General features: G+C 38.9%; 3 protein-coding genes across 3 annotated transcripts; all 3 read right to left on the minus strand.

Annotated features, from left to right (window-relative positions):
* Window positions 1-442: 442 nt before the first annotated feature.
* LOC147568038 (uncharacterized) lies at window positions 443-29483 on the minus strand. The gene is made up of 2 exons (XM_086654486.1): window positions 25525-29483; window positions 443-1052 (listed from the first exon to the last, which is right to left on the minus strand). The coding sequence occupies exon 1, from the start codon at window positions 27626-27628 to the stop codon at window positions 26294-26296; it is 1335 nt and encodes a 444-aa protein (XP_086510612.1). The 5' UTR covers window positions 27629-29483; the 3' UTR covers window positions 443-1052; window positions 25525-26293.
* Window positions 14411-19119, minus strand: LOC147568039 (uncharacterized). Its single transcript, XM_086658927.1, has 6 exons — window positions 17998-19119; window positions 17742-17844; window positions 17136-17258; window positions 16064-16437; window positions 15611-15970; window positions 14411-15085 (listed from the first exon to the last, which is right to left on the minus strand). Exons 1-6 carry the CDS (start codon window positions 19117-19119, stop codon window positions 14411-14413), a joined length of 2757 nt encoding a protein of 918 aa, XP_086515053.1.
* A 6376-nt stretch (window positions 29484-35859) lies between the features above and the next one.
* Window positions 35860-42067, minus strand: LOC147568040 (GC-rich sequence DNA-binding factor-like protein). Its single transcript, XM_086654487.1, has 6 exons — window positions 40772-42067; window positions 39540-39707; window positions 38276-38955; window positions 37485-37767; window positions 37080-37369; window positions 35860-36329 (listed from the first exon to the last, which is right to left on the minus strand). Exons 1-6 carry the CDS (start codon window positions 41975-41977, stop codon window positions 36137-36139), a joined length of 2820 nt encoding a protein of 939 aa, XP_086510613.1. The 5' UTR covers window positions 41978-42067; the 3' UTR covers window positions 35860-36136.
* Window positions 42068-52291: the final 10224 nt, after the last annotated feature.

A 52291-nucleotide genomic window follows, 5' to 3' on the forward strand; every position in this document is an offset into this window, starting at 1 on the left:
TTTAGTACATTTCGCCTCGACTTCGGCCTCACGGACATACACTCCAAATATGAAATCACTTAAGAATGGTTCGCTCGTATGTGTGAGTGTGATCACTAACATGGACTCAACACATAAAAAGGGGTGAGGACAACATTTTGGAACAAATGATCTTCGAAAAGGAATTAGCCACTAAATAGAGTGGGGAAGCTCACTCGCCCTTCTTAACCATTCTACCCTCTAAGAATGCCTTCTAAAGGTTAACGGATACTAGAAATAGATGATGATGGTAGATTCCCGAGAATGTCGAACTCTTCATGATAGAACCTCTTAAGCATTTCCACATTCGTTTCTTGCTTCGAATACTTATTCATGAACAAAAACACCAACACATATATACAATCACATCACTCACACAAAAGAGCTACACATGCTCAAACATACACATAAATCACTTTATTCCTTTACTTTTTTTTTTCATTCTTTTTTTTTGTTTCATTTTGTTTTTTTTTTGTTTTTTTTTTTCATAACACAAAATCACATAAAACAAACATAACTCACACAATACTATATTCTTGCAATCAACTTTTTCCATTTCATACTTGCTTTGACATTCTTCATTCTTTTCTTCTCATGTCTTCATTCTCGGGATATAAGATGATGGATAATGATGGAGTATCCGCCTTCCTCTAGTTGACACTCTTATTGGGTTTCCTGAACTACAAGGGCAAGGTTAATTTGCTGTCCTAATGTCACTCCTAGTGGCTAAGAAAGTTGATCACACGAGATCAAATGAGCTCTTTTAATAGTTACGAGGTTGAGTAGCTCTTCATTCGACTCGGAGTTAGCGCGGAAGAGTACACTCGAAGGACAATTTAGGCTTTGAGCTCTCACATGGGTTAAGTCTCCACTAATGACTACTCTAGGTCTCTTAGAGATGTTTCCTCTTCACTAAGATGTTACTCCCATAGTATAACACAAACACTCAAAGACTCGACTTTCATGCAAAGACCATTAGCAATCACAAAACTCATCAACTCGACACATATGCATCAATATTCTTAAAACTATCACTATAATTACATGCAAATCTACTCAAAATGTTCAAAAATTTTCAAATGTTAGCTAATTTGAACTCTTTTGTCTTTGAAACCCATGGTCATGCATTAGTTATGGTCAAATCCCCGCATCCCCAAACTTAAAACTAACATTGTCCGCAATGTTTTAAGCATAAACCCACCAAATGATTAAGAGGCATATCAATTTAAAAAGAAGAGTGGAGAGATATTACCATAACCGTAGGAGATTAAAGATGATACTACCAAGACTCGTGTATAAAGAGGTTCCAAGTTGATGCCAAGCTCACGCCATCCCCAAACTTGGAACAAACCACGCCTTAGAAGTAAAACATATAAGAAATGCTCCTAAAATATCCAAAACATAATGAGAATGAAGCATATAAAGGACATGACCATATAAAGTCTACCACTAACGCGGGTATACACGATTGCATTGAGCTATGTACTTAGCCTTTGATTCTCTTGTTTTCACACAAGAGCACGAGTTATGTCTCACGGAGGGTTTCCAGAGATGTTACCCACAAACATCAAGGACCCATCTTAATCGGCTAACGATCATATAGTAAAAGCCGGAAGATTTGGGGGTCAACCCAAAGAAAGCTATATACAAATGGTAAAAGTCTCACAATAATATCGAAGCAAATAAGTGCACGTGAGACGAAAAGCGAAAAGAAGCCATCCCCAAACTTAGTGGATGCACGGTCCACTAAGTCAGCATGAAATCTAGGGGCGACGACTAAGAAGTCGTCAAAAGGATCGACATAGAAGTGAAGCGAGAGGAAGTCAGTCAGAGGCAAAAAGTCAAACTCAAGCTTAGTAGATAAAACATCCACTAAGTCCCTAGACATGCTAGGAAAGCCGTCCGAAGTGTCCCAGAAGGGGTCAACAACCGAGTTTGAGATCATGTGGAAGGTCGAACTAGACTCTAAGGGTAAGGCAATAAGCTCGGGGACCAAGCCAAGGTCCATAATTTCCTTAGGTAAATAATTCAACAAGCTATCCGCTATCTCTTTAACTTTTACGTTATCGACGCCCTTGAAGGCATCGAGAGCCTCAAAGTTGGTTGCAACACCTTCACTTCTACATAACTAACCTCTCTCGCCCGTTTACTTTTATTGTTTAGTTAGTTTACTTGCTTGCTTTATTCTTTTTGTTACTCTCATAATAAAACCCCCCATTTATCTTTGTTTTCCTTCCTTTTTAGTCTAAGTTAGTTTTTAATATCTAGACCGAGGGATAAGACCCTTCGATATCCAAACTACCTGGATGACCCCTGTCATAAAGACCTGACCAACGACGAGCTTCCCTCAAACAAAAATGAAGCGAGAAGGTTAAAAGCAAAGGCCGCGAGATTTTGCATACTAGACGGTCAACTTCTTAAAAGATCGTATTCAGGCCCTTACCTCAAATACATCACTCCTGAAGAAGGTAAGTACGTTTTAAAAGAATTACACGAGGGAGAATGTGGCAATCACTCTGGCGGTCGCAGCTTGGCCAATAGGGCTCTGACTGCCGGCTACTACTGGCCGACCATGAGGGCTGATTCAATCAGTCATGCCAAACGTTGTGACAAATGCCAAAGGTTGGCACAAACTTCTTACCTCCCTCCAGAGAAATTAAATTCCATACTATCACCTTGGCCTTTTATGAAATGGGCATGGACATAGTGGGGAAACTTCCCACCGCCCCAGGCCAACGCGTATATATGTTGGCTATGACCGATTATTTTTCTAAATGGATTGAGGCCGAGGCATTCCATCAAATAAAAGACAAAGAGGTCATGAGTTTTGTGTGGAAGCATATAATTTGCATGTTCGGAGTACCCAAAGAAATCGTCACTGACAACGGATCCCAATTTATAAGCTTCGCTTTCCAAGACTTTTGCAAGGATTGGGGTATAAAGCTCAGTTTTCAACCCCAAGGTATCCTCAAGCCAACGGCCAGGCCGAATCCTCTAACAAAACTATCATGAATTCTCTAAAAAAGAAATTAGAAAAAGCTAAAGGAGCGTGGGCAGATCAACTACCGGCAGTACTATGGGTTGTTAGAAGTGACTCGAATATGGATTGATATCGAACCAGGTACAACCTACCGAAGCTTGGACCCATTAGCGGAGCTGATTACTGAGACAGAGCTGGTATGCGAAGCAGTGCTCTGAGGCAAAGCTGGACTCCGAGACAGAGCTGGAATGCGAAGCTAGGCTTATATCGGTTATTAGTGTTTATCCGTGTATAATGTCGGTTATAGAGAGAGAGTCGGTGAGGCGGTCGGGTTAGGGTTTAGTGGCTATATAAACTAAACCCTAAGGAGATATCAGTAGCACAATCTCACGAATCTCTTGTGTAAACTTGTTTGCTTATCATAGTGGAAATCATTGCGCCGTTGTTGCCGTGGAGTAAGTCTCACCAACCGAACCACGTAAATCTCTGTGTTTTGTTCTTGATTGTTCTTTACTATTTCGATTGCTTGTCTTGGATTACTCGTATTATTGGATCAATGCCACGTGTCCTCTAGCACATTATCAATTGATGTTGACCCAAACTTTGACTTGCTCTATCTTTCTCGTCCGGACTCCGATTTAACTTCCGTTTTTGCCCACGAGTTCGTCATGAACTCTAGTTTCATCCGAGTGTCAATATTTGCCAAAATTCTCAGAGCACCAAATGACCAAAATGCCCTCAACATGTCTTTCTCTCGATTTTATCCAGTTTTCACATTGAACTCCGTAAAAGACACCTGGGAAAGAGAAACACACAATTCATCAGAGTAACTGCCCGAAATAGACTAACTAACCCAAATTAAGAGATTCAGATGAGACATTTTCATGACTCATCAGTTGTCATTCATCTTTTATATCACCAACTGACTTGGGCGTCGGAGGGTCGATGCCTATGCCATCGACTTCCCCCCCCACTAAGGGGTGTGCAGGCAAACCAAGCTTCGACTGGGGGACAAGCGGAAGGAAACAACGATAACTTTGCCAAGCAAAAGTCGACGACATCACTTTATCTCTCAAAGAGACAAACAAGGATAAAACACAACTTCTCATCTACCCCACTTGAAGACAACCAACTCTGCAAGCTAGTTCCGCACTACTTCCGACTCCGGGTCTGCATACTGCCCAGATCTGCGAGCCAGCTCCGCACTGCTTCAGACTCCAACTCAGCCCAGTCCAACTCTGCAAGCTAGCCCTGCATTGCTTCAAACCCAAACTCTGCCGAAAGACAGCTCAGCTCTGCAAGCCAGCTCCGCACTGCTTTAGACTTTAGCTCTACTCGCGTCAATATATGTAAAAGTCTTGATGTCAAAAGATCTTTACTAAAACGACACTGCTCATATCACATGAATATTTCTCTTGTAATACAACATTATTTCAAATACGATGATGCTTCAATTCAAGTCATATTTTGTCTATGCAAAGTATACTAAGGGCTTCAACGCCACGAAACTTAGTCTAACCCTAGACCTTCTCAAGCTCTAAGCTCAGACTAGGGGGACAGATGGACAGTCATCCTCCACGAATTTCAAACTCGTTATGACACTCAACATACACTGACTCGATTATTTAAACAAGGCAAGCCACGCTTCACCAAAACACTCCAAGTTTTGGCCACGCCAAACATAATGCAGGTATAATAAACTATCTGTAAAGGGTAATACCCTTACCCTTATGGATAAAAGATGCAAATAATATATATATATATATATATATATCTATAAAGGGTAATACCCTTACCCTTATGGATATGAGGCATTCATCGGCGGAGCTACGCCCTGGCAGAACAGCTAAAGTCCACATCAAGAGCTCTCGGCAAACCCACCTTGCCTTGAAACGATAAGCTTGCCTGTGCTTCGATCGGCACACCAGCTCCGCCTCATTAAAAGTCTACGATCAAAAGCACTCGGCGTATAAGCCTTGCCTTGATTTGTAGCCCTGCTTCGCAAGCCTTCCTTGATTACAACAGGCTTCATTAAAGAATCCTGCCTCGATTTGAGTAGCTTTCACTAAGTCTGCGTCAAGTGCACTCGGCGTATAAGCCTTGCCTTGATTGACAACCCTGCATCGCGTGTCTCGCCAAGAGCACTAAGTCCGCCTCGCCAGGAGCTCCGGATCTGCCTCTTTAAAGAATCTAGGTCAGGACTACAGGCAGACAACCTACCTTGATCGATAGTCCTACCCTCTCGTCAAGTGCAGATAAGCCTTGCCTTGACAACATCACTACGTGCCTCGACAAGAGCACTAGGTCCGCCTCGCCAGGAGCTCCGGACCTGCTTCATTAAAAATTTATGTCAGGACTACCTTGATTGACTGTCCTGCCTCATGAGCCCGCCTCATAAGTCCTGCTTCATGAGCCCGCCTCATTAAAAAGTATAAGTCAGGACTGCCTGTCTTGTCTCATGAGCCCGCCTGGACTAGAAAATTTGCGTCAGAAGATCCCAACAAGTAACCGACATTTACTAGGTAGGTAGGCCGATAAATCGTTCATCCCACGAAACGACATTACTCGATATTTAATCAAATAATATCCGGGAACATTCGAATTCATATGGTATGTATCCTCCTTTGTAATCAAGGTATGTATACTTTTAATAATAATAATATGCATGATGCACATATGGATCACATACCTTATAATTGAATAATAAAGGGAAGTTCCAAAACTAAATACACATCAAAAAGGACATGAACACTTTAAATAATATGTACACATATAACTACACATGTATGCATATATGTAAACTTATATGCATAACACTACCAAGTGGGGTCTACCAAAAGCAAACATACATATAAATATATGTACAACCCAAGTGGGGTGGTAGGCAAGCAACCTGACTTTGTCATTTTGCTTGCTCACCCTTACATTCACAAATGTAATAGGCCCACTCATAGGCAAGCAACCTGACTTTGTCAGTTTGCTTGCTCACCCTTACATTCACAAATGTAAAGGACCCACACGTAGGAAGTCAGGTTGTTTGCTCGCCCATTACAATAGTCAGTTTGCTCGCCCTCCCGTTGCATTGGGTTTCAATCGAAGCGCACGTCGTAGGTCCGTCAACACATGTTCCGGGTACACCAGCAGGTAACACCTTTCGCGAATGTTCTTCACGGCATCATTTGCATTGGTTAGCTTATGTTTGTTCTATCAGTACACTGACGAGAAGCCTCTGTTAAAACCACATCAATTTACGTCAAGTGACACGTCTTTTAGTAATCGAAAATTTTATGTTTTGTCACTTCATTTCGAACCAATGATTTTATTTTTTTCAGACGAGTAATTCTTTTATTGCAAATTACTTTATTTTATTTTTGCGGATTACATTCTCTGGGCCATTTTCTATAGGACTTCAACAGCGAATACCAGATCAATCCGACGCTATCTTTTACCAACCCGCGAGCACCGAGCTAACTCATTAAATGCGACACCCCTCGCAGACAAGTCCCCACGGGACACGAACTCGGCTATTATGGCAGCAAACCCGAACTACGGATTGACCATATAACTTCGAACTACTCTCTAAGTTTTCGCACTCCGTCAACTTAGAAAGTGGGGAACAAATTGTATGGGTCAAAATATGTCACCGGGAGTGTCCCAAGAAGTTCACGATTAATGGGACTGCTCGGTGATCAAGCCCATGAACTAGTGGCTAATGGGCCCGACCCATTTACCTTCGGGCACCCCGAAGCAACACTAAGAAGCACTTCCAGCCCTGGAGGAAGAAGTCCGCCCTCGCCTCCTCACTAGGCTGAAATATGTAAGCACTTCCAGCCCTGGAGGAAGAGGTCCACCCTCGCCTCCTCAGAAGGCTGAAATACGTAACCCCTTCTAGCTCTGAAAGAAGAGGTCCGTCCTCAACCAGCAGACCGCCCTTCGCATATTCGTTAGGAGACGTTACGATTATTGAAGATCCCGAATATACCCGTTAAAGGGTTACAATATCCGCATTAATGGTGACAGCCCATGCGTTACCACCATTAAAACGACAACTCATCACCGAGTAGCAGTCGATCCAAAACTCTATAAAAGGACCAAGAAGAAGATGACACGGATCATCTGATTTCGGGCAAACACATCGAGTACAGATTCAATACTAACATCCAATTTCTCTCTCATACAGAGCGAGCATCTGAGCAACCATCGAGCTTCCTTCCTCTCACCTAAATACAATTAAAATCTGTCATCTGGTGCAAGACCCTTCCAAGTACAAGACCCTTGTCGGGTGCAGGACCCCTGTCAAGTGGGGGACCCTCCGAAATACAAGGTTTTCTCAAGGGTCGACCTACGTTTCTCACACCTGGACGACCTGACAACCAAGTAAGGTCGACCTACGTTTCTCTCTCCTGGACGACTTGACAACCTAGTGAGGGCGACCTACCCTTCTCTCTCCTGGACGACCAAACAACCAAGGTCGACCTGACAACCCAGGAAGGCAGGCTACTTTATATCTCCTGGAGGTCAGGCTTTCATTATCTCACCTATGTGAATATTTACAAGGTCAGGTCCTTAAAGCTTCCCACTTATTTACGATACATACCCCTGGACAAGGCAAACCACGCCAGGCTGCTTCATTTAAAGACAGACCTCATAGGCTGTCATATTCTCTCTTCAATTAAGTCAGTCATCCGTAGAGAGCGAGCTCCGGACACTCTACGAGCCGTTCCTAGGCTCCGACCATTATCCTACCAACGGTAACATTCCAAGGCTAATATCCACGTACACTTTACTTCTCTTGCAAGCTTACTGACTTGACCGTCAGAGCCCCCCTTAGGCCGGCACCATCCCGGTGTCCCCTAAGACCTCACGATCACGTGTGTTATCGTCTCTTTTGTCACAGGTTAAGTTCAAAGACATCGTCGGTGTCTGCAAAATTATTAACAGGTGGAGGTTTGACATCCGGTCAACGGCACGGTCCAGCTGACTTCTTGACCCGCGATTTCCTACCCTCACTGCTATAGACTGGGTGGTCTGTTGCATAAACTTAATCATGGTCTCCTCTAAAGATTCCTTGTTTTGAGAAGTATGTTGGGTACTAGGCTTAGCATAAGGATTCTTAGGAGCATTAAACCCTGGAGGGTTCATTGAACTACTAGGTTGACTCTAGTCTTGACCCTTGGACTAAGAGAAATTGGGATGATTTCTCCAACCTGGATTGTACGTGCTGGAATAAGGATCATACTTCTGACGATTGTCTTGTCTAGAGGTTTGGTAAAGGAAATTAGCCTGTTCTTTTTCAGCAGAACCAAATAATAGGGTACTTTTGTTCCCCGTATGAGAAGGGTCTCCACAGACGGAACACGGATAAAAGGTGGATTCATTTCCAACACCCATGACCTGAGTAGGATCCTCCCTAAATTCTTTAGGCTGACCAAGCTCGAGGGCTTCTATCCTTCTAGCTATGGCGGCAAGTTTGGTTTCTAAATCATCAATCCTATAAATGCCACCTCTATTCGGATTAGGGTTCACCCTAGTAGGAGGTCCTCTAGAAGTTTCCCATTGGTGGGATTTCTCAGCTAGATCTTCTAGAAATACCATGTAATCATCGACGGATTTATAAGTAAAACGGCCACCACAAAATGACTCTACCATGGACGTTGTGGGATAGTCTAGTCCATCATAAAGAATCTGGACTAGTCTGCTTTTTTCATAACCATAGTGTGGACACTGCAGTTTCAGTTCTTTAAGTCTCTCAAGATACTTGTAGAGAGATTCCCCTTCCTGTTGCACAAAATTATTAAGACTTTTCCTTAAAGAGGTGGTTTTGTGCTTAGGGAAGAATTTTAGAAGGAATGAATTGCTCAATTATTCCCATAGAGTGATGGAATGAGGTCGTAAGGCATACAACCAAGATTTTGCTTTATCTTTCAAAGAGAAAGGGAACAACCTAAGTCTCAAAATTTCATCAGCCATATTGGGGAGATTCATAGTCCCACAGATTTCTTCAAAATCCCTAACATGGTGGTAGGGGTTTTCGTTCTCAACTCCACGGAAGGTCGGGAACATTTTAATAATGCTTGGCTTCAACTCGAAGTGAGTCGTGGAGTGGGGTAACCCTATGTTTGATGGTTGACAAGTTCTAGTAGGATTCCTGATGGGTCATGAAAATGTCCCATCTAAGTCGTTTAATTTAGCCAAGTTAGTCGGTTTCGAGTCTTTATTGTAATAAAATGGTTGGTTTTCTTGACTAGGTGTCTTTTGCAGAGTTAGGTGTGAAAAACAGTTAAAAACGAGGAAAAGATGCATGAAGGGTAGTTTGGTCATTTGGGGTCAAGGACATTCTGGTATTTTGGCCAATGCGAGTACATGGGTGAAAAGTAGAGGTCGAGACGAGTCCGTAGGAGAAAACAGAAGTCAAATCGAAGTCCGGACGAAGGAATAAATCAAGGTCAAAGTTGTGTCAAAGGGAGTTGACTTGCGGGACAATAGCGGGCACAAATTTGGCATGCGGGACCAGGCGGGACACGTGTCGATGGGCGGAGGCCGGTATATGCGATTCCCGTGTTAGCGCTAAGCAGCGAAATGGTCCAAAGAGATTGATCCAGTGTAGCGCGTCGCAACTTAACCCGGTAGCCCCAATCCCACGTTTTAATCATGGCCGTTACCCTCCGCGTTTTCAAGATCTAACGGCTCCTGTGCATCCGTCCCTTTTATTGTTTATTCCATGCATCCGAAACAACTTAAAAGCGTGATCTCGGCCACGTGGCTATCTCCTGTCCATCTAGATCCCGCGTCTTCTAATCCGACGGCCTCTGTGTGACCCGCAACTTTACACCGTGAACCCGGTTACACCAAATCACCCGAATTCCCAAGTTAAAACCCTAGCCGCCAGCCCAACTAGGGTTTTACCCTTTTTAAACCCTCCTATTACCCTTTTAGCTCTCAAACTTCCCACTTTTTACCACTTTAACCCCAACCAAACCCTAACTCTATATAAAGACTTTTAGAGAACCAACCAAGCCCCCCCCCCTTAGCCTCTTTCTCCTCTTTTAGCCACCTTTTCTCTCTACCTCTTCTAAACTAAAAACCCTAGCCCCCATTCTTTTCTTCTACTTTCTCTACCACCTTCATCTCTTCTCTACATTTTCTTTCTACTTCTAATTTCTTCTTCTAACCTTCTAATTTCTTCTTCTAACCTTCTAATTTCTCCATACCTTCTTCTCTAAAATCTCTTCTTCTTCTATCTCTCTTCTAAATTTCTCTTCTTTTATCTTCTTATAAGCTATTATTTGGAGTTTTGGGTAATATTCTTGAGACATTTGGAGCTAATATGGGACATCAAAATGGAGATACATGGGAATATAGATTTTGAACATTCTTGGTGATTTCTTTCCATTAATCTTTTGTAATTCCATTTACTTTATAAATTCAATGAATATTACTTTAGATTCCATGAGTAGCTAAAGTTGTATCTAGGGTGTAGAGGAAACCCATATTTGGGCTTATTTTGAGATATGTTATAAATCAATCAATCCTTATATTGAGCTTCAATGCCTATTGATTGTCATTTCATGTTGATTCTATTACCTTATTATCATTCATGCATTATAATTAGATATTTCATGCTTTTATTGAATTATTAGATGAGATATTTCTTTTAGATAATGAATGATAGTGTAGGAATTTAGTTTTATATGATAGTCAATCAAATATTCTTGATTTTGAATTGTGTTATTAAAGAATATTATCCGAAACCTAATTAGTTCATTAAGCTAGGTTTTGAGTTATAAACAAAAAGTGATTTGTTGATTGAATGTTTGTCTTAAGTAGTCCATTTATGTGGTGAAATAGATATCCCTAGATCCTTTTTCTCACCTTGATTTCATTCTTATTAGTCTATTAGTATTGTTTTCTTTCTTTAAGTAGTTTCCAAATCAAACCAAAAATTCGAAGGGGGTTTTTAATTCGAGATTTAGGTAAAATAGCTTGTCCTTTGGAACGATACTCGATCTTATTTTAAATACTATAACTTGACCCCTACACTTGGGGAATAGACCTAATTTTAGGCCTATCAAGTTTTTGGAAACATGATAGGCCTAAAATGGGTCTATTCCCGCAAGTGCACGCGATCAAGTTATAGTAAAGTTTGTAAATCAGGAAATCGTTCCAAGGGACAAGTAATTTTATCTAAATCTTAAATCAACACCACCTTTTGATTATTTGACTTGATTTGGAAACTACTTTAAAAAAGAAAGCAATACTAATAGACTAATAAGAATGAAATCAAGGTGAGAAGAAGAATCTAGGGTTTCCGATTTCACCACATAAATGGACTACTTAAAACATGCATTAACCAACAAATCCCTTTTCTCATGTATAACTCAAAATCTAACATAATAAGCTATTTAGATTTCGGAATATGTTCTTTAATAACTCAATTCAAAACCATATATATTTGATTGACTATCATATAAATCTAGAATCCTAAACTATCATTCATTATCTAAAAAGCATATCTCATCTAATAATCTAATAAAAGCATGAAATATCTAATTATAATGCATGAATGATGAAAAGATCATAGAATCAATATGAAATGACAACTAATAAACATTGAAGCTCAATAAAAGGATTTACTAATCAATAACATCTCTCAAAATAAGCCCAAATATGGGCTTCCTCTACACCCTAGATACAAATTTAGCTACTCATGGAATCTGAAGTAATATTCATTGAATTTATAAAGTAAATGGAATTACAAAAGATAATGAAAAGAAATCACCAAATGAGATTTAGATCCATAGCTCCTTGTGCCTCCATGTTGATGTCCAATATTAGCTCCAAATATTTCCAAGAATATTACCCAAAACTCCAAATAATAGCTTTTTAGAAGATGAAAGAAGAAAAATTTAGAAGAGAAATAGCAGAAGAAGAAATTTATGAAGAAATTAGAAGTTTGGATGAAGAAATTAGAAGTTTAGATGTAGAGATTAGAAGTAGAAAGAAATTAGAAAGAAGAGATGAAGGTGGTAGAAAAAGTAGTAGAAGAAATGGATTTAGGGTTACAAGAGGGAAGGAGAAGTGGCTTAGAAATTAGAGAAGGAAGCCTTTTGAGAGGGATTTTAAGTCTAGAGAGAAATGAAAGAGGTAGAGATTTATTTATAGATGGGTTGATGGCTAGGGTTTTAGGAGTTAATTGGGAGAAAATGGGAGAAAGAGGGTTAAAATAGGAAGTTAGGGTTGCTTTCTACTCAAGAAATGATTTCTTATTGGTTGAACATAAAGTGAGACAAAAAGGAGGGGCATAAAAGTAATTTCCGGAGGGCTTAAAAGGGAAAAGAGGGACCACATGCTGCTGTCCGTTGGGTGCATTCAGGACGTGCCACGTCACCTGCTATTATCCCACCAGCCAGAATGGTGCCTGAACGTGTCCCACCAGTCTACATTGTTTGACTCCAACTTTGACTATGCATATCTCACTCTTTCGGACTCCGAATGGACTTCCGTTTTCTCTTACGAGCTCGTCTCGGACTCTACTTTTCACCCATACACTGACCTTGGCCAAATTTACCAGAATACCCTTGTCCAGAAGACCAAAATGCCCTTCAAGTAACTTCCTCTCATTTTTAATCTCTTTTCACACATAACTCTACAAAAGACACCTAATCAAGAAAACCAACCATTTTATTATAATAAAGACTCGAAACCGATTAACTTGGCTAAATTAAACGACTTAGATGGGACATTTTCATGACCCATCAAACATCCCCAAACTTAAATTTTGCTAGTCCCCGAGCAAAACAAAATAAAAGAAAAACCTAACTCACTTTCGGAGGAATCCCAGTTGCATTTAGCATATGCAACAAGCCGTTAAACCCCTAGGTTGTCCTAGTGGACGAGGGTTGTGTCGTGAGGGTTTCCAGAGAATGTACCCACAAAATTCAAAAACATTTCAAAAATACAATAGGGTTCAAAAACACTCAAAGTCAACTAAGACAGATTTAAAATGTTTATTTCCTAGAAAATTTTAGCAAGCTAATAGGAATCAGCCAAAGTTAACAACACTATACAGACGTTAAAGATCTCTTCACTAGTAATCTAGACTCAAAGTGTAAGTGACTAGCCACAATGAGAATCACTTCAGTTCCAAGCAGACAGACCCTTGATCCCTATCTTAATACATTTCGCCTCGACTTTGGCCTCACAGACATACGCTCAAAAAGATGAATCACTCAGAAATGGTTCGCTCGTATGTGTGAGTGTGATCACGACTATAGACTCAACACATAAAAAGGGGTGAGGACAATATTTTAGAACGAATGATCTACGAAAAGGAATATAACCACTAAATGGAATGGGGAAGCTCACTTACCCTTCTCACCCACTCTACCCTCTAATAATGCTTCTTAAAGGTCAACGGATACAAGTGATGAGATGGATGATGATGAGATCCCGAGAATGTCGACGTCTTCAATGCTAGAGAACTTCAAGCAACTTCCATACTTAGCTTTTTGCTTTGAACACTTATTTTACATAACAAACTGAAGTTCACATGAACTTTTTACACAACTTTCTTTTTCAGAGATTTCCACTTTTTTTTTTTTCAACAACTAATATAAACAATGCAATACCAACACTAGTATTCTCAACAATCAACTTTTCCATTTTTCGCACTTTGCTTTCACATTCTTCTTTCTTTACTTTTCATGCCTTCATTCTCGGGATTCATATGATGAATGGATGGTGGAGTATCCGTCTTCCTAAAGTTGACACTACTATCGGGCTTCATGGACTACAAGAGTAAAGTTTATTCGCTATCCTGATGTCACTCCTAGTGGCTATGGAAGTTGAGCACACGAGATCAAATGAGTTCTTTTTACAAAGTTGCGAGGTTGAGTAGCTCTTCACTCTACTCAGAGTCAGCGCAGAAGAGTACACTCAAAGGTAATAGAAAGGCTCAGAAATCTCACAAGGGTTAAGTCTCCACTAATGATTAATCTAGTTCACTCAGAACTGTCTACCTTTCACTTTCATAATACTCACATATGGCTAGCACACAGACGACCTCAAGACTCGAAATTCATGAAGAAACTTTTAACAACCGGATAGTACGATCAACTCGACTCTATAACTATTAACAAGCCAAAAACAACCATTAGACTCACATTTTCGGTCCAAAATTGAAAATTTTTGAACCCTCTTGAATTTTCGAAATGAAGGACTTAGCAAAAAGTTCTTCCCTATCCCCAAACTTAAACCGAACATTGTCCTCAATGTTCTGAAGACTATGCCAAAAATAAAAAGATGAGAGGGAGGATATTACCAGACTCCACTGTCCTATATCAGAAGCATGGGTTGCCTCCCAAGAAGCGCTAAGTTTAAAGTCTTCAGCCAGACTAAGCTGAACATCGGGAATCACTTCTGATATACTGGATTTTCAATAAAAACATCCACGGTTTCGGGTGATATTTCTAAAAATGGTTTTAAACGTTGACCATTGACTTTAAAACAAACACCATTTTTATCCTCAATATCAACCGCACCGTGAGGATACACAAATTTGACAACAAAAAGCCCCGACCATCTAGAACGAAGTTTCCCAGGAAATAAATGCAAACGAGTGTTATATAAAAGAACTTTTTGACCTGGTGAAAATAATTTTCTCAAAATGTTTTTATCATGAAACACCTTCATTTTATGCTTATACACTCTAGAACTCTCATATGCATCATTCCTCAATTCTTCTAACTCACTAAGTTGGAGTTTTCTCTCTCTACCTGCGTTGTCAGGCGAAAAGTTCATTTGCTTGATAGCCCAATATGCTCTATGCTCTAACTCTACAGGGAGGTGGCAAGCCTTGCCATACACCAATCTATACGGAGACATTCCCATGGGAGTCTTAAACGCTGTACGATAAGCCCATAATGCATCGGTTAGTCGTAATGACCAATCCTTTCTATTTGGATTAACCGTTTTCTCAAGAATGCGTTTAATTTCCCTATTGGAAACCTCAACTTGGCCGCTTGTCTGTGGATGATCTGGGGTGGACACTCGATGAGTAATACCATACTTTTTCATTAGAACCTCAAACTGCTTATTACAAAAGTGTGTTCCCCCATCACTAATAATCGCTCGCGGTGTACCAAAACGAGAAAGGACGTTTTCTTTTAGAAACTTGATCACAACCTTGTGATCATTCGTTTTGCAAGCAACCGCCTCTGTCCACTTAGACACGTAATCAACTGCGACTAGAATATATAGATTGCCGAAGGAGTTTGGAAATGGACCCATGAAATCGATGCCCCATACATCGAAGACCTCAATAACTAAAATGAGATTTAGGGGCATCATATTTCTACGTGAAATACTCCCCAATTTCTGGCATCGCTCACAAGCTACACAATATGCATGGGTATCTTTGAATAAAGACGGTCAATAGAAACCACATTGTAAAATTTTGGCGGCCGTCTTTTTGCTACTAAAGTGACCCCCACATGCATGGTCATGACAAAAGGAGATGCCATTGGTTTGTTCACTATCAGGGACACATCTCCTAATAATCTGATCGGGACAATACTTAAACAAGTATGGATCATCCCAGAAGAACCGCTTTACCTCGGACAAGAATTTATCACGATCTTGCTTAGTCCAATGCTTGGGCATTTGTCCCATAACAAGATAGTTCACTATGTCTGCGAACCAAGGTAATTGGGAGACTACAAGAAGTTGTTCATCAGGAAAACTCTCTCTAATAGGTAACTCATCATTTACGGACTCCACAACAAGCCTAGACAAGTGGTCTGCTACAACATTTTTGGAACCTTTCTTATCCCGTATCTCTATATCAAACTCTTGTAGCAAAAGTATCCATCTAATCAACCTAGGTTTGGCCTCTTTTTTAGAGAGGAGGTACTTTAATGCGGCATGATCAGAAAATACTATGACCTTAGAACCTACTAGGTATGATCGAAACTTCTATAAGGCATAAACAACAGTTAACAACTCTTTTTCAGTGGTCGAGTAGTTGAGTTGTGCATCATTCAACGTCTTACTAGCATAATAGATTACGTGAAGTAATTTGTTTTCACGCTGACCCAAAACGACTCCTATTGCATAATCAGATGCATCGCACAGGATCTCAAAAGTAGCTTTCCAGTTAGGCGGTTGAACAATAGGAGCAGTAGTAAGCAAAAGTTTGAGTTTATCAAAGGCCTCTAGACAAGCATTATCAAAGACAAACTTGTTCTCTTTTGCCAAAAGATTACAAAGAGGTCTTGATATCTTACTAAAGTCTTTGATAAATCGACGATAAAAGCCAGCATGCCCTAAGAATGATCGGATGTCTTTAACTGTTTTTGGTACAGGAAGACTTTTTATCAACTCTACTTTGGCTTTATCTACTTCTATACCCTTAGCTGAAATGACATGCCCTAGGACAATTCCTGAACGAACCATGAAATGACACTTCTCCCAATTAAGCACTAAATTCTTCTCTTTACATCTAACCAACACGAGTGTGAGGTGATGTAGACATTCATCAAATGATGACCCGAAGACTGAAAAATCATCCATGAAAACTTCGAGAAACCTTTCTACCATATCAGAAAATATGCTCATCATACAACGTTGAAAAGTAGCGGGTGCATTACACAACCCAAACAGCATACGACGATAAGAATAAGTTCCAAATAGGCAAGTGAAGGTTGTTTTCTCTTGATTTTCAAGAGCAATGGCAATTTGATTATACCCGGAATAGCCATCTAAGAAACAATAGTAACTATGTCCTGCCAGTCTCTCGAGCATCTGATCAATGAATGGAAGAGAAAAATGATCTTTCCTCGTGACCGTGTTCAACTTCCTATAGTCTACACAAACACGCCACGCAGTGGTCATCCTGGTGGGTATTAACTCATTGCACTCATTTCTAACTACAGTAATGCCTGACTTCTTGGGAACAGTTTGAACAGGACTGACCCAAGTACTATCTGAAATAGGGTAGATGATACCCGCGTCTAATAATTTCAGGACTTCAGATCTCACAACTTCCTTCATATGAGGGTTAAGTCGACGTTGCATCTCTCTCGATGGTTTAGCACTTCTTCTAAGTAGATGTGGTGCATGCAAACTAACGGAATTATACCCTTGAGATCGGCTATAGACCATCCTAGTGCCTCTTTGTGTTCTCTTAGGACATCTAACAATCGACCCTCTTGTTCTTTCTCTAGCTCGGATGCAATAATAACAGGTAGGGTTTCTGAAGGTCCTAAAAACGAATATTTCATGTTCTCAGATAAAGGTTTCAACTCTAAGGATGGTGGTTTCTCAATAGGGTGAGACGACTCTGAGACATAGGGTGATTTGGACTCATCACTTGCCGATGGTTGAGTTGTCTCTAAAGTTGATGCCATACTTGGTTCAGAGATTGTGAGGGATTCAGTTTTCGCTTTCCATTTCTCAGTATCCAGTAATGGGGTGGAATCTAATAAAGCATTCACCTCATTGATACTACTTTCCTCATCAAAATCTAAACCAAAGTAGGCCAACAATGTTTCTAACGGATCATTTGATAGAGTTGTTGGTAAGAAATCCTGAACCAACATATCTATCAAATTTAACTCGTTATAATCATCAACATCATCGGGATGAAGTCCAGCATGGTCGCCCTAGTATGACAGGTATTTGACTTTTGGAATTATGGACTGGCTCAGTATCTAAAATGATGAAATCAACAGGAATAAGAATTCACCAACTTTGATCAAAACATCTTCGACTATGCCACGTGGGTGCCTAACAGACCGATCCGCTAACTGAAGGACCACAGAGGTTGGTTTGATCTCTCCTAATCCCAACTGTAAGTACACAGAATAAGGAAGAAGGTTAACACTAGCACCAAGATCCAATAGAGCACGCTCTATTTTATAATCTCCTATGGTACATGGTAGTGTAGGACTTCCTGGATCTTTGTACTTAGGTGGAATATTTTGTTGGATGATCGAACTAACATTCTGAGTAAGGAAAACTTTCTTATGCACATTCATCTTACGCTTACTATTACATAAATCCTTAAGAAACTTGGCGTAAGCTGGGATCTGTTTGATCGCATCTAAAAGTGGAATGTTGATATTGACTTGTTTGAACAACTCCATTATCTCCTGAAACTGAGATTTCTTCTTTGACTCGACCAAACGTTGAGGGTATGGAGCTCTAGGGACATAAGGCTCGGATACTAAGGGTGGACTTTCTGACTCAGGAGCCTTTCCAGGCTCATCCCTAGAGACTCTGGTTGGCAACGAAGATGGCTCGTTCTCGAACTCTTCCTCTTCAGGAACTCTTACCTTGTTGTCCACAATTTTACCACTTCTAAGGGTTGTTATCGCATTAGCTTCATCTGGTGGTGGTTTACCTAGTAGACCTTTTGGGTTCTGCTCAACTTGACTCGAAAACTTCCCTTTTTCTCTCTGACTAAAGGCTTCGTGAAGTAAACCTATTTGGGTTTCTAGCTTAGTCAAAGATTGACGGGTAGATGTTTCTAGCCTAGTCAAGGATTGACGGGTGGATTCCTGAAATTCCTCATGGTTCTTAGTTAACCTGTCCTGGTTCTGAGCTAGCATATGCATGGCGTCCTCTAATGATGTCTTCTTTTCAGGTGGATGTTGGACACTGGGCTGAGCATAAGGGTTGCTAGGTGCATTAAACCCATGAGGGTTCATAGAACTACTAGGCTGACTCTGGTATTGACCTTTAGACCAAGAGAGATTGGGATGATTTCTCCAGCCTGGATTATACGCGTTAGAAAAAGGATCATACTTCTGACGATTATCTTGCCTAGAGTTTTGATAGAGAGCATGAGCTTGTTCTCTGTTAGCGGACTCAAAGAATAAGGCACATTTGTTCCCCGTATGAGTAGGGTCTCCACAGACAGAACCTGGGTAAGAAACATGTTCATTTCCAACACTCATGACATGAGTGGGATCCTCCGTAAAGGTTTTAGGTTGATTCATTACTAAGGCTTCCAACCTTCTGGTAATGGCATCAAGTTTAGATTCAGAATTATCGATCCTATAAATCCCGCCCTTAGTTGGATTAGGCTTTGCCCTAGTGATAGGTTCTTTAGAAGTTTCCATTGTTGGGATTGTGCGGCTAGTTCCTCAAGAAAATCCATGGCCTCATCGGCGGATTTGTTGGAGAACCCGCCATTACAGAATGACTCGATCATGGAGGTGGTAGGATAATCTAGTCCTTCATACAACAGTTGGACTAGTTTCATTTTTTCGAACCCATGATGTGGACACTCTAGGAGAATATCCTTGAATCTCTCAAGATAAGTGTAGAGAGATTCTCCTTGGAGTTGCTCGAAATTAAGCAAACTCTGCCTTAAAGCTCTAGTTTTATGCTTGGGAAAGAATTTTTCAAGGAAGACACCACTAAGCTCTGCCTTGTAAGGCATACAACCACGACTTTGCTTTATCCTTTAGAGAAAAAGGGAATAACCTTAATCTAACGGTATCAATCGAGTTAGGGACGTTCATGGTCTTACAAACGTCCTCAAATTCCCTAACATGATAGTACGCGTTCTCGTTCTCTAAACCACGAAACACCGGAAGCATATTGATGATTCCCGACTTTAACTCGAAATAAGTGTTAGTCGGGGGTAGCCTAATGCATGATGGTTGGCTAACTCTAGCCGGATGCATGTAGTTTTTGAGAGTCATAGGTTGATCCTCGACCCTAGCTTGATCAACGTGATCCTCCATAGACTCGTTTAAAGAAAGGTTTTCAAGTAAAATACTCAAATCAGACTCTTTAACAAAACGACCTCTCTTATCACGCAACCTAGGGGGCATAAACCAAAAGACAAGACAAGGGACTCTTTTGAAAACTTTTTTTTATATTTTTTTTTTGAAAATAAAAGGAGTAAGGAAACTACGAAGATCCTAAGGAAAACAACGAAGCAAGCAAGCTGACTCCACCAAGCAACCTAGACACAATCTAGACGACTGGGTAGTCTTTTTCACCTAAAAATTGATCTAGACAACTTCTATTTCTTACCAAAACTTGAACTATGATTCTTATGAGGAGTTACTCCGTCACAGTACAACGATCAAGAATTGTGTTCTTGGATCGTTCCCTCTTCTTGGGAAAACTCCAAATACTAATCAAGTTCGAGATTTTGTCAAGAATGTCCTATAAGCTCGTTACCCTTTGGCCAATGTCTAAATCAAATTTTAATTTTAAGTGAGGCTTGGGATCGGCAATGTTGTTACCTAAATGGGCAAGAGACCGGTGATGAAATCCGACTCCTATCTTGTAATGGGTTAATGCCCTTACTAATATGATAATTAAACTAACAGTTCGACAATCAATTAGGCAAGCAAAAACATCACAAGTACCCACTTACAGGAGATTCGTGGGTGATCTAGAAGTTACCTCCCGTTCAAGACGGGCGACGACCTTTGTAGACGACCCGGGCCACTCTTCCCGCAAGTGTGCGAACCCGAGGCTTCTTAGTTTCTGTTACAAAATTAAATGCCCTCCAATTTAGGGTCAAAATAATAAAGGCCTTAATACAAAACAACAAAAATAAAGAAATACAAAAAAAGTTATAACACTCTCTCACCAAAATAAAAATAAAGTACTAAAATAACTAAAAAGGTCTTCTTTGATGTGCTCCTTCTTGATGTTCCCTCCCTTTAGCTCCTTTGTGAATCTACACAAGGAAAGGAAAAGCAAGTCAAAGTAATCAAAATAGACAAAAATAAAAATAAAAACCAATTCAAGATTGAAAATAAAATTAAACTTATCCCCGGCAGCGGCGCCAAAAACTTGATAGGCCTAAAATGGGTCTATTCCCGCAAGTGCACGGGATCAAGTTATAGTAAAGTTTGTAAATCGGGAAATCGTTCCAAGGGACAAGTAATTTTATCTAAATCTTAAATCAACACCACCTTTTGATTATTTGACTTGATTTGGAAACTACTTTAAAAAAGAAAGCAATACTAATAGACTAATAAGAATGAAATCAAGGTGAGAAGAAGAATCTAGGGTTTCCGATTTCACCACATAAATGGACTACTTAAAACATGCATTAACCAACAAATCCCTTTTCTCATGTATAACTCAAAATCTAACATAATAAGCTATTTAGATTTCGGAATATGTTCTTTAATAACTCAATTCAAAACAATATATATTTGATTGACTATCATATAAATCTAGAATCCTAAACTATCATTCATTATCTAAAAAGCATATCTCATCTAATAATCTAATAAAAGCATGAAATATCTAATTATAATGCATGAATGATGAAAAGATCATAAAATCAATATTGAATGACAACTAATAAACTTTGAAGCTCAATAAAAGGATTTACTAATCAATAACATCTCTCAAAATAAGCCCAAATATGGGCTTCCTCTACACCCTAGATACAAATTTAGCTACTCATGGAATCTAAAGTAATATTCATTGAATTTATAAAGTAAATGGAATTACAAAAGATAATGAAAAGAAATCACCAAATGAGATTTAGATCCATAGCTCCTTGTGCCTCCATGTTGATGTCCAATATTAGCTCCAAATATTTCCAAGAATATTACCCAAAACTCCAAATAATAGCTTTTTAGAAGATGAAAGAAGAGAAATTTAGAAGAGAAATAGAAGAAGAAGAAATTTATGAAGAAATTAGAAGTTTGGATGAAGAAATTAGAAGGTCAGATGTAGAGATTAGAAGTAGAAAGAAATTAGAAAGAAGAGATGAAGGTGGTAGAAAAAGTAGTAGAAGAAATGGATTTAGGGTTAGAAGAGGGAAGGAGAAGTGGCTTAGAAATTAGAGAAGGAAGCCTTTTGAGAGGGATTTTAAGTCTAGAGAGAAATGAAAGAGGTAGAGATTTATTTATAGATGGGTTGATGGCTAGGGTTTTAGGAGTTAATTGGGAGAAAATGGGAGAAAGAGGGTTAAAATAGGAAGTTAGGGTTGCTTTCTACTCAAGAAATGATTTCTTATTGGTTGAACATAAAGTGAGACAAAAAGGAGGGGCATAAAAGTAATTTCCGGAGGGCTTAAAAGGGAAAAGAGGGACCACATGCTGCTGTCCGTTGGGTGCATTCAGGACGTGCCACGTCACTTGCTATTATCCCACCAGCCAGAATGGTGCCCGAACGTGTCCCACCAGTCTACATTGTTTGACTCCAACTTTGACTATGCATATCTCACTCTTCCGGACTCTGAATGGACTTCCGTTTTCTCCTACGAGCTCGTCTCGGACTCTACTTTTCACCCATACACTGACCTTGGCCAAATTTACCAGAATACCCATGTCCAAAAGACCAAAATGCCCTTCAAGTAATTTCCTCTCATTTTTAATCGCTTTTCACACATTACTCTACAAAAGACACCTAATCAAGAAAACCAACCATTTTATTATAATAAAGACTCGAAACCGACTAACTTGGCTAAATTAAACGACTTAGATGGGACATTTTCATAACCCATCAATTCATATAATCCCTGAGTGTTATAGGTTGATTTCTGCCCATGGCTTGGTTCAAATTTTCACCCATAGTGTCACTCAAAGAGAGATTTGCTAGAAGGTTACTTAAATGAGTTTCTCTACTGATGAAACGACCTCTCTTATCACGATATCTATCGGGCATAAACTAGAGCCTAATGACCAAGGATACTATCATTTTTTTTTGAAACCAAAGAATCACTACGAAGACCCTAGAGGAAAACAAACACAATCAAGCTGAGTCCACCAAGCAACCTAAACAAAATCTAGCAACAAGTTGATTTAGACTTAATTTTAGTGAATGGGTTAGTCAGATTCACCTAAAATCTAGATAGCTCCTAATTCGTTACAAAGCTTGAACTATTACTGTTATGAGGGTTACTCCGTCAAAGTACTGTGGTCAAACAATTCTTGGAAACAACCAACGATGAACGTTGTGATAACCGTCCTACCTTCGGTAACGTTTCCTCTTCTCGAGATGACCATTTAAAGAATTGAGTGACACTTCCCTTTTAGGAATGCCCAAATAAAAATCAAGTCCCTGAATTGTTTCAAAGATCCTATGAGCTCGAAACCTTAGGGGCTAATGTCTAAATCAGATTTTAGTTTTTAGGTGAGGTTTAGGATCGTGAATGTTGTTACCTATTTGGGCAAGAGAACGGTGATGAAATCCGTCTCCTATCTTTCAATTGGGTTATTGCCCTTACTAGAATGTTTATACTAAACAATTCGATCAAAGCAATTAGGCACAGAAAAACACACAATTACTCACTGACAGGGGCTTCGTGGGTGATTAAGAGTTACCTCCTGTTCAAGACGGGCGATGACCCTTGCAGACGACCCGGATCACTCTTCCGCGAGTGTTCGAACCCGAGGATTCGTTTGATTTTCGGTTACAATTTAAAAGCCCTATAATTTAGGGTCAAAACGTTTAAACCAAAAATAAAAACTAGAAAGTATAAAGTCTCTCTCTCACCAAAAAATACAAAAAAAAAAAATTAAATGAAACGTAAATTCTTCTTCTTGAGCTCCTCTCCTTGTTGAGCCTTCTCCTTTGCTCCTTAGTGTTCTACACACCAAAAAAAATGGAAAAGCAAGTCAAAGTGTCCAAAAATCAGAACTTACCAAAAATAGAACTTTCCAAATATAGAAATAAGATAAGACAAATTCAGACTTAGTCCCCGACAGCGGCGCCAAAAACTTGATGGGCCTAGAAAGTTTCCTAAAAAGGTCACCACCCGCAAGTATACGGGTGTCAAGTAGTAAACCCGGTAAGACTAGAGTCGATCCGCGGTGACTAAGTCAAACTCACTCTTAAACCTAAAATTAACTTGGATTTTTTTCGATTTTGAAACTTTTTGCAATTAAATAATAAGACTAAAGACAAATAATAACGGTAAGTGAATTGATGGGGGAAGTAGCGTAGGGTTTAGAATCCGTTCTAATCATGCATAGACATCGACTTAAATTTCATATCTTTTATGAATCAAAATACTATGTTCTTATCAACTCTAACTCTTACCTATCAACTAGCAAGTGTCCACCATTAAAGAAACTAACCTAAACATGGTGGATCAAGCTTCAAGACGCATAAGTAATGAAAGACAAGTCACGATTCAATAATCGACTAACAACTAAGAAGTATTAATTATTAAAGGTGTCATTCTAAATATGATAAATCAACTCAAGAGTATTAACTAATGAAAAAATCGTGAACAAAGTTTAAAAGAAATCAATATATGAAGCACTTAATCTGTCAAAATAATCGTCTAAGAAATATGCATATTCAGAACTTCATCAAAACCCTAAACTAGAAAATTAGCTACTCATGTTGAGAGAGATAAATATTTAAACAAATTAAAGTATGAGAGTAAAGTGGGGAGAGAATTAACTTTCTTGCTGATTTCCAAACCAAACAGGGCCTTAGAGCAGTGTTTTCCTTTTGTTTTTCCTGTTTTCCAGACAAACAGACCAAACAGGCTCTAAAGGAACACAATTTTCTCACCTTCTCGGAAATGCTTTCTCTGTGGGAAAATAATTTTCCAAGCAGTTTTCTCGTCTTCCTCAACTGAATTTTCTCTCTCTACTGTTTGTTTCTCTCTCTTTCTTTCTCAATCCAAAAATCAAACTCGAAAAATATTGAAGATAAGGATTATATAAGATTAAATAGTGAAGTACAATCCTCTCTCTTTCTTTCTACCAAAAATCTCTAACTCTCTTTCTCTTTCTGATTACAAATAACTCTCTCTCACACTCTCTCTGTTTCTCTTTCTCTTTCTCTCACTAAAAGATAAAGAAGACAGTAAAAGAAGAAAGATAGATGATGAAAATAATTGGAATAATCTCCTCTATTTCGTAGCCGTGTGGAGATGTGATGTAATCCGAGTGATCCCAATTTTCAATTCGGTTCCAGAGCTCTCTCACTGTTGTTGTTCTTCAAGTTATATAAAGAGAGAAAACTCAATTCAAAATCCTCTCATTCTCCAGCTATCACTTTCCATTTCTTCTCTCTGGAATTTTATCAATCAATCTGGTTATCCTCCTTAATGAACCGAATCTTTCCCTTTCAAGCCATCTCTATCTCACCACCGAATCTTCATATTTTATCTCTCTAAAATATTTGATAATTCTGAACCGAAATCCTTCTTCCTCAATATCTCTTTCTCGGATTTTTCCTTTCCATCAATATATCTTTCCTTCTCTGTAAAAATCACTATCCACCGAACTCTCTCTCTCTCTCTCTTTCTGTTTATGTCATTCATTCTTTCTTTCTTATTAGAGAAAGAAATTTCTTCTCCCACTGTGCTATTAACAGAACCGAGAGAAAGGGAAAGAGATATTCTCATTAATATGGGAACCAATCAACGTGGGATGCTTTGTTGTCAAGAGAGGACGTTATGGTGTATCATAGAGCATCGGGTTAGTGTGCGTCCAGAGAAGGGATCGTTGGATTTATGTGGCCTGCTGTTTTATCTTGCATCTCGTCACATAGTACATCAACATTCTTAAAACTATCACTATAATCACATGCAAATCTACTCAAAATGTTCAAAAATTTTCAAATTTTGGCTAATTTGAACCCTTTTGTCTTTGAAACCCATGGTCATGCATTGGTTATGGTCATATCCCGCATCCCCAAACTTAAAACTAACATTGTCCTCAATGTTCTAAGCATACACTCACCAAAAGATAAAGAGGCACATCAATTTAAAGAGTAGAGTGGAGAGATATTACCATAACCGAAGGAGATAAAAGATGATACTACCAAGGCTCATGTATAACGAGGTTCCAAGTTATGCGAAACTCACGCCATCCCCAAACTTGGAACAAACCATGCCTTAGAAGTAAAACATATAAGAAATGCTCCTAAAATATCCAAAAATATAATGAGAATGAAGCACAAAAGAAGACATGACCATATAAAGTCTACCACTAACGCGGGTATAGACGATTGCATCGAGTTATGCAATTAGCCTTTGATTCTCTTGTTTTCACACAAAAGCACGAGTTATGTCTCGCGGAGGGTTTCCAGAGATGATACCCACAAACATCAAAGGCCACCTTAGTCGGCCTAACGATCATAAAGTAAAAGACGAAAGATTTGGGGGTCAACCCAAAGAAAGCTATATACAAAAGCTAAAAGTCTCACAAGAATATTAAACGAAAGAAGTGCAAGTGAGACTAATAGCGAAAAGAAGCCATCCCCAAACTTAGTGGATGCACGGTCCACTAAATACGCATAAATGCTAGGGGCGACGACTAAAAAGTCGTCAAAAGGGTCGACATATTAGGGAAGTGGGAGGAGGTCAGTCCGAGGCAAATAATCAAACTCAAGCTTAGTGGATAAAACATCCACTAAGTCCCTAGACATGCTAGGAAAGACGTCCGAAGTGTCCCTGAAGGGGTCAACAATCGAGTCTGAGATCATGTGGAAGGTCGAACTAAACTCTAAGGGTAAGAAAATATGCTCGGGGACCAAGTCAAGGTCCGTGGTTTCCTTAGGTAAATAATCCAACAGATTATCCACTATCTCTTCAACTACTATGTTATCGACATCCTTAAAGGCATCAGGAGCCTCAAAGTTAGGCATAACACCTTCCATTCCACATAACTCATCCAAGTAATCACAAGTGCTAAAAATTGGAAAGTTCAACATCGTGTGATCCCCAAACTTGCTCATAGAGCTATCATCCTGAACATCAAAATCTAGTGTAGGTCGATCATGGTGAGATAACAATGGTCGAGGGACTGAGCAACAAGGGTCATCGGTCAATTCCATCTCAAAAGGTCTATCAGGAGCTTCTTCGACATTTAACTTAAGACTAGAGTTAGGTGTATTACCCTCACCCTCGTTCATAGTCTCCTCTTGAGTTTGGGGTGCGCAAACCCCTTCCTCGTCGACGATAGGCTCTGACTCAAGTCTATCAACAATTTTGAGAAGCCGTTCCGTGATCTCTGTTATATCTCGATTAAATCTAGTTTGGTACTCTAAAATTGCTTGGAGAGTGTCTTCAGACATCTCCTCGTAATAAGGCACATGAGTATAACTAGACGAAGACTCTCGCGGAACACGGATCATGGGACAATACTCGGTTAAATGGTCTAAGCTCGCACAAATAGCACAAACCGGGTTAATGGTCTCCAAGGTCCTTTCTTCACTACCTTCATGTATATACATAGACTCGACTCTTTGAGTGGAATCATCGAGTCGGGAATTGTCATCACTAAGTGAACCGTTCATATATGCTTGTCGATAGTCACGAAGACTTCGACGTGGTCGATCAATACTAATAGAACTACGGTTATCATCAAATGACAAATCCATACATGAAGGTGTTGTCATCCCAAATTCTTGTTGATAGTCTCGAAGACTCTTACGGGGTTGATTACCCTCATGCTCATAATCGCTAAAACCATATTCATGACGAGTCTGACCGACTCCATACATCCGTCGATATTCACCCATGGTCATCCTAGGTTGGTCAGACTCAACTCGCCTATTCCTATCACTAGTCGTAACATTCCTATATAAATTTGAGTAGTCCTGATGACTTGTAGATGGTCGACTAGTGTTGGAACGGGTTCGCATAAGGTCATTCTCATCAAATGACCAACTTGCCATGATCTCACAATGTTCAAGGATACTAACACACAATCGCAAAATGGGAACAAACACTTATAGACTAACAATCACACACACAAGTAAAAAGGAAGAGATAGAATGTGATACTATCGAGTGTTCCTCTCCTTTCGTTCGCCTTTTCCTTGGCTTCTCGATTCCTTCCTTTTCCTTCGCCTTTATGTCACTTTTGGCTCTTTTTTCGAAAACGGTACCTGAAAAGAAGATAAAAAACTACAAAACTAAATAAAGAGATAACGTCTGAGAAAGCAACTAACACAAGACTAATGAACAAAACAACAAACGCTATCCTAACTACTAAGCCTATCCCCGGCAGCGGCGCCAAAAACTTGATGCACCCGAAAAGGTTACACACCCAAGCGGAGGTATCAAGTAGTAATCCGGCAAAGCCGGGATCGATCCAAGGATAGGAAGGCAATTTGGATATCGAAAGGTCTTATCCCTCGGTCTAGATATTAAAAGCTAACTTAGACTAAAAGGAGAAAAACAAAGGTAAACGAGGGTTTTGATTGAATAAGCAATAAAGGAAACAATTAAAGCAAGTAAAACTAAACAATAAAGTAAACGGGCGAGAGAGATTCGAGAGAAGAGTCGGAGGAACAAGAGTCGGGAGACGGTAAGAGTTGATTCGGGTAAAAGTTAATTGAGACGGATACTTCGATCCACATGATCGACAATGACAAATACTATGTATCTATTCACATGAAAGTGTAATTAACTTCACCCACATTGACAATCCTAAGCATCATGTGTCTAACTAAGCATAACCGATCAAACGTCACTAAGCATCGACTATCAAACTTACACACACCATCTAATGAATTGAGAATGAACAAGTATGACACTAATAAGCATAATACGTCAAACTAAGTATAATCGATCAAACGTCACTAAGCATCGATTATCAAACTAAGTACGCATTATCAAAGTTCGTATCAATAGACGATTACGATCAAGGCTTCTAGTTTATAAAACTAGACGAAGACAATTAAACTCACATGTAAACAAATAATAAGTCAATCATCACATTCAAATCATGCTTCAAGAGTATCCGAATACGAGAGTTCATGTATCGAAGTCCGGGAATCTATAATGATAATCTACAACTATGTATTGTCCGATTTAATGTGTCAAATACAATCGATGTTCGACTCCTAAGGTGGTGTCTATAAGGACTACGTATATCCGGAGGTCATACTTAGTCAAACAAACGTCCTAAATCGGTTAATCCCGAGTCGTCGAAAATGTGGTCTAGTCGCCTAACTATGCGAAGTGCTTGACAAGACACATGAAATACGATCAAAACGATAATCGAATCAAATGAACATCAATTCATAATCGAAACATGAAATCATATTAAACATAATCACGAATTCATCACATTTCATCCCATATATTCGACACACTTGATTTAGCTAAACATGTTGAATGAATAATAAATGAAAAGAAGATGATGAGAAATCCCCCTTTTTCGATGTGGCTCGAGGCTAGGTTCGTCGAGAAAAATGAGTCTCTAAGTGTAGTCGATCTCCCCGTAGCAATTTTCTAGGTTTTCCTTTAATAGTGAACTTTGGGTGTCCCCGAGTAAAAATCAGATTCCCCATAGCACCCACCATCATCTTCTCCATTTAGAACACAAACTCCATTAAAGCTTCATCAAGCTTTCTCTCTCTAAAGATTTCTTACCCAAAATCAAATCAAATCACATGGGAAGTTAGCCAAGGACATGGGGAGTAAAAGCCCCAAGATTTCCGGCCAAGAAAGTGGCCGGAAACCCTAGAAAATTCCGGCCAAAAAAGGTGAGGAAATCCGGCCAAAACCCAAGAAGGTCCGGCCAGCAGCTCCCGTGCACGTTCCTGCCGTCCCGAGCTGTTGGTGCGCGTGCTAAGCTGCTGTCCCGAGCTTGCGCAGCTGCCGTCCGTGCGTCCCCTTGGAATCCCGAGCAGCAGCTCCATGAGAGCTTCAAAACCCGAGCTGCTGCTGCAACTCCACGAGAGCTCGGGCTGCTGTTGCGTCCCGTGCGTGCTGTCCCGTGCTGGAGCAGACGCATCCCGTGCACAGCAGCTGTCGCGAGCTTGCTTCCTTGCCCGTGCTTGCTGCCTCCGGCTGCTTCCGGCCAAGACTAGGCCGGCCCTAGTGTTGGCCGGCCTAGCTTGGCCGGCCTCCTCCTTCTTCTCTCTTTTTCCCTCTCTTTCACACTCTTGAACCCTTCAAACCCTAGAACTCCTTTAGCCTCTCTCTCTCCTCCAAAGTTGTGTAGTTCAATGATGAATGAAGAAGGAAGAAGATGAATAGTGTATTTGACTCAAACCCTAGACATAGTCAACCTTGACTTTGACTCAAACTTGAGTCCATTGGGTGCCTCCAAAATCTCTTCCTTCTTTCATCTTCTTTGGGCTTGGGTTTTAGACTTCACTTGGAAATCAAGAGGGTGCCTTCTAGAATTATAACCAAAGGAGGGTGCCTTCATAGAATCCTTGTTTTAAGACCGAACCTCGACTTCTTTCTTTCACAACTTCCCCGTCCGAACTCGGAATTGACTTCCGTTTTCACCGTTGGGCTCGTCTTTGACTCCTCTTCTCATATGATTTGCTTGAAGTCTTTTTCTCTCATTTTGGGCACATGAAATGATAGTGATAATTCGCCCCCTTTATTCCGAATTTCATGTTTAGCTCCAAATATGGTACCTAAACAAGAAAAACACATAAAATATTATTGATAACACTCGAAAATGACTAATTAGTCTAAGTTAGGCTCTCCAAATGTGACATTTTCGTGTCACATCAAGGCAACAATTGGAAAAATACTGGAGAGAGTCTGATTCTGCCCAACAGTGTACCGAAACTTTCACCATCGCCGTTGGATTGTTCGCCACTGTCGCTGAAGGCTCTATATTGACTTGATTTTTGACACAAACTTTGACTTGCTCTATCTTTCTCGTCCGGACACTGATTTGATCTCTGTTTTCACCGGTGGGTTCGTCTTGGACCCTACATTTCATCCGAGCACCAAAGTTGACCAAATAGTCAGACTACCATAATGTTTCAAATGACCAAAAAATTCCCTGTGTGCCTTTGTCCCGATTTTATATATTTTTTCGCGTTCAATTCTGTAAAAGACTCTTGGCAAAAGAAACACACAATTCATCAAAGTAACTGCTCGAATTAGACTAACTAGCCTCAGTTAAGAGATTCTGATGGGACATTTTCATGTCTCATCAATCGGCTTCTAGCTAAGCATTACGACTCCTAATTGAACCAGATTGATTAATCTTCCAAATAAGATCATCATTATCCTATAAACCAAATCGTACGCATTGCCATCTTGGTCGAACGACACTCCTTCGGAAGGTTATACCTTTAGACCTTTAGGATATATTCTTATCAGGAAGGTCATACCTTCAGAATTAGAATATATTTCCTTCACATCGTGCTATCGGACTTCAGATTAAAGGTGACTCGGTTCATCTTGACGATGAACATTTCAACGAATGTGAACTTCTTATGAAAGATTTAAGGGTGACTCTTGAAGCTGCAGAAGTAGAAAAAAATGAAGGCAACTAAGTGCAAGAGTGTCCGCATGTTGTGGTTGAGGGAGAATTGTTCGTTAGCTTCAAACAGATGATGAGAGGATGAAAGTCATTTGTGTCAGAGGGTACCTTCTCCATCCTATGGGATCGATGATTTTCTGCGATAAGAGTGGTTTGAAGGTGCCTATTTACTATCTTCGATATTTGATAGACTTGGATGAGGTTCTCAACTATTCGTGGGGCATGACTGTGCTTGCTTATCTTTACAGGCAGCTCGGTCATGCTTCCACTAAAGGCGGACAAATGGTGGGTTATCTACCCCTCCTTCAAGTAACTCTCACATCACTCTAAGTTTATTGATTTATATGAAATAGGAGTTCGACCTTTGTTTAAATATGAGTCTATTTTGTATAGGAATGGAGTGACGACCACTTTAAGCTTAGTCAGTCAGTTCCGAACAAGGATTTCGATATCGGTTCGGATTTTCCATTGATTTGTAGATGCGCGGAGCATGTTACACATGGAAACCTGAAAGACTGGTTAACCTCCGAGAGATGATCGACGATTTTGGAGGATCGAGAGGTAAAAATTATATACACTATTGTTTTTTGCATGTTAGTTTTACATTTAATGAGCATCTAGTATAATAATTGTGTTTTTTTAGGTTATTTGGGATCCATATAGACTCATGGGCATTGGTGAGTTATCTCCCCCTCTATATGTCTTCTACAACGGTTGTATCGTGTTGATGATATTGTCGAGCCGTATCAACACGAACGGGTGTTAAGACAATTTGGTTTGGTTCAACATATCATGTCCGCGCCCATGAGAGCAACAAAGAAGAGAAGGAGTGAAGTAAAGGATTATGGAGAACAAACATGGTATTGGGAAAACTTGACTAACATCTCCTCAACGAGACAGAGAGGTCCCATCGGGTTGGTTCGGCTTGGGAGGTCGATGATAAATATGGTGAGTGATTTAGTCGAATTTCACACCTTAAGGTCCAAAACCCAATCCATCTGAATACAAACCAGGCACAAAGCTCACTCGGTTCGATTGCTTACTACGTAAGTACATGATCATTTTTTATGTAATCTACTTTATTTAGTATTGATGGGTACATGTTAACAGACTATAGTTATTTTCAGAGAGATGGTGTTCGGAATTCCCTTGCTACATTAGACGTGCCTGGGCTAAATGCAGGAAAAGAAATCCTTAGGAAAGTATGAGGGAGGAACATCTTCCAGAGACACCCTCAATGACGGAGGAAGGAAATAGAAGTACGGGGACGAAGGAAAAGGCAGTTTGCAGGAAGCGGAACTAGACATAGGATTAGTCTTTGGATATTTGATATTTTTGTATTTTGATGTGTTAAAAACAGTTAGTTGTTGGATTAGTTTCGGAAATGTTATCTTTTAATATGTTAAAACAATCGTTTTTTTACGGTGGAAATGGTATATTTTGAAATGTTAAAATTAGTTGGTTTTTATGGTGGAAATGTTATCTTCTTATATGTTAAAAAGTTTCCTTTTAATTCATGGGAAAAAAACTCTTGTGCATAAATACAGTCGTTACAGGCCGTATTTTGTTCAAAATTCGGCTCGACCCCATCGTAGGTATTGCAGAGCTAAAAACCGAAGTAAATGTGCAAAAATACGGTCGTTACGGACCGTATTTTTTTCAAAATTCGGCTCGATCCCGCCGTAGGTATTAAATAGCTAAAAACCAGTGGTTCCTGTGCAAAAATACGTCCGTTTCAAACAGTATTTTGTTCACACTCCAGCTCGACGCCACTGTAGGTATTAAATAGCCAACGCTTAACCCAAAATTCACATTAAATTGCAAAGTTTGCTTGTATTGATCAACTTCAAAATAACATTTACATGTAAATAAACAAAAGAAACACGTAAATTCTCTTTAAGCTCTGCTAACTTCACAAAAAATAGTAATGGTAACTAGTAGAGAGAAATTTTCATTCCACATCTATTTTTGTTGCATTTGATGGAGTACCCCCCTTCCTTCTTTATACTTGATGGAGTTTTCTTCCAATTTCTGATTGAAATTATCGCCACTATCAATTTTCTGTCCGCAAATGTTCAACCACCTTCTTGCGTCTAAAGTTGCATACCCAAACCATTGCTCATTTAACTAACTTATCTCTCGTTTCAAACACTTGTTCAGTTTGAAAATACTCACTAAGATCAATGCTGACAAAACTTTCATATGGTCTCATTTTTTCTTGATTTTCTTCTTTCTTATCAAGGTTGGGTTCATATTCTCCATATTTACGATCTCCAATTTTAAGACATCCAAATTCCGATGATGCTTCGTTTCCTTCAGCTGCATCATGCCACCTTTCTTGTGTATTGAGACCTCCAAAATCCCAAGTGTCTATAGTAATTTTGGATGGAAATTGAGAAGTAGACACAACAACAAAGTCCTATAGGAATATAAAAAAGAAATTTTTAATATAAACGGTGGCTCAGGACCGAAAAATACGCAAAACACTAGTCGAGGCCACTGTTCCTAACTCATACAGAACGGTATGGAGCCACCGTAATTTTCTCCAAGAACATGGGGAATCAGAGATATTTTGATTTTCGACTACCTAGTACCGGATTGATAGACTAACTTTCGGTGGGACCAGACTGAAAATACCTCTGTGTTGAACACAAAAAAAAATTTCATACAAACCAACGAATAGATCATAAAACATGTAAAAATGTTTGAGAGAATGTTCATATACCTCTTGGGAGACTGAATCTTGTCTAGAAATTGATGTTTTTGGATCCTTTGCTATTTCTTCAAATTTTTGAAAGTTGCTTCATCCACGGTGGTTTGCAACAATTAAGATACTTCGTGTCTTCAGAGATGAGTGCAACAACAATATGAGATGCTGCACAATTTCGATGAAACTGCCCCGTTAACAATGGTCGCCGGTTGCCGATGATAGATGACAATTCCAGTGGAAGAATAGGAAGATGAGTGGAAGAAGAGGAATGTCTAGGGTTTTGGATTTTGGGGAGTTTTATGGTTGTCATACCTAAATTGCAAACGTGGCTGAAATACACTCTTAAAGGAAGTTTGTTGAACTCACTCCATTGGGGGGGGGCTTTAACCAAACCAAGTCAATGATTTTTTACCAAGTCAATGGAGTCATAGGGTGGCCTTTAAACAAAAACAGGGGCCTATAAAACTTCTCTTCTTAATTATACAACTAAGAACTTGGTGAATTGGTGGGCGCTGGTTCACTATTTGAAAGAAAATTATGGATAATATTCTGAAAATAAAATGATATATACATATGTGAAATTACAAGATATTAATCCACTCAAATGCCTAGTTAATTCACATTTGAAACAGAAAATTCTTCAAATTATGTCTCCTTTTCTCTCTTAAGACTTGTTCTTTACATACGAATAAAATACTACCCTAAATAACATATTATCGTAAAAAATGGTTCTTTCGTAGGAAGTAATTAGGGTTTCAAACTTACACATCTCAACACGATACAACCAGAATAGTATAGCAACAAAACTTCCTAAATGAGTTACTATCTTATATTTGCATAAATTTATTAATAATCAAAGTAATAAAATATGGCCGCGGCTTTGAGGCATAAAAAAAATCTCGAGGGAATAAAGATTTTGGATCAATAAAATTTGACCTATGGCGAATATTCGTTTTAGGTCCAAAAATAATTCTGATTACTTTTTAATCCTTCATCTTCACCAAAGCATCCAGGTATACACATATAAATATCTTCATCAGAGTTGCTTCAATGGAGTTTCTTTAATTTGAAATCAAGTTAAAATTATATGAAACAAAACTAATTTATCCTGGATCTATATTAGGATCCACTTCAACTTCACTTTTTAAAAAAGTTATAGTTAATTTTGTGCCCTAACGGTAAAGATGAAGGAGTCACAACGACTAACAAATGAATTATTTGAAATTGTAAGAGAAACTTTTGGATGTCCTGATTGTATCATAGATGTACATCTTTTAAGATGGTTGAAGTTGTTAATCCCCTTTTCTGAAAACTCCAAGGACACTGAAATAAATTGGGAAGATGAACAAATTAGGGCTTTCATGGTTTTGAGGATTGGTTTGGAATCGGCTCGAGTCCTTCTTCAATCTTCAATGAAGGAAGAGGATCTGCTCTTACAGCCATGATGAAGGGGCTCCCCTTCGTCTTCTTCGTTTCACCATGGCAGCATGGCAACTGATAGGCTTTTTAGAGAGGGAAACAAGGATGAGAAAGAAAAGGGGAAGGGGGGAGAGACAGAGAGAGTGAGAGGAGAAAGAGAATTAATGGTGATATTGGCTGTGAACCGAAATTATTGTGGTGGTGTTTGTGGGTGGAATTGGGGGAGATGAACATTAAGGGCTAAAGTACAAACATATTTAATTTTGGACCAAAAACAAATATGTCCTCTAAGTCAATCTTAAATGACTAAGACTTTATTCCCCTGAGATTTTTTGTTATTCCCCAAAGAATCCACCTAAAATATTTCTCGTATGAAAATTATTTTTGTCAGACTTCCAGTACATATTAAACTAAACCAAATGTACCATATAAAAGAAAATAGTAAATTTTTTTTTGATGAAAGAAGAAAATAGTAAATGAGAATGACATCTTTTCCCCATAATGGGGTTTGATTTTCTTATTGTCTAGATTGGATTTCTTTTTGTTATTGAACGGATTGGATTTGTCTGAGTCATATTGATGAATCCAATTCTTAAAATACAGGGGAGAAAACAAACAAGATTACACCATTATAACACCACCACCACCAGGGGTTTCTTTTACTTCTGTAAGCTCTTTATATTAACTAACTGCCATGATAAACAAGTTCTCCATTTTGATGAACCCAATTTCTTAAAAGATGGGGTAAGAACAAATATTACAAACTAAAACAAGAGAATGAGTCGAAGTACCAGTATTTGTGGAATTTCTCTTAAAGTGCTTCTTTTAGCTGAAATGTTCTGGATATCGCCCTTGCCTTGTCGTAGTCATTAAGTTCAACAAGCATCTTCTTCAACCTACGAGCAAGCCCACCAGTCTCACTCTCACTCATGCCTGAGGCATGTTTTTTCTCGAGTGTCCTTCCTAGTGTTATTACGTAATCCACCAAAGGTTGCAACTTGTGACTGCACAAGAAAGAAAAAGTATTTCACGGTAAGTTCCAGATAAAACACTATTTTAGATGATAACATAAATAGTTTACTGCATAACAAATTCATTATCATTGTAACAAAGGACTCTGAGGCTTCAGTGTAGATGATGTAATAGGTATTAATTAGGTTATATAGAAAATGAAAAGGAAGAGAAAACAAAGACAACTATCATCCACCTGGATGAATGAGATCTCAATAAAAACGATAACTATAGAATAATATATGCAACAAAGTGCAGGAATATGATTCAAAGCCCAGGGTTATACGTGATACGAATAAGGGGAGACGATAGTTGTTATCTGAAAACAAATTCATTCAACAGGTGATTAACTGGTTTAATGTGTACACTGCTATTTAACTGTCAGAATATTTAAGAAAACTAGGAAGTGTTTGACAAAATCTTCTCTTCGCAATAACGGGATATCAATTCATGACAGTGTTCATTAGGCCATTTAAGCAGAATTGAAGTAATATTTTATTTATTTATTCCGGGTTGCTAACAGATGACTTCTTTGACTACCAATTGATTGAGCTTCCTACCTTTATGAATTGACATTATTTGATCAAGCAGAAATATTAGGTAATACAGAACAAACCCACAAACAAGTCATACAGATGTGTCTGGTGGACCATTGACCGTTCAAATAAAAAACCAATAGAAATGATTAATATCAATAATAATTATTAGTAATAAACAATGAACATTAGGGAAATAAATAGTACCTGCGCTCTCCTGTTACACTGGAACCTGACCAAACCCCGGATATGGATGATATAACTCTCTCTGTCCTTGTAATTGCATCATGTATATTTGGTGTGATACCTCGTAAATGAGGCAATACTTTCCCACTAAGGAGCTCATCAAGTGCGAGCTGCTCTAGAATAGGAAATGCAATTATATCGTTCCATAAGCAGATATTTTTTAGCAAACGGACAGACATGCCAAATCGATAAGCTGCAATCCGTGCTGCATTCGGTACAGTTTTTGTAACAATTGTACTCCAGGTTGGAACCTACATTAACAAAAGACTAATCAGAACTAAGAACAAGCTTCAGTCATTTGTTGCACATACGGCTAATTCAAATGCCCACAAGAAGGTTCAATAATTAAGAACTTGGAATACTTACAATGAGGTTTGCAACGGCATCAGCTAGTCGGGAGTGAATAGCAGATAACAATTCCCGTAGTGCCTCACAGGAAGCTGGAACATAATCAATAACCAAATTTGTGGCAGAAACTGCATTCTTGGTCCCTCTGCTACTGAGCATATCCCAACAATGAACAATTTCATGACGCAAAATGGGAATTGCAACCTTTTCAACTAATCCAGGAACAAGGTTAGCGTCAGCATCATCAGGGCTAAAGTCACTTCCGTCTTCTGGTGACCCATAATAGAATAGTAGAGAATGCCTAAAGAGAAAAACAAATCAATCGTAAGCTTAACCAATCAAGAAAATAAAAGAAGCCATCACAACTGAAGAGATTTCAGTTTCAACCTTACAGACTATGCCTATAAACTACGAACGAAGTAGGCATGCACATAAAATTGCGGAGGAAAAACAAAACAACCCAAGGCATATCTGAGACTAAAAGTGAATGAATTAATAGTATCGTCGGATGCTTCACCGTAAGAAAATAATTACACATTCATCCGGTGATTCTCTTGGTGAGAGAATGGGCTTCTAGAACAAGGTCCCTCACCCATATCTATAATATCTGGAACTACTATGCCTATTTAATGAATACAATATCCATTCATTATGTAGACTAACAAATTTTTATCATAAAAAACTAACAAATTTTTATCATAAAAAACTAACAAATTTTTATCATAAAAAACTAACAAATTTGTATCAACTTAAATGATAAGCAAAGAATTGAAATATATGCATAAGAAAAAGCATAAATGGATACATACCATTTCATATCTTCAAAATCTGATTTTTCATGGAGCGGATCCCATTTTAAAAGCTCAAGTCTCACGTATGGAGAGAAGATAGCAGGGGCGCTTAAAGACATATATGCATCACGGTAACTCGACAGGTAATGTTTCTTCCAATATTCAAACTTTTCTTTGACAACAGATAGTTGAGAATATTCATCCGCTGCATCACTAAATACTTGTTCAGCAGTCTGAAGAAGCAAATCACGGTTTGACCGGTAAGACATAGTTTCACTATCGCTCTCATCAGTGCTTGATTCCCCTTCCACGTGATGATGTGCAGAATCATGATCAACAGATAACATTCTCTTTGAGTCAGACCTAGCCTTCCTTCGCTTTCGAGCTTCAGCCCTCCGCATCATATCCATACGTTTCTGCCTATTTTCATCTCTACCATATTCATCCAGCTTAACTGGTAGATTTGATTGTTCCCTTGTTGCAGAAGATGCAGCTTGTGCTGCAGCTGTGGCAGCAGCAATAACTGCTGCACTCGTACCACTTTTGCTTATTTCCGACATTGCTGCATTGACAGCTGCTTCTACTTCCACCATTTCATCAGCATTATCTGCTGTTCTTCTTTCTGAAATAGATGTGGCGCGCTCTTCATTAATTTTCTGCATTTGCTCTTCAAGTTCCTCTATGAAAGGAGCTTTATGCTGAAAGAAAAATGACTTACAAACTATTAGACACATTATCCAAACTTAGTGTAGGCCACCAATAGTTCATGCAGTGCAGTATCAAGAAAACAACTAACTTGCACGAATTGATAATTCTTGCAGGAAAAACAAAAATTATGAATAACAGTAATAGCACACCCATTCAGCTCTATTAAGGTAAACATGAATCCAAAAGCATAAAAAAATTGTGAGAATACTGTGCACTCATATTAACGTCTATTAGATGCTAGTATAGACGCATGGTAACCAACTCCTTGGAATTACTTGCCTACATGATCTCGAGCCTGCAGAGATCTAACTACACAAGTGACAGCTTTTGCTTGCTAATACATGTTCATTAGAGTTATGCACATGTGCACGAAAGTATGAAAAGGGTGTCTCTTGCCTCATCAAAGGATTTTCTGGACCATTCTACTGGATCCACAAATATAATGTACAGAACTCTAGCTTTGAGTGTGAACGCCTATATTATTATGAGATATGATGAACTATAATGAGCTTATATCAATACAGATATACAAGAAGCAACAGGCGACTGGTCGAACCCAGATTGATATACATACCTGTAAAAGGTCACATATAACAGAAACAAAGTCGCGAAGCTTTTGCATAAAGATGAACTTCTCACCGGCAACTGATAGAGACTCTTCAAGTTCAGTGATATTTGAAAGTGACGTGGACAAATTTTCATCATTCTTCGTAATCAATGAAACGGTTCTTCCATGGGTTTCCTGAGCAAATAATAAAGAAAATTTCAGATTATTAAGCTAATAACTCATTTATCTGACACATAAAATGCTCATAAAGAAAGTGCTATTGTAAAATATTCAACGAGTGGTTATAAACATTCAATAATACGCTACTCTGTATGTAATATATTCCAAATTAAAACTCACTTAAAGAAAGTGCTATTGTAAAATATTCAACCAGTGGTTATAAACATTCAATGATAGTATTTTCAAAATGATTTTGTGAGGTCCTACTTTCCGAGGCAAATGTAGAACATCAAGGTAACTCATCAGTCAAGGCTTTGGAGAAAGGAACAGTCGACAACACCAAGGTGTCAAATTTTCATATCTTGGGCATAAACAGATCAGACCAAAATAAACAGATGATGAGAAATGGAGTGAACTGACATGATAATGATTAATGGAAGAATAAATACTCCATCTAGAACGTAATAAATTTAGATTTTGTAATAATTCAAGTGGAATTTAATTTAAATGTCCATTGGCAAAACGTCCGTTTACATACCTATATAATACAGACACATATATAACAAAAAAGAAGGAAACCATCCACAATATACAAAGACCAAATTTTTTGATATTGTGTCACTCGAACAATAACTAAAAGGTCTGTAGAGATACATTATGTAGACATAACCCATTGTTTTCCTTGCAAGCGCCTAAAGGTTTGCAATCTAAACGGGTGACACTGACCATTATTTGAGTTAGAACTCTACCTGCATTCTTTGAAATGTAAAACACAATTAAAAGTAATCCCTACAACCAAAAACTTGTATACAAGTGGATGGTAAGAACTGACATAGCTCATATGGTAATGAACTCAATTTAAGGTTTAACATAGAATTTTGGGCACTTGCACATCCATAAATGTGCCTATCTAATCATACCAACGTCATGATACTAAGTTGGACTGAAATTTTCCACCAAGTTAGAGAAAGAAAAGTTCAGGGTTTTACACTCTTACTGTCTACAGTCACAAGCAATTCAAAGTTCGAATAAGTTATTGTTTAATAAATAATAAGCAAAGGAACTGTGAAGATATTCACCTTGAGCCTTCTAACACTATCTTTCAAAGCTTGGGAAGCAACATCAGCCTGTTGAGATATTGATATCACCTCCACATTTCTTGCAACTCCGCCAGACCCTCCAATGGTAAAACCAGCAGATGCATTTGGTGCTGCTGGCTGGTACTCAGGCCCTTGATAGACATAACTTCCTTGCTGCAAATTCTGATTAATAGCAACTGGAACACTACTACTAGCTCTATTTGAAGAATCATCCATTCTCTTCCCTACACCCTTTCGTAATTGCTCTTCTTCCCAAATCTTCTCTTCTTCATCTTCTTCATCAACTACAAACCCATAATCTACATCTTTTCTCAAATCAGACCCAATTCCTTTTCCATCAACAACACTCTCGAAAACACCCGTTTTTACACTATCTGTTTTTTGCCCTAACAATGCAATCCGACCTTGAAATTCAGGTTCTTCATCACTCAACCCTTCAGCAGCTCCATGATTACTCCCTCCATCCAAAGATATATAATCTGGTGCCGCTGCTCTTGACTGCCTAAGCCGTTCCCTTTTTGCCCTAATTGCATTGATAGTCGCTTGATCTGGAATCGATGAATCGGAAGGATCTGTATCTTTTCCAATCCCCATTGAAGCTAACCTATTTTCGGCATCGTCTTTATCCTTTCTAAAAGAATTACCCCTTCCATCACTCGAATTTCCTCCTCTTTGATCCAATCCTTCATTTTCTCTTGTAGTTCCTTTATTATCAACATTAGAGATCGGTTTAATAAGCCCTTTTAAGACTAAAACTGGTTCTGGTGGACGAGGAGCCGAAGAAGCACGAGAGCTAGCTAGGGTTCGAGTATTCTTCTGAAGTTCTCTGAGTTTCTCTGTTGTGTATTCACCAGCTTGAGGTTGAACATTAGAAGGAAGTAAAGAAGATGAAGAAGTAGAGGTACGGTCTTTTGTGGAGATAATTCTGTGAGAAGATGATGAAGAGAGAGAAGATTTAGTCGGACGAGATGAAGATTTTTGCTTGTTAGATGGAGGACGAAATGGTGATTCTTCATCTTCTTCATCAGCGAAACTAAGAAGTTTCGGCGCCTGATTGCTAGGTTTCTTGGGTTTAGTTATGCCTCCTTTTGACGAGGGTTTGGTAGTGGTGGTGATTGTTGATTCTTCTCCATTAGCGTCGTCATCGTCAGTGCGGCGACGGAAATTCTTACCCCTGCTACTCATCTTACAAATGCCCTAAATCGTAAACCCTAATTTGAGGTTTCGAGTAGGAACAAATTCACTACTGCACAGGTTTTTTTCTTCATTATTTTCAAGTGGGGAATTTCGGCGACGGAAGATGATTCTGTTTAGGGTTATTTCCAATTTGCCCCCTAAAGGAGACCAATTAGCCAAAATGACTGCCTAAAGATGACTAGCTTCCATTTTGACTCATTTTTTCATGTTTTTGTAAGTCGACTTTAACCGTAAACATTGTTTTTACCTTTTCTACCCTTAGATAAAATATTGCTTTCTTTTTCACTTCTCTCTTTCTTCTGCCCGATTGATTTTGTAGAATATGGTTTGCAATTTGTATATACATTGTGTAGAATCCACACAATCATTCACCAAACTCTTTTAACTAGTCCGACATTAAATTTTTGAATTTTATCTAATTTCATGAGCAGGTAGAGATATCAATGGAAAGTACATGTGCATCGACTGAAGTTCCACACGCTACAGTGTAACTTGATTTTGATTTGTAATTAATTTTCTTTTGTTTATTCTCCATTTAATCTACCTTGATATTCTGGATAACTAGGAGGAACTACCACCTGCTCCATAGACAAAATTTATCTTGGGGCCATTTAGGGTAAATGATCACTTTTAGGCAAGTCCGGTTAGTTAGACAGATTTTACAATCATTTTTATATGATTTAATTCCCTTTTTTTGTGTTGTATGAGATCTTAACTCTTTTTTAGTATGGTTTATACCTTCTACTTTCTTTTTAGAATTTCATGTTGGACTAGTTACTATTGAGATGTCGTTGACCTAAAACTTGCTTTTATATGACGAAATGGTCTACGTCATTGAAATTTTGAAGTGGTGCTTGTTTTTTTTAGTTTAGATTTGATCCAGTCTGAATGGTTTGATTTCGACTTTTATTACCTAAATGGATTTTGATGATGCACAAAATGTTCAGTCGTTGACTAACGTCAATAAGTCAAGAATAGACCAGAAGTCCAACGGGTCAACCCGGCTTAAGGCAACAGGATTGCTGGACCCACAACGCTCCGCCTAGAACTGGGAGGTCGGTCAGGATCAGCTAAGGGGCTCCAACCCTGCTTCACCCTAGACAGAATCAGATCAGCCCTAAGATTCTCCAGAGGAGTAAGGGGGGTCCACTTAAGCAAGGTTGATGCCTTACGCCCTAAAATGGGGAGGCAGAAGGACGTCGTACGCTTACCGTCTTAATTATGAAATCGTCCCAAAGATCTTAGTCGGTTAAAGATCTTAAGTGTTTAAGTAAGCTTGGACTTCAGGAGTCTCGAAGAAGGAAACATCTCCTAAAAGATTTATCACCTCGGCAAGATATTTACGAAGTATCCTTGAATATAGGAACTTCTATTTATCCTAGATACGAGATAAACCAAAAGAAAAACCCTAATTACGAACGGTAGGAAATTTCCCTTATGGTGGATCACAACCGCCTCATCTACGTCGTTTAATCATAATCGGTCTAATTCAACCTATAAAAGGGCATCCCAACGTCTTCCTCAAGGCACGTTGAGTAAGATCAATACATTCCCAAAAAGTTCAGTCAATATTTAATCTTTTACTGCAAAGAACAATCTGACTGTTTTGAGCGTCGGAGTAGTTTCTGAACCCTTTGCAGGTTTTCCCCCAGGTTTCTAAGGGGAAAGGAGCAGGAACAAGAAAAAGGAACATCTTTCAACCAGACGGAATATCCTTTCATAACAAACGATGTCATGCGTCAAATCTCGACTTTGCAGATTAACGAAAAACCATTTTTTTGACATTAGCAGATTCATTTTGAGTCAGACATTAAATAAGTCTACACTTTATCTGAAACATCCTTAAAATGACTGTTACTTTTGACTAAAACAAGCTAGAATCAGATTTTGTATTAATATTAACCATTTTTTATTGTAAGTCACAATCAATTACTAACCCAATATGTTCACTTCAATCACGTCAAAAGAACACTTAAATATCAGTCTGATTATTTAAACCAGGTAACCAATTTCGTGGGATTTCCACGAAAATTTTAGCGGTCGGCGGCAAAGTTGCCACGAAATCTGACAACTTTTCTTCCTTGCCTTAGATTTCGTAGCAACCTCTTAACAAACTGGTTAGTTGAATGAGATTCCCACGAAACAAGAGTGGGACGACGTACTATGTTCGCTAACAACAACAAATTATTGGTTTTTAGGGTTCCAAAATTCAAAGAAACTTAGATTAATTATTTCCCAAAATCAAAGAAGTTTAGATCTGTTAAACAACATATGTTGATGCAGGGATACATAACATATTGAAGTTTTAGGTTTGCATAATTAAGAAGTTACCTCTCTTTGTGAAGGTTCTTGAACAAACTTGTTCTTCTCACACTTTCACTCTCGAAAGAGTTAGTAATTAGAGAAGAAGAAAATATAAATATAGGGGGTTATGGAAGGACTTCATGAAAGAGAGATGGACTTATCAGTTAAAATAATATATTTGTGTCCCTTTATAAAAGAATTGTCCATTTTTAAGATTTCTAACTTTTTGTATTGGCCCTTTAAAATTTTGTGCATATATCACTAATAAGAGACGTCATTGGCAGGTATACTGGTTTTGTTAGGAAAATATTTATCTTTATTGTCATTTAACAAGTGAAATCTTTTGAAATTTTGACATTATTATTTGTTCTTGTATTGTGCAGCCACAAGTTTAAACCTTTCAGTGTCGACGCTAGGAAAATCGTTCGAGGAAAGCATATCTCAAGTGTGGGTTAGACAGTTGACTTGATCGTAGATTCAAACCTAGTAGGGGGCAAAAATAGGTTCTGGGAAGACATATGGTGTGAAAGAGGACCTCCTATGGTTATCTTTCAAAACTTCTACACAATTTTTACAAAAAATCGAATGTGAACTAACGTAGATGCGTTTGGAGAGGAGAGAAAGGAAGATGGACGGGATTTCGGTTGGAAAAGTAACCTTGTTTGGTTGAGATTGTATATTATCCCTCCCTTATGCTGATGTCAAAAAATGGCGTTCCGTTAATCAACAAAAAATTGAGACTTAATGCATGACAACGTCTGTTACGAAAGGATATTCCATTTGGTTGAAAAATACTCCTTCTTCTTGTTCTCGCTCATTGCTCCTTAGAAACCTGGGAGAAAACTTGCAAAGGATTCGGAAACCGCTCTGACGCTCAAGACAGTTAGATTGCTCTTTGCAGTAAAAGATTGAATATTGATTGAACCTTTTAGGAATGTATCGATCTTACCCAACGTGCCTTGAAGAAGGCGCTGGGTGCCCTTTTATAGGCTGAATTAGACCGACTGAGATTAGACGGTGTAGATGAGGCGGTTGTGATCCACCGTTTGGGAAGTTTCTTACAGTTCGTAGTTAAGGTTTCCCTTTTGGTTTATCTCGTATCTAGGATTAGTAAAAGTTCCTATGTTCAAGGATACTTCGTAGATATCATGTCAAGGTGATAAATCTTCTAGGAGATGTTTCCTCCTTTGAGACTCTTGAAGACCAAGCTTGCTTAAACACTTAGGATCTTTAATGGGCTGAGATCTTTAGAAAGATTTCGGGATTAACAGTTCGGTGTTAAAATCCTACTTATCTTTATTTGAGAGTTCCTCTTTTGGTCAAAGAAGTCAATGTCACCAAGACAAGATATAAACATTCAAACCCCTCTAGGTTTCGTATGGGTGTGCCATTATGACTTATTGGTGGATAGATGGGAAAGGTAGAACACTATCAATTTTCTTGTAAATTGCCTAAAAGGAACTATTTTTCTGAGATCACTTGATGGTTCTAAACATGTGAAGGATGCAAAACTCATTTTCAATATTGAATGAAGTAATTGGGGAATTAAGTGGGTCACATGATTGTTGTTCAAGTAAGACCTTAACCACCTTAATGTTTACAATCGTTTATTGTAAGATGTAACAGACAATGCATCTAATTACAAGGTTGCAGGAAAGTGGTTGATGGAAGATAAGACATAATTTCTATTGGACCCCATGTGCAGCTAGGGGTGAACGCCCGAAACCCAGTCCAAAACACCTGAGTATGACGGAAAATGTTAAGCCCGAACCCTGACATGGGTAGTGAACGCCCGACCCGCTTATAGTTGATGGGCGGGCTTGGGCTTCATCAGAAAAACTCTTACCCGTTCATATAACCCGAACAGTGGGCCTGATATTGTTGCCTATATTAGAAGCATGTTCTCAAACCTATATACAAGCACCCCCATCATATGTTTTCAATATTAAAGTGCCCAACCTTTCCCAAACACTAGTTATTTAGACTTCTGAGTTATGACTTCCACCGTCTCTCCCTCCCTCTCCCTCGTTCTCTCTCTACCTTCTCTCGTTTGATGGAAAATAAGGGGCAAGAAGAAATATTCTTTTTTTTTTTTTATTTACATGGAAGAAGAAGATATCTAACTGATGTGTACAACTATTTATCACTTAGCTTTTTTGACGATCATCAGACAAAAATGGAGAAAGAGGGAAAAGAGAAGAAGAAGATGGTATTGGTTTAGTTTTGTATATATTATAGTTATTGGTTTATAGATCTATATTTCTCTTTCTCTATATTTATATTTTTGTATTTTTGTTGAAGCAATTTTTCTGTCTTTTTGTTAAATATTTTTCTTCAGTCTTTTTGGTATGACTTGAGTATTAGATCATTAACTTCTTCATATTTTGTTCAAGTTTTCTCTTTCTCAGTATTTTTATTTTGTGTTATTTTTATTTTTTTATGAGTGCGCCCGAAGCCCGACCAACCTGTAGCCCGAAGTGCCTGCCACGGGCTAGTGCACATGGCGGGCTTTATGCAAGAGATTTAGGTTTTTACACCCGAGTCTGTCTGGTGGGTTAAATGGGCATTGAGTAAAGCAACCCGAAACGCTCAAGCCCGAGATGTTAGTGCCCATGGCCGCTCGAGCCCGATCCGTTTTTTCCCACCCCTATGTGCAACACATTGTGTGAACCTCATGTGCCAAGATGTATCAAATATAGTTAGGATTCACAAAGTTGTACGAGATTTTAAGTAAATTCTCATATTCATATACAACCACAATCAAGTGCTACATATGATAAGAAAGTTTACTAAGGGAAGAGAGTTGGTGGGGCCTGTTGTAACTGTTGGGTTGTGGTGTCACCTAGTGTTCTAAGCGAAATCTCAGACATCTTATGTCTAACACTAGTATGGTCCCAAAATCATCATGCATAAGCTAATAATCAACTAAGAGTTTAGGATTACCTTAATCGCTAGTTTTTCCCTCGAACCTTTCCAATTGAATGCGAAGACCAAGAGCCCCACGTGTTGTTCCTCTACTCAAGACAGCCGAATGATCAACTTGATCTCCAACCTTGAAGCTATCTAAAACTCCAACGGTGGTTTGTATGAAGAACACCTTCTTCTTTATTAACTAGTAAGCTAGTTTGGGAATTAGCTCACTTTCTCTTCTCTACTTGATGTTGTAAAGTGAGAAAGCTTCTTCGGAAATTTCACACTTATTCAAATACCTAAGATACCTTATATAGAATCCTAATTAGAGTCCCACCCTAATTAGGAGTTTCCCAAAAGTCCCTTTTGAATAAGATTAAGGAAATACTCACAAATAGAAATTACTTTCTATTTTCTCTCTTTCCTTGTTGTGACCACCCCATGCATGGCTTTTTGGTCTGATATGGCCGGCCCCTTATGGACAGCCCATGTTGCATGGACGACCCTTTTTGGGCCCAGATTACCCTTTTGGTGCCCGGCCCAAAATCCCTTCTCTTGGGTCTTTTGTGTTATCTTTGCCTATAATTCTTTTAGGCCTATGAGACATGTTTATGGGACTCCCCCATGATTATATGTCTCTTCCTACTAGTTATATCATCTGATCAAATAGACATTCTTATGTGTAACCCGATGTAGGATCCGATCGAAATTAGCCGCGAATTACTTCGTAATTCGACGATCGTAGTTGGTTTCTAGCTAAACACGACCCTAAATTGTCTGGACTTGATGATCTTCTTCATCAATTGTCCTATCCGAAAAATTGCTCGCATTGGGTCTTTTGGTCGAAGGGCATCTCCTTCAGAATCCCACTTGTACTTAGAACAAGTGAAATGCTCGACTCCCGTGTCAATTTGTATCCCATCTGATACGTCACATCTTTCAGACTTTCTTGATACCGAGTATACTGTCAAAGACAATTGATTAAATTTTGATCCATTTGAGCGCGGTCACGCATTTTCAGTTGTTACTCATCAAGCGGCCTTGAGACACGTTTTCCTAATGTGATTAGGATGACACAGTCCATTATTGTGTTCCCACTCAGCTTCATGTCTTATGCGTATAGCATAACATCTTCCTCATGTGTGCTTGCTCATTAGGGTCCTCCGACTCTAAGTCTTGTCGAGCTATGCGCCATGAGTTTGGGTCGAATATCTCTTTAGACTCTTTCGTATTTGGACTTTTAAGAATCCCAAGTTTTCTTATCTTAGTCCTATCATCTTTTGATCTATATCCATAGACCATTGATGCCAAAACATTTCATCCTAAGTGGTCCTTCCTTAACTGATTCCGACATCCTTATGTTGTTATCAACTCTGGTGTGTACACTACACACCGGACCTGAAAGCGTTACTCCTACTAACCTTCTCAAGATTTTCTTCATTCTCTAGGAATCAACGGACTTTGATTTCCTCTTTTGAATCGAAGATTCCAACTCTTGCTTGCTTCATCCCTTGATGGATCTCTGAAGCATGCTTGTTTACTACTCACTAAGGTTGGCTACCATTACGCTTTTTGACTTCCTTGTGTTAGTTATGGACTTAAACATAGACTGATGTAAGATCTCATTGGTCTTGGGAGGTAGGTACTTAGTCCTTTTCCTCCCTCTGTTTTATAACAGTTTTGTTGCTCTAGGTCAAGGCATTCGACTTTTCCTCCCACTTATCCTACACAATCAATTATTCCTTTCGGAACTAATTATTAGGAAGATATCATCACGAGCAACAAACACTTTGTTCTCTTGACTGATGGTGTGAAGCCCAAATTTCTTTTCGAAGAAATTGCGTCAGATTTGCTAATTTATGCCTTGTAATCCTTATACATGACCTTTTAGCTTTTAGACGGATTTTAGTTATGTGTGGGAAGCTGTGTCTAGACATAGTGTTTAGCGGAGGACGGAGCTTGATTCGTACTCTTTAATTTTATCCTTTTGGACACTCTAAATTGGATAGGTTAGAAGCGATGATCAACTTCTGTTTTTTTACTCAAGACTTTCATTCTTGTCAATTCGACTCTTTGCCTCTTATGCTTTCTCGGTTATGCTGGAAACACTTTCCTCATCCCTTTGTCATTGGGATGATCCCGTTGTATGAGTCACATCCTTATGTGTCTCTTTTACATGTATAACCAAGTTTAGAATCTTTTCGGTATATGTTGTTAATTTAGCACTTTTACGACATCTCAATTAAGAAGTAGACTCTTTTATTGATTATCCGTAATACTTAGTACAGAGATGATGTCTAACTAGAAAAACAAATTAATCTAGACTAGTGCCTAAAGAAGATTCTGATCCCTTTCACCATCTTTAGCAGTCTTGGCTTCTGCTCCCTCTTGGATCTCTTCTCCTTTAGCCAATTACTTAGTTCCCAGCTGCTCCTGTACATTCATAATGCTAGGGCATTAGGTATCTCATACCAGTTTGGAAAATTTTCAATATTCGATAAATTAACTGCCAATACCTGAAGTGGAAGCTACTGTTCCATTCTTCGTGTCCTCCAAAAACTTAAGGCAGTTTCTTTTCCAATGGCCCTTGCCATCGCAGTAGAAACATCTAGCATCAGAAAGGGAAACTTTGTTCTTGGATTTAGCATTCTTACCTTTTCTTTTGAACGTAGGTTTCGTCTTCTGCCTTTTGTTCTCTTGAACCACAAGAATCTCATTCTTCGGTTCCACCTTTGCTATAAATTCCTCGGGCTTGAAGCATTGCATGAAGCTCCTCTAAGGGCTTTATCCATCCATTCATTTCGTAATTCATCATAAATAGATTGAACCGTTTACGAAGTGAATGAAAGATGATATCGTTAGCCGCACTTAGGCTAATTTGAGAACCCAACCAATCTAGTTTAACAAAGAGTTCAATCATTTACCGAACATGAGTACCTACTGGTTTTCCTTCCTCGAGGCGCAGACTCAATAACTTCTGGGTGGTTTCAAACCTCTCCATTCTCGGCATGCTTCGGGATGACATCCCAGGTTGTCGACTAATGGTGTGGGATTCCATGTCAGAGGGTTTCTCAAGAAGAGTTGCCTCCATAGCTGCCTGCATATTCAAGAAGTTATCGATTCCGATTCTGCCCTCTTTCGATCATCCTTTTGATGCTCTACCTCTTCAGTAGTCGAAATAACATCCAATTCCGAAATTGGATAGTCTGAGACATCTAGCTCGTTTTCAAACCCGTTATCCAATATTTGAAGCATCTCTCGATTCCTTCCTTCATGGATAGAGTTGTTCAGCACTTTCCTTATGTGAGATTCAAGGTTGAACTCGTTATCTTGCGTCAGCTTAAAACTACATGAAAGAATTGCAAAGTTTTAAAACTCGTGTTTTTCGGAAAAATTCAATTTTCCCACATTATTCAATAAAATCGTCCCTAATTGAATAACGTGATTCCAAGATCATAGTAATCTGAAGTTAAGCGGACTGGGGCGCCCCCCTCAACTCCGTCGTCCTAGGAGAGCAAACTACTTCACTAATCATACTCTTATGACTCTTGGTTGATAGATTGCAATAATGAATGCCTAATCTATCCTTTTGCCTCGAGTATCTAAAGCTCTTTTGTTGATCTCGTTGAGAAAAACCATTTAGACGTGTAGACCCCTGCCATAAGTCTACCCGCATTGTCCCAAGATATAGGATGCACTCTGCAAAGGCCGTCCCACCATCCACGATCAAAGGCGCGAAGGGTGTCTTAGTCTGGGCAGGCATTTTCTCATAATTACTTTTAGGGACTTTTACGCTTAGTCAGGTATGTGTTATAGTGAACTATGTTGGGAATTACATGTCTCTAAGAATACATTAATCATCTAATAGTTTTGGTAGCGGAATCTCAAACATCTAATGTTTAACACTAAGTTATCCAGGATCATGTACATGAACTAAAGATGAACTAGAATGGAAAGAAGAATATCTTTATTCGCTTTCCCACGAACTAAATCCCGACCAGTATTCGGACAATAAGAGCTTCAAGTGTGGCTCCTCTACTTGAGACACCGAATGTATAACTTGAACTCCATCCTTTCAGTCAGCTAAGACCTTCTTGAAGGTTGAGACGAAGAACTTCTTCTTCTAGACTTGATAGATAGAATGGGAACTTGTCCTCTGAAATTCTCTCTCCAATAATTGTGTGAAGAGAATGATTTCCTTCTGAGAAAATTCCACACCTTTTCTGAACTCTAACTTGGTCCTTGTATAGGCAATCCCTTAGTAGAGCTTTACTCAAATAAGGATTCCTTGAAGTCCCACAGAAAAGATAAGCTTTGTCAGAGTCCCATCTGACTGGGAATCCCTATTAGGGTCGAAGTCCTATTAGGGTTTGAAGGAGTTGAAGGAGATGTCCTTCGACCAAGGTGACAATGCGAACAATTTGTCGGATAGGATAATTGATGTGGAAGATCATCAAGTCCGATTGATTTAGGGATCGTAGAGTTGTAGCTAGAGACCAACTACGATCGTCGAATTACGAAGTAATTCGCGGCTAACTTCGATCGGATCCTACAACGGGTTACACATAAGAGTGACAAATTGATCTAGGATATGACTAGTGGGAGTGAGATATAATCATGGGAGTGTCCCATAAACATATCTCATAGGCCTAAAAAGGAATTAGGCAAAGATAGTACAAAAAGGCCAAAAACAGGGTTTTTGGGCCTAGACCGGTTCGGGTACTTCTAGGACTCGGATTGGGCTGAATTTTGGAGGGTTAGTTGCTGATATAATAAAAATTATATCTGCCAATTTTCGTGGTGTTTGGGCACCTCCTCCTTAGGGAATTGTGAAAATACCAATAGTTGCTATTTTCGACTATTTCCCTAAATCTTATTCTAAAGGGTGTTTTAGGAAACCTAAAAGGAGGTGGATTCTTATTAGGGTTCTATATAAACACTCTTAGGGCAGAGAATAAGGTGTGAAATTTCTCTCTAAGCTTTCTTACTCTACCACATCATGTAGAGAGGAGAAAGTGAGCTAATTCCCATTACTATCAATCTAGTCAAGAAGAAGGTCTTCTTATTATCCAACCACCATTGGTGTGC

Source organism: Eschscholzia californica, unplaced genomic scaffold (genome assembly GCF_041429995.1).
Source record: "Eschscholzia californica isolate CP2 unplaced genomic scaffold, dmEscCali1.0.p SCAF_1, whole genome shotgun sequence".
In the NCBI taxonomy this organism is placed as follows: Eukaryota; Viridiplantae; Streptophyta; class Magnoliopsida; order Ranunculales; family Papaveraceae; genus Eschscholzia; species Eschscholzia californica.

Bases quoted from the DNA above. Each gene is read 5' to 3' on its own strand.
- LOC147568040 (XM_086654487.1), bottom strand. From the start codon at position 41,977: ATGAGTAGCAGGGGTAAGAATTTCCGTCGCCGCACTGACGATGACGAC. The intron at 37,370-37,484 runs GTAAGTATTCCA...TTGTTAATGTAG, and splicing joins ATGCCGTTGCAAACCTCATT to GTTCCAACCTGGAGTACAAT. The intron at 36,330-37,079 runs GTACTATTTATT...TTTCTTGTGCAG, and splicing joins AGTGTAACAGGAGAGCGCAG to TCACAAGTTGCAACCTTTGG.
- LOC147568039 (XM_086658927.1), bottom strand. From the start codon at position 19,119: ATGGAAACTTCTAAAGAACCTATCACTAGGGCAAAGCCTAATCCAACT. The intron at 16,438-17,135 runs GTATAATTCCGT...TGGTTCGTTCAG, and splicing joins GTCTATAGCCGATCTCAAGG to GAATTGTCCTAGGGCATGTC. The intron at 15,086-15,610 runs GTAAAGCGGTTC...TGTAATAAGCAG, and splicing joins GTGATAAATTCTTGTCCGAG to TTTGAGGTTCTAATGAAAAA.
- LOC147568038 (XM_086654486.1), bottom strand. From the start codon at position 27,628: ATGGCAAGTTGGTCATTTGATGAGAATGACCTTATGCGAACCCGTTCC.